The sequence below is a fragment of the Arachis hypogaea genome, chromosome 10 (genome assembly GCF_003086295.3).
Source record: "Arachis hypogaea cultivar Tifrunner chromosome 10, arahy.Tifrunner.gnm2.J5K5, whole genome shotgun sequence".
NCBI lineage: Eukaryota > Viridiplantae > Streptophyta > Magnoliopsida > Fabales > Fabaceae > Arachis > Arachis hypogaea.
In genome coordinates this window covers 108,437,833-108,509,921 of record NC_092045.1, presented here as the reverse complement: position 1 = coordinate 108,509,921, position 72,089 = coordinate 108,437,833, and the positions used below count along the sequence as shown (strand labels likewise).

The 72,089-nt window shown below is 32.2% G+C and overlaps 2 protein-coding genes and 1 long non-coding RNA gene across 3 annotated transcripts; all 3 read right to left on the bottom strand.

The window, feature by feature from the left end:
- Nucleotides 1-13,304: 13,304 nt before the first annotated feature.
- On the bottom strand, nucleotides 13,305-22,972 carry LOC112716394 (structural maintenance of chromosomes protein 4). The gene is made up of 27 exons (XM_025768302.3): nucleotides 22,760-22,972; nucleotides 22,563-22,652; nucleotides 22,335-22,436; nucleotides 21,499-21,675; nucleotides 21,278-21,408; nucleotides 20,924-21,002; nucleotides 20,678-20,835; nucleotides 20,514-20,589; nucleotides 20,268-20,396; nucleotides 20,029-20,173; nucleotides 19,760-19,890; nucleotides 19,246-19,398; nucleotides 18,969-19,158; nucleotides 17,860-17,993; nucleotides 17,042-17,200; nucleotides 16,569-16,877; nucleotides 16,299-16,475; nucleotides 16,119-16,202; nucleotides 15,838-16,047; nucleotides 15,599-15,688; nucleotides 15,409-15,530; nucleotides 15,181-15,336; nucleotides 14,995-15,102; nucleotides 14,648-14,843; nucleotides 14,217-14,304; nucleotides 14,046-14,118; nucleotides 13,305-13,943 (listed from the first exon to the last, which is right to left on the bottom strand). The coding sequence occupies exons 1-27, from the start codon at nucleotides 22,883-22,885 to the stop codon at nucleotides 13,823-13,825; spliced, it is 3,714 nt and encodes a 1,237-aa protein (XP_025624087.1). The 5' UTR covers nucleotides 22,886-22,972; the 3' UTR covers nucleotides 13,305-13,822.
- A 1,550-nt stretch (nucleotides 22,973-24,522) lies between these two features.
- On the bottom strand, nucleotides 24,523-27,564 carry LOC112716395 (gibberellin-regulated protein 4). The gene is made up of 4 exons (XM_025768303.3): nucleotides 27,362-27,564; nucleotides 27,226-27,270; nucleotides 26,088-26,121; nucleotides 24,523-24,985 (listed from the first exon to the last, which is right to left on the bottom strand). Exons 1-4 carry the CDS (start codon nucleotides 27,428-27,430, stop codon nucleotides 24,804-24,806), a joined length of 330 nt encoding a protein of 109 aa, XP_025624088.1. The 5' UTR covers nucleotides 27,431-27,564; the 3' UTR covers nucleotides 24,523-24,803.
- A 9,374-nt stretch (nucleotides 27,565-36,938) lies between these two features.
- LOC140175526 (uncharacterized) lies at nucleotides 36,939-51,595 on the bottom strand. Its single transcript, XR_011866355.1, has 3 exons — nucleotides 51,463-51,595; nucleotides 51,314-51,351; nucleotides 36,939-37,680 (listed from the first exon to the last, which is right to left on the bottom strand). It is a non-coding gene; the product is annotated as an uncharacterized lncRNA (long non-coding RNA).
- Nucleotides 51,596-72,089: the final 20,494 nt, after the last annotated feature.

The following is a 72,089-nucleotide window of genomic DNA, read 5'->3' as shown; positions in this document are numbered from 1 at the left end:
AAAGAGTTTCCAAATTATGTTTTTAAACTAACTAAGGCTCTTTATGGCCTTAGACAAGCTCCAAGAGCTTGGTATGAAAGGCTTAGTGCCTTCTTGTTGGAAAATAAATTTCAAAGGGGTACCACCGACACTACTTTATTTATTAAAGCATCTAATGATGATATGCTCCTTGTTCAAGTTTATGTTGATGACATTGTATTTGGATCGGCCAACATTTCCTTGTGTGAAGAGTTTGGAAAACTCATGACTAGTGAGTTTGAAATGAGTTTAATGGGAGAGCTTACTTTCTTTCTTGGCCTCCAAATTAAACAAACTCCTAGTGGCACTTTTATTTACCAAGGAAAATATGCCAAAGAACTTATCAAAAAGTTTGGCCTAGAAAACTCCAAATCAATGGACACTCCTATGCATCCCAATACTAAACTTGAAAAGGATGATGATGGCCAAGATGTGGATGAAACAAGGTATAGAGGAATGATAGGTTCACTTATGTACCTTACCTCCTCTAGACCGGATATAGTCCAAAGTGTGGGTGTATGTTCAAGGTTTCAATCACATCCAAAAGAATCCCACCTTACGGCTGTTAAACGCATCATTAGATACATTAAGGGAACTTGTAATTATGGATTATGGTATCCTAAATCTGATGACTTTTGTGCAATAGGTTTTTGTGATGCAGATTATGCGGGAGATCGAGTGGATAGGAGGAGCACCTCAAGCATGTGTTGCTTCCTTGGAAGCTCACTCGACATGTGGTCAAGCAAGAAACAAGCCACAGTGGCTTTATCCACTGCTGAAGCCGAATATGTTTCCGCATCTGCATGTTGCTCACAATTAATTTGGTTAAAAACACAATTGGAAGATTACAAATTAAAAATCAATAGTATACCCTTATTTTGTGATAATATGAGTGCTATAAACATTTCAAAAAATCCTGTTCTGCACTCAAGAACTAAGCACATTGAGATAAAATATCATTTTATTAGGGAACATGTGCAAAAGGGTACTATTGATATTCAATTTGTAAAATCTGAAGACCAAATTGCTGATATTTTTACAAAACCCCTCTGCGAAGACAGATTCTGTACCTTGAGAAAAAGTTTGGGAATGTTTGATTTAAGTTTCATTGAAAATTTGTGAATGTGTGACTCTGTTCTGTTTTGCTCGCAGGTTTGGACGAGATGGAAATAATGGCATAATGAAAGAGCTATGATTAAGGGGGAGGCAACGCAGAATTCAAATTTTTATGGGCCCCACCAAAATTCTATGACCCCACCATAACAGTTTTGTTAGTTATCTCTCATAAGAATCTTCTTCCTTGTGTCATCATATCTTCTTGGAAGTGGTTATTGTCAAATCAAATCCCTCTCTCCATCAAATCCCTTGATTTAAGGCAACAACTTTTCAGTTTTAGATTTCAAAAGTTAAAAGGGAAATCATTTTTTTGGGTAATAACCACCCTATAATGGTCATTACTTCCACCATTCTCTCTCTCTAAGCCTCATTTAATGCGTCACCCACCTTGCCTCTCTCCCACTCAATTTGGTTATCACCCCCAACCTTTCATATTTCATTCCTCCATTACCATGAAAAAGAAAACCGCGCCAAGAAAGAGTGAAAGAATTCTTCTTTCTCAAAAACCATCAACACCTCAAACCCACACTCATATCCACATTCATTCAACCTCATCATCTTCTCTTTCACCACCGTCCAAACAAACAACCACCATGAGAAAGAAGGTGATTGCCCACAAAAGTTCAGGCCGAGGCAAGAACAAGAAACCTGTAGTTGAAGAAGAAGAGCAAGAATCTCATACTTCTCCCACTCCTTCACCTCCACCCTCATCACTGAAGAAGACTACCCCCGGAAAAAGCTCACAGAAGAATCAGGGGTTTGCACTCAATGACACGACTGAACCTCCAAACTTGGAATCCATGGAATTCAGAGACAAGTATGGCAAGACTCACTCTCACTTTGATCCAAGCAGATTTAACTCTTGCACCTCTTTTGAGTTCCACAAAGAGGTTATGGAGAAGCGTCATTTGTGCACAACCTATCTTGAAAATCTCAACAGCAAGGGCATCAACATCTCCTCTCTGTTTGAACTCCTCAACTGGAAGCCTTTGCTCCTCATCAAGAAACCAATCTACCCAGGTCTTGTTCGAGAGTTTTATGCTAACATGCGACTTATTGACGGCACCCTTCATTCCTATGTCAAAAGGGTTCAAATAGCCCTTGATGCTGAGACAATTGGAGCGGCCTTGGGCTTCAAGGATGAAGGACCGCGAGCATATATGGTGGAGAAATGGGACACACAAGTTGGCGTTTCACACAAAACTGTTCTCCAGCACATTTGCAAGAACCTTTCTGGATTGTATGGCACCATCCCAACCCACAAAGCTCTTGGACCAGTCAATTTTCTGCTTCACCGAATCATCACTCATATTCTGACTCCCCAAAGCGGCTCACACAACCGAGTAACATTTTCTGACTGTCTCATATTATTTGCTTTGGTTACCTCTACCCCCATCTCCTTTGGTTATATTATGATTAGGCACATGTGGGATTCTGTTAGAAGCACCAGAAAGGCTAACCTGCCTTATGGTATATTTTTAACTAGAATTTTTGAGTACTTTAAAGTTGATTTGTTAAATGAGACTGTAGAAAACAAGGTGTCTTCAATCAGAGGAGGAGGAGCGACTAAGGAAACCAAAGGGCGAAAATCTGCTGCATCGGATAGTGACTCTGAAGGCAGGCTAGAATCTTCCAAAACAATCAAGTCCATCAAACAGATTTTGGGAGAATTTTCGAACATGGCAGACATGATGTTTCGATCCCCACAAAGAGGTCCGCAAGCAAGCTTATGAGAGCGAGAAAGCTTGGAAAAATTGCAAAGAAAGGGTCAATCTGATGATGGAACATTTTAAAGAAGACTTGGGAGATGATAGTGAAGGAGAAGCTGAGGAAGAAGATATTAATTTCTCTGATGATTAGTGACTATTTTTTTTCTGTTTGATATTGGCTCTATTAGGCTCAATCTATTTTTTGTATGAGCATGACTTGATACTCACTGCTCTGGGATAATCTCTAGGATACTTTGATATAATTTTGCTACTTTATCTTGAATATTTTGCTATGTTAATCATGTTTTGTGCAGGTGCCCCCATGATGATAAAAGGGGGAGGAAATTTAGGTTCCAAAATTGAAATTGGAATGAAATAGGGGCTGAAAAACATGAGAACAGGGGATGAAATTTTCAAATTGAAAATTCATGATCACCCTTGTTCAAAGAATGCATGTTGTTATTGCATCTGTTTTACTATGGTCACTGCAGTTTAAACTGCATTTGGCATTTGGTTTATAATAATGATTGATTTATTTTGATGTCTGGCTGTTGATTCATCATTGATAAACTTGTTGGATTGAAAATTTATTTTTGGCAGTTCCTTTAAATTGTGTAAAATATAAAAACTGCCTTGTTTTGTTCTTCAAATATTTTTCATCATGTTGTTTTGCTCTGATATCCTAAACAGGAAAATGTTTGAAAAATATTTGGATACTTTTTGTTGTATGAAAATGGTTGAGCAGTAAATCAGTTTATGATATCAAATGAGTTTTGATTATCAAATTAAAACTGCTCATAAATTAAGCATTTAGCATCATGTATAAATATGCTAAATAACATTGTTACTTTAAGCTTGATTCAAATGTTACAGGTTAGTGCTTCCCTTGGTAAAATAGCATACATTAAGGGGGAGCCATGTGACATTTAGAAAGGGGAGAAATTCAAATTCAAAGGGAGTATTCCTTACTCAATCTTTAAATTTCTTTCTATTTCAATTTTAATAATGTTTGTCATCAAGGGCGAGATTGATGAGTTTGGAAAACTCTTATTTAATTTTGATGATGAACAAACATTATTAAAATATTTAATTACAAAATTATTAATTTGATCTTAATTCATACTTGCTTAATAAATAATTTTGTGTGTGCAGATTTGTTATTGGGCCAAAATGAAAAGAAATATCCCAAGCCCAATTAATTAACATTTCAGCCCCATATAATTCTTGTTATGTGATTTTTGGCTGAAACGGTTTTATTAGTTGGGCCAGAAAATTTTGTTTCTATAAAGCCCAAAGAAAGCCTTCCTATGTGTTCATTGCTTGATTCCAATTTCATCAGGAAAGCAAATGTTAACTAAATGGGCCAGTTTTAATCTCAATGTTACAAGCCCAAAATATTATTAGTGATAAATGGTTCCAAGCTTGGTCTGAAACCAAAGAAAAAATGAAAGCAAAGTGCTTCCAACGGAACCAAGTTTTTAACCATGTGATGGATTTCAAAATCTATTACATTGTTAATTAATGCATGGGGAATATGAGAGAGAAATACAGCTGAATTGATTGATGGCTATTATGACAAACACGCCACTCTAAGCTAGGGAAGTAAAAGCAAGCTATTCTCAATTAATTGGTTCAACCACTTTGTATTGCTTCTCTTCAGATTCTTTTCATTCTCTCTCATCTCTTTCTTCTTCTTTCTTCGGTCCTTGTCCAGGAAGCTATGGACGCTATGCTCACCAACAAAGAAAAAGAAGAAGTTGCATGCATCAAGACCATCAAGTTAATGATGGCAGGAAAAAGTAAAGTATGTAGTGGCTGAGATTTTCACCAAATGTGGTTAGATTTGGTGAGGTAATCTCGAGCTCTTCATGCTCAGAAAAGGAAGATGAAGATTCGGCCAGCAAGGGAGATTCTTGAAGCATGGCTTGTCTTTGATTCTGCTCAACCACCACAGGGAGTAGCTAGAGTGGCGAAGTGATGGTTGAAGGCAGAGATTGAAGCAGATGAAGTCATCATCATCATGAAGCATCAAGGGCCAGAAATCCATCTTGGAGAGGAAGCCAAGGATGGAGAGCTCGGATTGATGAAGGGTGATGATCAAGAAAGGACTAGAGGTAATCGCATGTTGGGTTTTACATGATTATCTCTTCTCTCTCTAAGTGGCCGAACCGGTTCTGTGTTGTTGAAGGAGGAAGAAGTTGGTTCGGTTTTGGCTTCAAGTGTGGAGGCTTTCCTCTTCTTTAAAAAGGGAGAACAACCACTGTTTGAAGCAAGGAGAAAATTTGAGAGTGCAAGGCACATAGTTCTCAGAGCTACCTGAGCTAACAGATTTCTCTTCTCCTTCAATGTATTCCATTTTGTAATTTTTCTGTTTAATTTTGTCATGTCTTGAGTCTCATGGAAAAAGGCAAACAAGTGAGGTTTGTATGAAAAAGCCATAGAGCGGAAAAAGGCAGAGAGTGCAAAATTAAAAGAAAAAGCCATAGATGTCTTAGAGTTCCTTTGTTCATCTATGTTGTGTTTCATGATTCTGTGGGAATCCCCTTGTAAGTTGGGTTAGCACTTTACAAGTTGTAATCAGATTGATTATAGTGAAATTCCATCATGTTTGTGATGGAGACTGGATGTAGGCTGCACTGCACTTAGCAGCCAAACCAGGATATATCTAGGTGCAATCTTCTTCTTCTTTCTACTCCATTTCTGTTTTCTACTACACAGGAGAAAAAATTGATATTATCTCGTGCCAAGTGACGAGACAAAAAGAAAAGTCTCGTGGCAAGGGACGAGACAAAACAAAGTTGCTCGTGTCCAGTGACGAGCAAAAATAGAAAAGTCTTCTCTGAAGGTCAGCAAGTGTTAGCATCAAAAAAAGGGGGCTAAGATTCAACCCCCCTTCTCTTAGCCACTGAAACCATCAAAAGTGTCTCTCAACTCGACACGAGACAAAAGCAAAAATATCTCCAAAGTTTTCTTGAGAATGCTAAAAGCAATATTCAGCGGAAAAAGAGGCTAAGATTCAACCCCCTTCTCTTAGCCACTGATAACCATCAAATTAAATGAGAATAAAACCAAAAATACTATTTTATTTGGGTTTTAGGGTTTAATGGGTGTCACACTCAAATATAAATAGTGACTTCAGTGTTTTGGTCCCTAACAGATCAAAGCCGCCTCCGTACTTCTTTTTCCATCAAAAAAGTTGTGATTCATCCCTATTGGAGATGCAGAAGGTTTTGGTTGAGGAAGATCATAAAACATGGCCTAAGGAACAAATAAGCAAGCCCATACATTTTAATCCATCATAACTAAGCCAAGTCCAATCACAAGCCCATGAACCAAATAGGAGGAAATAAAGGAATGAGCCCAAAATCTTTTAAGCCTCATACAGTTAGTTATTTCCACTTTCAGATACTTGAACCCCAAATTTATTCCAATTAATTTCTTTGAAGCTTCCACCGAAAGCCAAAATCTTTTCTTCTCTCTCCTCTCTCTCTCTCTTTTCAATTTGGTCACATCACTTAGTAAGGAAGAAAGAAAGAAAAGAAAAGTGCAGAAGGTATGGAGTGTTAAAAAACAAAAAGTTGTTGCCAAAACTAAGTAAGAAGAAAGGGCTACAACCAAGTAGCAAGTTGCATTTGGTCAGAGCTCATTAAAAAGAAAATTTCCTCATTTGTGCCACACAGAGGAACTAAGAAGAAATCAACAAAGTCTCAAACACTAATCAAGCAACCATGGAGAAATCAAAGTCAAAACTAGATAGCAGAAGATCCACGGTCCGAATCAAAATTTGGAGCCAAAGCAAAGCTCAACGGTCTAGATTGAAGAAGTTTGAAGAAAAAGGATGAGAGTATGGGTGAGTTGCATGCAACAGATTCAAATTTCTCTCTCCTTGCTGATGAAGCCGCTACAAGCTCTGTGAAGATGAAGAAGACACTATGAACCTTGAACTAACTTCAACCTTGGAAGCTTCACTCTTCTACAATAAAGGTGAACAGCCAAGGTTGAAGGCCAAAGAGTATAACAGAGCACATGGTTTGGTTTTCATAGCTTCCTAAGCTCTTGAATTCTTCTCCTTCAGTATTTTCTCTTTCTCAGTTTAATCTGTTTGAATCTTATTGAAAAAGGCAAATATGGTGAGTTTTGTAAGAAAAAGCCATGAGAGGTAAAAGGTAGTGAGTTAAACTAGGAAAAAAAGTCATTAGATGTCTCTGGTTTTCTTTGTACATCTTTCTGTTTTGTTCATGATCTTGTGGAGATTTTCTTGCAAGTTGGGTTAGCACTTTGCTAGTGAAAGCTAGATTGAGGTCTAGTCAAATTCAGATTGGGTTAGAATATGGATTTATCCCATATTGGATTGGGTAGATCCTAGGAAAATATTGGTGTATGTAATGTGTTTAAAAAAAACTTGTGAAATTCCATCTTAATTGTGATGGAGACTGAATGTACGTTACATTGCACTAGGTAGCTGAACCAAGATATATCAGTGTGTCACTTCTTCTTCTCTACTTTACTTCTGGTTCTGTTATTCAGGAGACAAAAATAAAGTGTCTCTCAACTCGACACGAGACAAAAGCAAAAATATCTTCAAAGTTTTTTTGAGAAAGCTAAAAGCAATATTCAGCAGAAAAGGAGGCTAAGATTCAACCCCGTTTTTCTTAGCCACTGATAACCATCAAATTAAATGAGAATAAAACCAAAAATACTATTTTATTTGGGTTTTAGGGTTTAATGGGTGTCACACTCAAATATAAATAGTGACTTCAGTGTTTTGGTCCCTAGCAGATCAAAGCTGCCTCTGTACTTCTTTTTCTATCAAAAAAGTTGTGATTCATTCCTATTTGGGATGCAGAAGGTTTTGGTTGAGAAAGATCATAAAACAAAACTCTTTCAATCATGCTCACGAATTAAAATACGCTTCCGTATTCAAGTATTTCTTAGAATAAACTACCATTTGTACCCATGAATTTTGCGAACGCTGACAAAAGTACCCATCAAATAAGAAAACTAACGTTGTACCCATAAAATTATCCCTTTTAATAAAATTTTTTGTTGACTTTTTAATAAAATTCCCAAATTATTCCTTTTATCTTCTTCCCCAAATTTCAAACATTCACCACTCTCATCTTCGTCTTCCTCTGCTGCTGCCAGCCACCAAAAAATTAAAAAGATTAAAAACTATTGATTATTAATTATCTGAGGTTATTGTTCAAATATTATGAATTTGTAGATATGGTACAAAAAAGAAAAAAGAAGTTTGAAATTAACAAAAAAATATACATTTTAGTTTCTTGGTGTCATTGTGGGAACAAAAGGGGCAGAACCAAGAGCCTTTGGGAACGGAAGGAAAGATAGGTCGGAGACAGAAGATGTGATAGTCTCGGTCGCATTTTTTGCAGAGGAAAAGCTTCGCTGGGAACTCACCGGAGGAGCAGCACTTGCTGATGATGTCATAGTTGAAGGCGGGCTTGGGAGTGTGGGTCCTTCTTCACCCTGCATTTCCCTGGCCATGTCTTCGATCACACTCGGCTCATCCTCATCAATGTACTCTGCCACCATCATCCCTCCTTGTTCTCCAGTACTCAAAGTGAAATAAGATCCTTCAACAATAATGTTACTACCACCACAACCTTCTAGAGGGTTCTGCGGTGGCCTTGGAAGCCTAGCCTGAGCAGCGGCGGCTGCAGTGCTAATATCAGTCCACCAAATGGCACGAAGATACTCTAACAGCAGTCCCTTTTTCTACAGATCAACGGCGCTGAGCAGTGTTTGGAGTCACCGTTGGAAAGAGACCATGGCCACCGGCCTCTTGTTGGCTGTTGCTGAACTCTGCTACTTATTGCTTTGGAATAAGAAGAACAACAATATTCAGGTTGAAAAGGGTGTGCTTTCTGAGTGTTGTTGTTGCATTCGAAGAAGAAAAAAACAACAAGGGTAGTGATGTTAAAGTTTATTTGGATTTAGATTTGGAGAACAAATTAGGATTGGAATAAAGAGAGATGGAGATTGAAGATAAAGGTTGGAGGAAGACATCAGGTGCTAGGGTCTCGAGGGAATGGTAACTGGAGGCGACAAAGGAAGACGAAGGGTGAGAGTTGTGAAATTTGAAATTTGGAAAAGAAGATAGAAGGGGTAATTTGGGAATTTTATTAAAAAATCAACGAAAAATAAGGGTTTGGGTATTATTGTTGCACGGAACCCATCTTTCATGGGTACAACGTTAGTTTTCTTGTTTGATGAGTACTTTTGTCAGCGTTCGCAAAATTTATGGATACAAATAGTAGTTTTTTATTTTTAATAATTTAACATAGATGGTTTTGGGGTTTAAAAAATTTTAAAAATTTCTAACAAGTGGTATTAGAATTATTTATAATTAAATTATTAAGAAATAATTGATTTACTCTAGTTAATATTTAAATTTTGGATTAAAGTTTTTTTTTTTCGGATAGTTTAGCTTTCCCTCTTCATTGGTGATGTATTTATTTATATTCAAACTAATAAAGCTTCTTCCTCTCATATTACTTTTTGTAAAATATAATTCAGTGCAAATTCATCATTATGAACAATAAATTAGTTTTGAGTAATTAAATTTAAATCCTATGATTTTGTTATTATATGGATTTTAAACAGAAAGTGTACATCTCTCTTCTTTTGGGTATATGGATGATGATCCTGCATATAGGTGTTTTGATTCTTTATTTGTTTCATGGATTGGGTTTTACTGAAAAGAAAAATATTTGGTAATAAGTTGTATTTTGTATATTCTACGATTTAATTTGTGTGTCATTGATTTGGTATAAAAATTAATTATATTTTAGAATATAAGAGTTATTGTATGTGTAATTTATGCAAATATTTATCAATTAAATAATAAAAAAAGAAGGTTTACATTGGACTAAATTATATACATACATTAACAATATTATATATTTTGGATACGCATAATGATATGAATATTAATTCATAATCAAGTTTGTGTTATATATGTTTTTTTTTTTTTTTTGAAATTTGATTCCTGTTATAGTATACTATAAATTTATTTTTTGTTAAAACGAAATTAGCAATTTTCATATATGAAACTATGTGTATTATTAATAAAGATTGACAATATTATATGGTAGTTATATATTGTGTCTTATTATTTTGTTTATTATTTTTATGTTAAATAAGTATTTGGTTTTGTTACATAAAGAAATTAGTAACAATGTAGATTATATTATATTCATGTATTTTATAAATTTAATTTTAAAATAAATTGATTGAACGTAATACTGGTAAAGTAATTTTTTTTTGTGAAAATTAATTCATTTTGAAACACTAAGAATATAATGATGATATGTAAATTTATGTGAATATTGGTCGAACAAAAAAAAAGTTTATATTTGATAGAGTTATATTTGCAAATAATTGATATTTATATATTTGGATAGCTAGTTAAGAATAAATCAATGCTTATTATTTATGTGAACAATAATTGGCCCAAAAAAAATTATTATTTGTCCAAATAATAAACATTGAACCTTATATTTATTTTCTATTTAATTATGCAACCACTAATTAGTCCAAATAAAAGTTGGTATTCGGGCAATTAATAAAAAATATATGCAGTAATAAATAGGTATAATTCTCAAGTTTTCATGTGAACAATGAATCGATCCAAAGATAGGCTTATTGTTTGACAGAATTTTAGTGAGAATATTTGGCAAGCTGCACTAAATGAATTTATGTTTACGTAGTTTATGCCAGTACGAATCGGTTCAAAGCAAGTTCTGTACTTGGCCAAAATATATGTGCATTTGTGGTAATAAATATGTGATACTTATTTAATTTCATATGAACAATAAATTTATCCAAAGATAGATTTATTGTTTAATATAATTTATTATCAATGTTTAATTACTGTATTAAAACACTTACAAATTAATATTTCTGTTCAAATACTAAATATTAATATTGTACTAAGTATTTTTGTTGAGTCCATCATTATATAAATTTTATTCATATGATATGTAACTTGTGTTAATATATTATTTTTTTTAAGTTATATCTGCTGGGTATTTGTTAGTCTATCTTTTAAATAGAAATTTTTTTAGAAATTAAAAGAAAAGAGAGACTTTTTTCATTAATAACTTATATTTCATCAAATTATTATCTCACATGACTTTTTGAGATAATTGTGGTTAATGACTTATATCAGTTCAGTGGGCCAGGCGTAATTATATTTTTACTATTCTTATATATCAGCATGCAGAATTATAAATAACGTTATATACTCAACTCTAAGGGAGACGAGTATAGTCTCATTGCGTACCTCAAAAGTTATAAAGCTCAAAAGTTATAAGGTTTATTATGTTTCAGCAGTAGTCTGATAGATAATAAATGTATACATTTATAATTATTGTGTACTTTATTAGTATCTTTAGCAGATATTTAAATTGGTTAATAATGGACCACTAAATAGTAGACAAATAATTTTTGTTATATCCAAAAAGTACATATTCACACATATGAAGTCAGAAATTAAAGTTAAAGATAATTTGGTATTCAGATTCTCACTTTGTTGGATGTCAAAGCAATTATAATTCACTATAGGTATATTCATATATGGTGGATACTATTACGAAGATTTTATAATTGTCTTCATGTAAAGATGCATCTTTTTTACTATCAGATGATGATTTGTAGGGTTTGATTTGATTTGCTATAAAAACGTTATCTTTTTTTAAAATATGGCCAAACAAACAAAATACACTTTTAACACAAGACTCTTCATTAAAAAAAAAAATTTAACATCTTCATTTGAGTAGGTGCCTTCATATATTCATTATAAGAGTTTTTTGAAAAAAATTTGTGAAGATAATTATTACTCTTTTTACTAGAATACTTGAATATAAACTACTTTTTGAATACATCTATTTTGGTGATTACAAATACCTGTCACAAATTATGAAAATAAATTTAAAAGATTACTTGAGTTTTTTTGTGACAATGTGTTAATGGTCTAATATTTTAAACTTTTTGTTAAATAAGAGAGTTCAAAGTGTTTAAGTGTCTTATGAGCAACTTAGCACAAATTCCACAAATGCATGCATATTTGATTAGTAAGAAGCAAATATGCAAAGTCTTTTTTGTGGATACTATTCATATGGATGTCATATCATTTTATGATATATTGTTTCCGTGGAAGTGTACATTTGGATGCTCATATAATTTAGACAAATTTATGATATAGATGTTTTTTCAGAAATAATATATTCATTTTCGATTTCATTCTGACTCGTGATCTCATAAAGTTTATTAAAGTTAGATCAGTTAAAAATAGGCATATAAGAAATCATTTTCGTATGTAATTTTTGAATTCTTTTCATCTAAATTTGATTTACGTCGTTGAGTATATTAGTATGGTAATCATAGTGGTTTTGTCACGACACTAATTTAAAAAAAGCTGCAGTAATTTCATAATTGATATATGAGACGGACCAAATTGTTAAAATAATAAAAAATAGCATTCAGATGCGCGTATAGAATTTATAAGCTGTGAATTAAATAAGTCATTATTACTTTTGATTTGGAATTAAATAAGAATAAAACTAAAAATACTATTTTATTTTTATTTTAGGATTTAATGGGTCTCACACTCAAATATAAATAATGACTTCAAAATTTTGATCCCCAACAGATTCAAGTCGTCTTTGTATTTCGTTGTCCATCGAAAGAGTTGTGATTTAGTCCTATTAGACATATAGAAGACTTTGATTAAAAAAAAAAAAACAAACTCTTTCGATCATACTCACACAAATTAAAATACACTTCAGCATTTAAATATTTATTTTTTAATAATTTAATATAAATGATATTAAAGTTTGAAGAATTCTAAGACTTTCCAGCCGTCGACGCCACATAATGGAGCATTCTTATGAAACATTATGGTTTACATCATATACCAAAGTGGTACCAGAAATAATAAAAAAATGAAAACAAAAATAAAAAAACAAATAAAAATAAATAAATAATTAATAAAAATTACTAAAATTTAAAAAAGATAAAAACTATTAATATAAAATTATAAAAAATAAATAAAAAATAATTAAAAATATTTTTTTTATAAAAATATTTGGTTATTTTTTTAAAATATTATAAATATTATAAAAAATTTATTCTTTTTAATAATTATAATATTAAATATCCTTCTTAATAATTAAATTTTTTTAAAAGCCCTTTAGATGACAATTATAAATCTAAATCGAGAATCTTCCGGATACTATTTTTTAAAGTTAAATCAACTAGAGAGATTTTATCTGTTCTTGATATTATCATAAAAATAAATAGAATGTCATTTATTAAAGTTCTAATCACGTTTTTCATGATGAATTATTAGAAATATTGATGTAACAGAAAATAATATTAAATTTATATGTTTCATACGTGTACAAATAAATAAGGTACAAAGTGCTCAAATAACAATCCTCAATAAAAATATATTGACGTACTTATCATTACTAATCAATATTGCTTTGTCAAGATTCAAGTAGTGCATATTATACATCCCAATCATTGAAAGTAGACAAAATTTTCTAATCAATGATCTTAGCTCTGTTTAAGAGTAGCAATATCACCAGATTGAGAAGAGGAGTTTGTGGGTCAAATTTTGTCACAACTACACAGGGAAGGCAACAAGTTTGCAGAAAGGATAGCAAAGGAGAGTGCCAAAGCATTTCCTAGATTTCACTCTTGATTTTCTGCCATTAATACTGCACTGAAGCTGAGAGTCTAACTTTAAACTAAAACCAATTTGGGTGACAGATATTATATACATGTCATATTTGGATTCAAGCCTTCCATATAAATCAATAAGAACATTAATTTAGGGGAAGACAAGCTGATACAACAAACAAAACTACATACAAATATTTTTCATGTCCTATGCATCCGTTCAAACTATAAACAAATAGTTAATTTTAACAGCAGCAGCAACCTCAAACCTTTTAAGCAGCCTTTTGGCATACAACAAAACTCGCTGGATCAATCGTAATGCTCTTCGTGCAATTATCAGTCTTATAAATCCCAACTAGTCTATCGGCCAATTCAAACATATTATTCCTGAGGCTGCAGGAAGAAAACACAATGTTTGGATTAGTCAAATGCATATCTGAGAATGATACTAGCACAGGTATGAACATATTCTAGAACTATCACTGCCAAACGTACCTAATGATCACGAACTGAGCATCCTTGGTCCTATCCTTTACATAATGCCCAACAATAGATACATTCTTGAAGTCTGCGAAATCATATAACAATACGGGATTCAGTACACCGCAAAACGACATAGGACTTGGAATCAAAAGAGATTTTGCTTTTATAAAAATTAGCATTTACCCAGGGCAGCATCAATTTCATCCATTACATAGAGGGGGGTGGGCTTGTAATGATGAAGGGCAAATACAAGTGCCAATGAGCTAAGAGTCTGCAAAATGGCGATAAAAAAATCTAGATCAACTTTAACAGGAAAAAGATTCGTATCCATGAACAATATTATGACAACTAACATGGAAATTAAACAAGTTATTATAATTTAATAAGAAAATTTTTTAATTGAAAATATTAATTACAGCTCACAAGCGAACGGTTCAAGTTCAACTGATTAGTTTGGCTTTTAGAACATTGTAATGAAGGTACTTTTGTTAATGATTACTAGGATTAAACCAATAGTCACCGAGAACATAGAATACTTGCTTAAACAAAATGATTTTTCTTTACATAAATTGAGGCCAAATAGAAAAGGAAAAGACAGCAAAAAGAGAGAGAACCTTTTCTCCACCCGATAGATTAGCAATATTTTTCCAGCTTTTCTTTGGCGGTCTAACACTGAACACAACACCTTCAGAAAAAGGATCCAAAGAATCCACCAGCTCAAGTTCTGCATCACCTCCTAGTGTAATCATCTGGTACATTTCCTTTAACTTTAAAGATATGGCATTAAATCCTTCCATAAACTCATCTAATCTGAAAGAACACATTCAGGTAATATTTTTGTCAAAGCAACACTCATCAATTAAATTAAACCAACCACCAAGTCCAATTAAGTCAGGTACCTAATCTACTTGGGCCATATTATATATAAATTAGATCATGGTAACAAAAAAAATATGCACACCTCTTCTTTCTCCACTCATCATATTGCTTCTTTATATCATCCCGCTCCTGGGTGACTGCATTAAGTTCTTCAACTCGCTCATTGTACAGTTGTACCTTCTTCCGGTACCTTACAGTCAAAAAGAAAATTCATTAGGAAACATCAAAATGAAAGATAACTAGGATAACAAATTTTAAAAACTTATACTCTGCAATTGAATCAAGATTTGGATTCATCTCCTTCAACTGTGCTTCAAGCAATCCAACCATTTCAAGGGCCTTTTTAAGGTCACAAGCCGCATTAAGATTATCATCAGCCAATGTAGCCTGTAGCTTTTCGGGATCTACTAAATCAACTTGGATTCTGCAACAATTGTACAATCTTATAAGAATGTCAAGATGAAAGATACCCAAATTCGAATAGCTAATGACTTACTGCTCAAGATGCTTGCTAATAGTAGTTTGCAACTCATCAAGTCTTTTCTTGTAACCCTTCCCCCTCATTTCCAATTCTTTGCATGCTTTCTTCATATCTTTTAGTTTGAAATCAGCATCAACCTAAAAATTATTTACTGCCATGAGAAAACTTCGAATATTAAGTAACCTTGAAAAGATACTAGAGGTACCTCAGATGCCCGCAATACATCCACCGCTTTTTTCATCTTTTCGTACTCTGCCTTTGCTTCATCCAAGACAACCTTATGTTTGTACATCAGCTGCATAGGGGAAAAAATCAAATACAACACAATAACAACCAAAACTTATATACATTTAGAAAAACATATATAAAAAGCACTACGATTTAATGGATATCACTGTCCACGCACAAGTTTTACATAATATAGTGCAAGACAAGAAAACAAACCTCTTCTATTTTCTTATAACTTTCTTGAGCACCAAATGCTTTCTGTTCAATTTCTTTAAACTTGGACTTCAACTTTTCTTTTTCTCCAGTAAGGCGTTCTACCTCCTTCTTTGACTCCTCAATTCCCTTAATCAACTTTTTCATCATCTTTTGTCCCGTCTCTATTTGTACCTTGTGGCGGTTAATCTCTGATTGGTTCTTATCGATATCCTGCCAATAGGAACCATTAGTAGACACAAAATCAAATCAACTGAACAGTTCTGGGTATACAAGTTGCTTACAGACTGAATTTTCTGGACCTTTGACTTCTGAGATTTTAGTTTCTCCCCACCAGCATTTTCTATATTTTTCTGTAGCTCTGCAGCCTGAAGAGAAAATTGAGCCAACCATGTTAAGTTAATTAAAGGCATAAGGTTTATTCAACATCCTAGGTAACCCTCACTTATAACGAAATCACCAACCTTTCTCTTTAGTTGTTTAGACCCATCAATAAGTCTGTTAACCTCCCTTTCTTCTGCAGAAATAATCTTCTTCAACTCTTCCAGTCTATCAAGCTCATCTTGCTGCGGATTTGATGCAGCCTCAAGGGAATCAAGTTGCTTTTCAATGTATTTATGTTGTGATGTCAAACTATCAACCTGCAGAATGATGGTAGAAAAGCATAAAACCTCAAGGCCCTACACCAACAACTCCAAGAAAAGTATCTTTTCAGATTCAGAACTATGGATTACCTCCTTCTGGCTTTTAGCCAACTCCATTTCCAAAGAACCAATAGCTTTTTCAGAGGCTTGATATCGTCTCACAGCATCTGCTATTCTTTCGCGAATGTCATTCAATTTATTAGCTAATCCAGATAACTCCTTTTCAGCATTTGCAACCGCTTCTGTAGACACACTGGTAGCTCGAATAGATGTCCCCATCTTCCCCCCACGGGGTTTACTTCCCCCACCACTCATTGTTCCTGATTTTTCAAAAAGTGCACCATCAAGAGTAACGACTCGTCGAAACTCATGGTTGCCACCGTATGCTATACGTGTTGCCTAAAATTTTCAAGAGGGAAAATACTTAAATGCTACCTTCACTGATATGAAAAAATGTTGATTATATTGTCCAAAGTTTCTATATTTTATTCGGCAAATTTGTATTACAGTAAGCCCTTATTAACATAAAAAGCCAAGTTTTCTGCTAGAGAAGTGTAATTGACCTGGTCTAGATCCTTAGCAACAACCGTATTTCTCAGGGCAGCAAAGAAAGCAAGCTTCATTCTTTCATCATGTACTTTTACTAAATCAAAAAGGCGCGGGACCCCCTCTGGGGTGCTAACTTTCTTTTTTAACATTGGAAGAAGGTCAACTTGCTTCTCCTGATTACATAAAGAAAAAAATTGTCAGTCATAATTATCAAATTAACTTCACTTCCATGTGCTATCAATATACCAAAATAATACACACATCATTCATAACAGTGTGTATACAGAACTCAACGTTAAGAAGCTGTCATGCTTTCAATCCCTTACGTGGTGTAAGCGCATGGCCATTAGATTCTTCAAAACACATAAAAGGCTTTCAACTACATTAAAACCTCCAAAGATGAAGTTGGACTACACAAAAATCACACGCTATCTAATTGAAGTACATAAATGGCTATAGTACAATGGCTTTTGCCAAAAACAGGAATGGTTTAATAATAAGTTCCAGTTGAACCAGTTCAGAATCCAAAGAACAAGATGACTGAATACGTCAATCAAATGTCTCCTTCAACAACGGAATCTTCACACTTAAAACAAAGTACTTGAAATATTAATTTTAGTATTTAATGGAGATGCTAATATATAATCAGCAGAAACTCTTAAAGGAACTAGAAGCTGAGACTGGAAATGTACAAACCTAAAACCAGCATCTAGGCAATGAGTCCACTCAAGTTTATACAAATCCAAGGGAGGCTATGGTAAAACAAATCTATTCATGCTATCCTAAACATTAAGAATGATCATTCAAAGACGTAATGATAGTTAAAAATTACCAATATCATGAACGTAGCAACACCAAGATTCTCTCGACGAAGCAGCTCAACACATGCTTGAGCTGCATTTGTTGTTTCCACTACAATATAATCAAGACCAGCACACGCTGTTGATACTGCAATATCATACTTTGCTGCAATCATGGAAGACAAAGAAGTAAAAATATTGGCATACTGGGCATACAAACAAAACATAGAGTGGTATCGAAATCACCATTCACCAGATTGCAGGGTAGAAAAAAGAAAATAAAATTTCATGATCAAGTATCATTCTAATAATAAACCACAGTATCAACATATAGAAAAATGGAACAATGTAAACTAACAAAAATAAACTTAGAATAGGGTAACTATGCTATTAACTTTCTTGCCAACTCCTTGGCCATGGATCAAGGCTTACGCCGAAGGCCATCTAACAATAGGATATAATGCTGAAAATAGTGCTTCTGTGAATTGATGTCATACTGGGAGAAATCATGAGATGGATTTTAGGTCTGATGTTGATTCTTTTTCTGCTCTATACCTTAAGGTCAAATATTGAATACAGCAAATACATAGATGCAGTAAGGAGAGGATTAACTGGATAAAATGGTTTTATATAGGCATTAGAGGAGCAAGTTTGGCCCCTGTTGAATCTTACACTAACAGTCAATATCAGAACATAAAGCTACATCACTTTTTAAAGTGATCATATAACTTTTAAACACTTAACAGTTTATAATCCTGACTATCCATGTATGGTTATGCAGTCCAGATTATGATTAATTATGTATGGATGAGTTTAGGAGAACAGAATTCACCTCTTCCATGAGTGACACTATCAAGTAAGAACCAAATGATCAGTTGGATGAAGATAAAGTCTAGTTTCTAACCAGTGGTTTAGCATTTCCACAATACTAATGCCTCAAACAAGAAGCATAATCATTGAGTTTTGATTACATAAAAAGATATATCTTTTCTTGAAAAACTCATAAAATAACTACAAAATTTAAAACATGAAATTAAATACAAGCAGTATCATCCAAAACAGGTTTCCAACAGTTAAACATAAAAAAAATGCATATTTGGAAAACTCATGAAGCTTAAAAACAGCTTTATAAAAACCTCACCATCAATAGCCCCTAAATCACCCATGCGTCCATATATTCCCTCTATTTTCTTGGTTTCCTTAGCTTTCAAGATTTCCTTTAGAACTGATCCCTGACTTTTCTCAGAATCCATTACAGACTTCAGCTCTGCAACCTTTTGTCTGGCAGCTTGCTCTAGAGGTATCAACGCATCTTGTTCTTTAATACATTCCTGGGAGAAGACCACTCCGATAAATGCATGCTTAGGGGTAACATTTTCAAAGAGCAAGAATAATAAATAAAGATAAAAGATCCTCACTTCTTCCACTTGGTGTGCTTCCACTGCGTCACGCTTTCTCTTTTCTATATCACCCATAATTTGAGAAATGCTGGCAGTTTTTGATTCAATTGTTTCTGATATGATTTTCATCTGACTTTGAGCTTCCTTAAAAGCTTTATGAGAAGCTTCATGCTGAAAAAATATTCAAAATAACTTTCATCCTAAATTCTATTAGAGGAAGATTTGAACAGTTCTAGTTTTGCCAACATGAGTATGGCAGCAGGTAACAAAGCACAAAAAAAAAAAAAAACATAACTGCCTCCTATTATGAAAAAATATACTGATATGATTATATTGTTGTGTCACAAGAGACACGACATTAATCCTATTTATAAAAAAAGAGAAATCCTAACCAAATAAAGAAATAATATTAGAATAATAGTATATATAAAAAACTAACCCTAGTAGATATCCATTGATATTCTAAGACATAATGGAGATAAACTAAAGTATTTTCTTCATTTCTGTGAACAATGAAATATGTCATTCTTACCTTTTCATTTAGAAGCTTAGTCTCAGTAGATGCAACATCAAGTTTCCCCTTGTGCTCGATCAAATCTTTTTCCCATGGTTCAAGCTCGGCACGAATTTTAGCAAGCTCAGAGCGGAACTTCTCAGTTTCAACTGTTTATCAATAAGAAACAATCAATTTAAAAGTCGAACCAAAGGGAAAATAGATGCTAGTATTCTAGTAACTAGGTCAAGGCCCACAAATATGCACATAGAATATCAGCTCCTTTGAAGAAGCAAACAAGGTTACACCTTTGGAGCAATCAATTATCTCTTCTAAGATCTTCTCCTCATCAAGCAACAATTGTTGCAGTTTTGGGATATTGTCCTCAAGTTTTGGTATCAGATCCATTGAGTTCTCACCCTCCTTTACAAGGGAGTCATGTTTTGAAGAATCCTGAAATAAGAATGAATGGATGAGGTGTATTATTTAGGAATACTTTCAGCTAACATATAGTTATAAAGTACAAACTATGGCGAATTCCCCTCACTTTTTCAACTTTATCCTCCAGCTTCTTTATTTTCTGGCTCACATGCTTGAAATCTTCCTGAAACTTGACATCTTGTCTCTCAAATTCTTTGAACTCCTCCTTGCACTTCCTCATATCACTATCTAGCTCCTGCACAATGGAAATCAAGAAACATTTTACTAGGTTACTGCATGATGAGCTATACATTGAGCATAAAATGCCCTTAAAGCAAACAGATATCAACTCCTAGACCCATGTCCTGCAAACCTCTTGTCTTTTTAAATGCTTGTTGTGCTTGGCTTCTATCTCCTCCAAAGTTTGTTTGCTCTCTTGGATTTTATCCCTAGAGTAAGATATCACCAAGTTCTTCATGAGACAGGCATAACAATGCATTGGCTGTGACAAAATTACCAATTTAGATCAAAATTTACCTTTCTGCCTTGAGACTTTCTTCTAGGCTAGAAATTATCTCATGTTTCTCATCCATTTTTGCACCAGTATCATCAAGGGCCAACTTTGTAGCTTTCTCTTGCCATTTCAGCAAAGATAACTCCTTCAGCATGTATGCTTCAGCTTCATTTTTCACATCCTGTTACAAAGGAACTCTTAGGTGTCTGTCAAATGTAAAATGTTGCCCCAAAAAGATTAAATTAAAAAAAAACCACAAATATACATGCCTCCAAGCCATCTCTTTCTTTCTCAGAAAGCTTAACCATTTGAACCACTCCAGATCGTTTCTCGTTCAGAGTTTCTAATCTTTATCAACAACCAAAGATTGCAGAAATTAGGAATTCCATGTTAAACTTGAAACTTAATTAGTTTTCAAAATCACCAAAAAAATATGAAGTTATCCTACAGACAGAAGTAGTACACAGAAAGAACTGTTACTTGTTACAATAAATGAACCATTATGTTTAATTATAGCTAATCAAAGGAAATTCAATCAGGCAAAAAGAACAACAAATATAGATATTTAAAAAGAAAAATGCGTTCTTAATCTTTTTGTATTGAAATGGATAAAAGGTGCTCACTGTTTATACGACTCATCAATCTTTTCAACATATTTGTTTGTTCCAATGATGTCTTCCAGATATTCTAAAAAACCTTCATCGTGAGGTCCTTGAGCTTTTGGTTTCATAAGTGATATCTGCTCAACTTCACCCTAAAAGAAACAGATCAAATATGAAGACGTATAAGACCTCATAAAAAAAAAACATAAAATCATAAAAAACATCATGCAACAGATGCAAACCTGAAGGATTAGAAATCTATTATTGTCAAGGTCAACACCTTTTCCTTTAAGCTTCTTGGTAACTTCAGTGAAGTTACTGGTCCTGTCATTAATATAATACTTCGAGGAGTTATCACGGAAAGCAACCCTGGTAATCACAAAATCACTTCCAGGAACAGCCTCATACGTTCCATCATCCTGCAAGTTGCAACAAGTGATAACTAGTTCTATTTTAAGCAAAGACAGGATGGATGTGATGAAAAAGAGACGAAAAAAAGGGGAAAAAAAAAAGAAAACACGCACACACAGAGCACTCTGAAAAGTAGCCAGTCAGTGTATCATGATGGTAAACTGAAAATTAGCTCTAGAGCATACCGCAAGGAACCATTCAAAAATAAGAAATATGAGAACCAAATTAAGCAAGAAAAAGTACAGGACTATTGTGTATCAGTTAGTATCTCAGCCTTTGGAAACAGAACCAGCACCAGAATTCAATTGGCAATTTTTTCCAACTTCTGCACAAATCACTATTTGAGACTAAAAATTATATTGAAAAATAACTCAAAAGGATTTTACTAAGCGTATTAAAATGAATTGAAATTCAATTTCCATTCTACTATCCATGCCAACATGATATGGTGTGCATATTGAAATCCAAACACACTAATCTTCTGAGTGAGAGGGCTTACTTTAGCTTAAATTGTAGTGGGGAAAAAATCCCCTCAAAAACTCCAGCAATAATATATTTTTTTATCATTCATTGTTTTAAACACAAGATAAACTAATCCAATGACTAACTTAGCATATTAAATATAATAAATATGAATATAAATATATCTAGCATAAGAGAATTTTACCAAATCAACAATCTCCTGGAAATGAACAGAAACCCCTGCACTGTCCAAATTCTGGTGATTGGTTGAATTATGAATAAGCTCAGATACTTTGTTCAAACGCATCTGCAAGCACAACGACCAAGACAAAATAATAATAAAATTTAAAAAAAAAAAACAAAGGACAAAAGAAGGAAATTGAGTTAATCAGCACAAACAAAAACACTCGGGAAAACAATCCAGAAATATCACCTGCTTCGCTCGCTTCCCAAAGACGAACAGCATTGCGTCAATGACGTTGCTCTTCCCGCTCCCGTTGGGTCCAACCACCGCCGTGAAGCTCTTAGCTCCAAAACAAACCGTTTAGCAGAGTAGCACACTCAATTTTCAGAGCAACCGAAGTAACTAAAATCAAAAGCAAGGGGAAAAAGAAAAGGAAAAACCCTAACCTTGTGGAAAGGACCAACGCGTTGTTCTCCAGCGTAGGACTTGAAGTTCCGCATCACCATTTCCTTGATGAAGAGCCTCGGCCGAATCGACCCTCCCGCCGCCGGTGACTCGTCGTGCTGCTCCATTATGCTCAGTCCGAGTCAACTCGGAAGCGCTTTCCGAGTTCTTGATCTCCGAAATTGTCTGAAAATGAAAAAGATTTTGGAGCCTCTGGCTATTTGGGATTTTCAAAATTTGTTGGCAGAATTGGCGCGGAAATGAATGTTGTTGGGCTATTCAAATTTTTAATGGGCCTTATTGATGGGCCTTTTGATGATTAGCCTTGTCCACCATCCCAAAGAAAAAGTTAAAACGCATTGTAAGTAACCAACTTGGTTGGTCAAGTGGTTAGCTCACTCGTTTGTTTAAGTAAGTGTTGGGATTCGAATCCCGCCTTCTGACCACAACCAACTTTTGGTTTAGACGTATCCTTAGACAAATAGTTGATTTGACATCTAAATTTTAATATTTATAATATTTTTGTAGGTGAAAACTAAAGTATAGTTAATTTCACGTAAAGTTAATAATCGAGAGCAGTTAAATTTAAAAATTTTATATTTTTTATTTTAAATTAAAAAAATTAAAATACAAATATTAAATTTTAGATATTTTTCATTATATAAACTTTGACATTATGTCCAAACTTCTAAAGTGTACTTCAAACTTCAAAGTTTCAACCCTTGATTACATTAGAAATAAGTTCGAATTATTCAACAATATTTCATAGATTGAATAATTATAACTAATATTATTATTTATTAATAATTGATTAATTTTACTATTTTTATATACAAATTTATTTGAAGAATAACTAAAAAGTCTAAAAATATTCCGATTAAAAGCTATAACTCAGGACATAGGGTTGTAATTTGTCAAAAAAATGAATTAACTTGTTTGGCTAACAATTTCCAACAAGAAAAAAAAAATACAAAGCACTAGAGAAGTTCCGTAAACAACCTACATCAACATTCAACACCATATTAACCTCTCTTTGAAAAGCAGAAAAAAGTGATAGTATATTTGGATGGAGTATTTAACAAAGAAACTGTATTTTTTTTTTAGACTCTCTTAAATTTTTAAGGACAACATATTGTGTTTGGATATTAATTTAAAGCATCTTAAATTTCAATAATTTGTTTAAAAAAAAATAATTACTGAAAATAGAATATTTCAAATTTCACCTATAAATAATAAAAATTTTCAATATTTTCCTCAATCTATCAGTCTTCAAAATATGTTCATATATATTAGAAAGTAAATGATAAATAGGTTTCTAACTTCTTATCTCGAAGATAAATAAATCATCTATTAATAAAAAATACAAAAATATCAATCACTTTTTAAAATATGAGATATCTAAATTTTTTAAAGAGATCGATTTGTTTTTATATATTTTAAGCAGAAGGACTTAAATATCTCATATTTTAAAAAGTCATTGATCTTTTTTATAATTTTAATTAGTCAGAGAACTATGTATTTTCGAATTAAAATATTAGAAATTGATTTATTTTTAATTAATATTTAAAATTAATAAACAAAATATTTTTTAAAAAATAATTATAACATTCAATTTTTTAATTTATTAAAATTTTCTAAAACTTAACAACAATGAGTAGCATGCAAATAAAGGAGCCCACAGATAAAGGCACATCCTCAATTAATACACCGACCCTAATACACCAACACATTATATAAAATAATACATGAGAGCCATAGAAGTATAGAACCAAGAAAAGCAAATGGCATCATCTATTTAGTTAGACCATAAAGAAGGAAACAGAAGTAAATAAATTAAAATTATTGCATCATATTTTTTAAAAATAAAAACTAATAAAAAAATCTGACGATCTAATTATCTTGGAATCAAGATAATTAAACACATACACATAAAATTACAAATCCAATATTAAATATTCATTTCTTATTTTTAACGATTTTTTTTTCAGAATTATTGTTTACAAGGTTTTCAATTTTTAATTTCTCTCTGTTTAATTAACTAATTAATCAAGGGCATTTTGGTCCTCCTTCCTTGGTCTTCCAGTTGTTGTAGCAGGGGCAGACAGCTTTGTTCCCATAATACCCCGGGGGAACACAGAGGCACTTGTTACAGCACTTCTGACAAAAAAACATGCACGGCTTGTGGTATTGGGTCCTACTGCACCTTGTTGAACATTTTGATGGGCATTCTGGTCATATCACATATTTCAACACAGGTTAACTAAATGCTTCTTGCCAACAAGTATTCTTAGTAACTCTTATTAAGGTCATTCGATATATAAAAAAAATTAAAGATTTTATAATAATAGTTGTATTAAAAATTTGAATCAACTTTAAATTTGTTAATATTGCAATAAGATTTTTTATGTTAATAAATTTAAGAATCGTTTTTCATGTAATTATTGGCTGAATTTGTTAAGGTAATTGTTAAGGTGTTTAAAATAAAAATATCTCTTTTAAAAATTCAAAATTTTAAAAGATTAATAATATATAAACGTCTTTTAAGCTAGTATTCGTTGTGAGACATTGAGACAGAGATTGAGAGACTGGATTTTAGTATTATATTTGTTGGTTTAGAAACTGTTATTAAAGTTTTTGTCTCTGTTCCTAAAATTTTAGTATTTTAGTAGGCTAAAATTTTTAGAGATAGAAACTAAAACTTTAATAACATTTTATACCTAAAATACCTTCATTTTAATTAATTAATTTCAATTTTACCTTTTGTACAGATTAAATTAGAATTTTTTTTTATTCTTATTTCAATCTTTGTCTCTATCTCTCAATCTCAATCTTTTCGTCAATACCTCTCCACCAAACACTACCATTCATAAACTCAAAAGATGCAACTTTAACGGCAAACTAGACGGTAATCAGTCCAATAATATTTTTATAAAAGAGATAATGTAAACAAATTTTTTTTTGTTGGCTATGATATTTCATAATCTGATAGATTAAAAATTAATTATTATAAATTAAAATTTTATTTAAGAATTTGTTGTTGACTAATAAATTATTGTAAGCACAAATAAAATTCGAACTTTAAATATATGTTTAAGTGGATAAATGAATTGACTACTTAACCAACTCAAATTAATTATGTAAATAAATTATTTAAAAATATTTTTGAATAAATTTTGATTCTTTTTTTTACAAAAAATAACATTTCATTAAAAAAACGGTCATAAGTTATAGATAACAAAAAGAAATGGATCTCAATCAAAAAACAAATAGATATTCTATGCGTTAAGCATTAATGATGTAATTAATAAAACAAAGAAAAACATTACTTACGGTAGCTCTTGAGACTGCCAGGTCCATATTTCCTCTGAGAAAAACCACATTTGAGAAGCAGATCGAAGTCAGAAATCATTTGGCATTATTAATTATTAATTATATTCAAAATAGTTGAAAGGGAGAAAAAGAAAAAAAAAATATTGGGTACATGTTATTTGCTCTGTTTATTTATTTATTTTGATATATTTTTCTCGACATACATTATGATGTGTTGAGACATTTTTCTTAAAAGAAAAAAAATGCATCTCATTTGGTTGCGTAAAAAATACACACTGTTTATTGATTATCTATTAGGAGTAAAAATAAGTCTATAATCCAATTAAAAAATACTCATTAAAAAGTAGAATTTACTATAAATAAGATAATAATAATAGAGTCAGGAGGCATTCAATTAGTAATGAATATATTCCTTTTTAAAAAGATTTTAATGAAATTATCTATCTTTCTTGATTTTTCCTAATTTTTTTCTAGTTAATTAACTTTCTTCTATTATACTTTTTTTCTCCTTACACTCTCGTCTATAATTTTCAATTCCAAACAAGAGAAAAGGAACCATTTTTGTGTTTCTATTCCTCAAAACACAAACATTGCCTTAGGTAGATATAAAAAGAATAAAAATAAAATTAAAATTAAATTAAAATGTATGTATCATGACAAACTAGTTACTCTTTTTTTATTTTTTCGGTTTGCACCAAAATACCTGTCATGTGAAATAACTAGTTACTCTTTTTTTTCTAGTTCCTCAAAGTCTAATAACTAATTCTTTAAGTAGTATTGTTGAGATATAGAGTGAACGGTGAAACTCAAGTGTAGTTAACTTCATGTGAAATTGATAGTTTTGAGTCGTTAATAATTTGATAGATTTGACTAAATTATCATCTAACGACTTTAAACTATCAACTTCACATTAATTTAACTGCATCTGAATTTTTACCTAAATAAACAACATCTTCATATAAATAAGTTTCATTCTCATCTTCCAAAAAATAAACACAGACTCTCATTCTTCTGTACCAACTTGTATTAGTAGCTACCCCTGTCTTAATTCTTGGGTTTTTGACCACCCCACCAAGAGAGATAGAAACAATGCATGTGTGGAAGAGAGAGAAGAGACATTTGGTTATACATTACATACCTGGTCATTGTAATGGTGTCCTCCATGCCCATGAGATGCCATAACCTTAAAAATCAAACAAGAACATGTTAGAGAGAATCCATTGTGTTTTCTACTTTCAATCAAAAGACTACCATAATAATTCACAACTAGTTACCACAGTTTGAAGCATGGAAATGGCAATGAGGGCCAAGATCAAAACAGCAAGGAACTTAGACTTGGCCATTGTTACCCCCTCTCTTAGATCTCCCCTACACTTAGCCAAATTTTGCTTATATTATAAATGAAAGAACCAAAAGGCACTATAAAGAGATAGAGAGAGAGGGGGCAGTGATGAGTTATTATGATGGTGGTATATATGACATAAAGAGAGTGTGGGGGCTTTTATAGAACTTTAGGTGGGGGTATCATTCCATATTATTAGGTGCCAGATTTATTTCTGGCTCATCCAAACATTAAAAAAAAAAAATACAACTCATCCATCACACTTTTTATGCAAAATCACACTAAGTTCGTGTGACAAATTTGTTAATTTGAGTTATAGGAATATTTACTGAATTGATTCAATTTTTTATGCCCAATTGGAAAAGGAAAAAAATCATACCAAATGTAGTTTGTTGTACAAATACACAAACTGTGTGTCTAGTAACCATTCTCTTTACTTGGTGATCAGAAGTCAAAGTTCAAGTTGTGTTCACATTCTCTTTTTGAATTGGGTCATAAAGCATATCAGATCATCAGCAATTTCAATTTATTTTGATTGAGTGTGAATATTGTAGAATATGTCAATGATACCAAGAATTGAACATACGAGACATGTGCATGCATTAATGCTTCACAAGACGGTGACGCAAAGCATATTTAAAAGATGCCATCGCACGGTCCGTAATACGGATTATTATCCAAACCTATTCTTCAATATATTAATAATAAGCGACTAACAAATTAAATATGGCCAAAATGGCTAATTAGTAACTAATTATGAGTATGCTAGTGAATTGATTCTTTTATTCAATATTAACTAAGATAAATATTAAATAGTCATCAGAATTTATTATTTTTAGTTATCAGTTAATGATCAATAATATTTAAAATTATAAGATAAAATATGTTGTTGAATTACTAGACTAAAAAAAATAAACTAAAAATATTTAATTTAATTGATGGCTAAATGCTAATTAAAAATAATAAATTCTGATAGCTTTCTAATATTTTTCATTAACCAATTTTGTTAAAAATATTTTATTTATCGTAAATTTTATATTCTAAATAAAAAATGTTAAATTTTAAATTATAAATTTTAAAATAAAAATAACTAATATCAAATTATTGACTAATTAAAAATCGGTTTCTTATATTTTTTATTAATTATATTGCTGTTATTGAGAATTACCTAGTTACTGGATGCGTTTTGGATTATATATAATATTATAATATGTAATATATAATATATTCATGTAATGAAACTACAACAAAAATGCTATTTAGCGGCGGTTCCTGGAGCCGTTTGCGACAGTTTTGAATCGCCGTAAAATATTTCGCGGCAGTTTCGTGAAACGCCGGAAGATAGGGCGCGGTAAAACGGATAGCGACGGTTTTAGTCCACCGCTGGAGTAACCGCCGCAAAATGCAATTTGGGTTTGGCGGCGGTTATTAACAAAATTGCAATTGTCCAATTTGCAGCGGTTACAAACCGCCGCTAAATGTCGAACAGGAAAAAAACATATTATAGTTTTGCGGCGGTTTCAAAACCGTAACCAAATTCAAATTTTCCATTAAAATTTTAGATTTTCTATTATTTTGTCTATTTGACAAATAATATTTTTTAAACTTTAATTTTTTTTACGTTTTAACTAATTAAAACAAATTGCAACCAAGTAAAACAGCTCAATTAACATAACAAACCAAATTAAACGAATGCAAACATAACATATATAACAAAATTATCGTAACATCATCCAAAATAAATTAAGAATGCTCAAGTCGAATAAAATAAGCATAACGTACTAAACCTACTTAAACGTAAAAGTATCCAAGACCATTAATTGAAATTCAAATTTTTGTTGCGGATCGTGATTGCTAGATGAAGATGGCCATGCGCATGACGAGTCCGGTGTACCGCCCACAAAAGCCAGCTCTTCAGCAATCTCAACTGGCAAATTGCCTCCTAACTGTTGGACTACATATCCCAAGACCTTATGTATTGACTGTCTCTTTGCCCGCTCTTCTTCTAGCTTAGCCGTCAATTCTGCAATTATCCTCTTATCCTCTGTATTGGACTCTGCATTGGACTCGTTTTCCACAACACTTATATGGATTAGGATAATTATTTATTGATTACTATATTAAAAAAAGGAAAATTAGAATTAAAATTAACAAAAAGGGGGCTAATAATAATAAAAGCCGAACCTACGAGTTATAGAAAGGTAGCTTTGTTGAAATGAAGAAGCAGCAGAAAGAAAGTACTCATGACTCACTCATAACCAAAGGTAGCTTTGTTGAAATTAAGAAGTGTCAAGTATGATCAGTCTGCACGGTGAGGTCCTCCACACTCAGATCATGGTATAGACCATACACAAATTCACAAACATTGAATAAATTGATGCAGTTAATTTCTGTTTTGCATCACTGGATTCTATACAAGCACAGTGATATTTTACTATATATATAACTATATACAAAAATAGGTGAAATCATATGATCAATCCACTTTATAGGATCAGTTTTATTGTTCAAAGAAATAGGAACTAGAATTAGATATGTTGTCCCGTTAGGGTATTTCATGAACAAGATGAACAATGATGGTATCACAATCTCGCCATACCATATGCAACCACACATAATCGCCCTACAAAGCATGGCAGTCAATAATACAAAGGGTCCCAATAATTAAAGATTTTGCAAAGAAATAGACAACCTGACATGGAATATCAATAAAAATTGCTAACTAACAATATTAAAAAAAAGTCCACAAACTGTGTGTAAATTCTGGTGCAAAAAAATTACTAACTGAATATGGACCGGCATCTACTTCAAATTTTGACTTTTTGCTTAATTTTTTTTCATTATATTTAATATCCATTTTAAAATAGTTCATAACAGTTTAAATGAAAAGCACAACAAATCACCATTTTTAAAATATATATATATATATATATATACTAATAAAAAAATAGAGGAAACTTTCTCACACAAAGGAGCCAACTTTCACAATTTGGGTTTCGGAAAGACCTTTGTTAAAAAAGTTAGACCCTTTTGTTTTCCTTCAGAAAGCTAAAACCCTTTTCTCATGAATATAGAGTGAAGAAGAAGATGAAAATGACGAAGAAGAAGCTTACCTAATAAACGAGCTCCAACCACGCAAACAACGAAACAAGGTTTCTCATTAATCTTCTTTCATAATAATGCAGACATCTAGCTGGAAGAATGAAAAAAAAAGGGAAAAATAATTTTAAAAAGGAACAAAAAATGAACCACCAGTATTTATTATATCAAAAACAAAAGAATTAATTATATGAAGATGTGTTGAACATCCCACTCATTTGAGTGTTAGTATTTAATAAGCACGAAAGTGTTGGCTCACTTGTGGAAAGACAATCTTATGTTTAACCAGCAACGAAAAAAAGTCTCGAAGAGAAAGGGAACTGAACTCACGTAACTGGTTTGAAATGGAGAAGTCTCTCACCTGCTGAGAATGACGTGCAACTGATGGGAGAGTTTCAGATATATAGAAATTTTGGGGTGTATGGATAAAACAGAAAACGAGGAGAAATAGGATGAGATCACAACAACATTTGACAATCAAATTTAACGTTAATCAATTCAAATAGTTTGTTAGAATATTTTCAAATCATTTTTAAATTTCTGTTATGCAATGTACCTGTTCCTTTATTGTTGCACCAAATCTGTTATTAAGTTACCATATTAACTTAAACAAGTTAACTATTGTATCTTTAAAAAAGTAAAATGAACCACCTGCATAATTTAAATAGATTTAAACGGTTAGGATAATATAAAAATAGAGAATATTGGTTTAATTTCAAAAGTTTGTTGAAATAATCAGTTATAAAAATATGTGATTCTCAAATGTTATAAACATGCTTATTCAATTAAATAAATTTCACTGATGAGTAATACAATCAATTTACACAAGTTCAGCACAAATTATTTCTGAAGCCAAATTCACCTATCTGGTTCTCCTCTATTTGGGTTTCTCTGTAAATATTTTTATATATGCTACTTTGAACTGTTTCACATTAAATTGTTTTCATTTCTCACGATGAACCTCGGTTTCTATTTTTCAGTTTGTTGAAGTCCTTAATTTTCACACTAAAAGCCAATTATATGGACCTTCAACTAGGTAAGTAACATTATTTTTCTGTGTCTCATGTATGTTCTATTTGAAACCTTTTTTTATACTTTTCCTAAACTCAGTCTAAATCAAAACAAACGCCCCTTCAAAAAATAGATCTTTAACCGAAAAAAGTATATCAATAACAAAACCTGTTCACAATAGCATATAAAAATTAACAAAATTCACAAAGTCTAATACAATTCATGATCAGTACCTTAACCCAGCAGCTCATATAATATTATCAACAATAAATTAAGAGAACAAATCAAGCAAAACGTCAATATAAAAAAGGCAATATCAGTAGAATTAATTCAATATGAACAGACTGAATTGAAATAAAAATTCAAAACATTAATATCTCAAAATTCAACAGAATCATCAATAATACATCATATGCATGTTCATAATAAATTTGAAATTTCAGAGGGATAGAGTCAGAAAAATAGAATCAGGGAGTGTTAGAGACTGATATTTGAGACCTGAGAGGGTTGAAGGCTTGAAGCAGAGAAGAAGAGACTTGAAACTTGAGATCTGAGACCTGCGATGGTTGAAGCAGAGACTAGAGACTTGAGACGCGACAAAAGGTAGCCGCTTCGACTACGAGACTCCACGCGAAAAAGAGAAGCCACGACAGAGAAGCAATGACGGTGGGACACGGTGCAGAGCAAAGAAGCAGAAACGACGCCAGCGAGGAGGGGAGAAGGAGAAACGACGAGGAGGAGAGAAGCGACGAGGACCCACAACAAGGATCCGAGAAGCGGCGACGACCCACAGCAAGGAGCAGCGAAGCGGCAATGACCCACGATGAGGAGTAGCGAAGCGTCGCGACCCACGACGACAAAGCGAGCTCGGGAGTGTGGGAGCTGCAGAGCAGTGGGGGCTGCAGTGGTTGCGCGGGGCGATGGCTGCAGAAGGGGTTAAGAGAGGGCGGTGGCTACTAGGTTTTGTTTCTTTGTCATTTCAATTTTCAGAATATAGGGGACATGAGTTGGGGCTTGGGAGGAGTGTGGGGCTTGCGGGTAGTCCATTAGGTTTATTGTTTTTTTTTCCTTAATAAAAATTAAAACATTACCGTGTTGGAGGATTATTCAAACCGAACAAACCAAAATTAATGATAGAAATTAATTTTAAAATTTTATATAATTAATAAAATATCGGTGTAAGTAATGTACATAATTAGCAATCGTTATTATGTTATGCCCTTAAATAAGTAATAATTATAAATTACTGATATTTATTATACTATAAATCGCTATTATTATACTTATAATACCTATACATATATTAAAATCATAATTGCGTATAATAGCCATAATTTATAATAGCTATAGATATTTATATATTAATATCCGTATAAATATTTATAAATAATATCTTTATTACTGAACATAACATTATTCTTATCATAATTTATTATATAATGTTTATTATAAATATTATAACTATTAGTATCCTTATTAATATAATTATAAATATTATATTAATTATAATTTATTACAATAATTACTTATAATTTATAACTACTAAAATATCCGTATATTAATTTACAACCTATAACATTATTATATTATAAGGATATTTTAATATTAATAGTATTATTTGTTATAAAATTATGTTATTAATTATTATATGGTATAATAATTTTTGCAAGTTATAAAAATCTAGTAAATATTGTCTTTGGTCAATTTTTTTGTTGCTGAAATCAATTCTATCACAATATATAAAAGAATTTAGTGTGTGTTTGGATTTCAATTTGCAAACGTGAGTTTGTATAAAATTGATTTTGATAAAGAGTAAGTTTGGGTTAACATGATTCATGTTTGGCAATATTTGGGATCAAAATTGATTATAGTAAAATAATTGTTGTTTGGATTATACTAATCAAAATTACTTTTAGATGAAAAATTACTAAAAGAAACATCAATTTAAATTATTTTTTTATATACATGCAAAAATAGAACCTCACAAAAATAATATAAAAAATATTTATTATATAAATAAATAAATACATTAAAAAAATATGAAAGAGTGTACTATACATTTTATAATGTTAAACAAAAAAATATTTTAAAATTTTTCTAGTATTACCGGTACTCTTTAATTTAGAATTATTTTAAACTATAAATTTTCGTTATTTATGCCTCTATTGTTACTTATAATTAATTTTTTTATTTATTTTGTCCTTTTTTATAGGATCATAGTATATATTAGGGCAAAACACCAAAATAAACCAATGGGAGAATTTTATTACCCAAATCAGCCAAAACCAAAATTTTTTCAGCAATCCACCAACGAGCAAATACATATAATTCGAATCAACTCGATTCGAATTGCAAATGCAAGTAATTCAAAACAACTTGTTTCGATTTAGCCACCATTAATTCGAATCTACTTGATTCGAATTACATGCTTTTTATTTCAATGGTAATTCGAAACAAGTTGTTTCGAATTACTTGCATTTGCAATTCGAATCGAGTTGATTCGAATTATATATATTTGCTCGTTGGTGGATTGCTGGAAAAATTTTGGTTTTGACTGATTTGGGTAATAAAATTCTCCCATTGATTTATTTTAGTGTTTTGCCCTATATATTATACAAATTTTTTTATAATAAACCTAGTAGATAATAATTACAATTACAAATTTTACAAAGTCAAAATAACAAATAAAAAATTAAAATAAAACAAAGATAGAGTACATCAAAGAATAGAAAAAAATCATACAAATATAAAATAATAAAAATTTTATAAACCAACAACATATATCATATAAACAAAAAATACAACAAAAAACTACATGAAATTCATATGAATAAAATAAATAAAAAAACGAATGTAGAAAAAGTGTTACGAGTAACTTGTAGAAAAAGTGTTACGAGTAACTTGTAAAAAAAGTGTTACGAGTTTAAGTAACAATGATTTAAACATATGTAGTTTCAGATAGTGGTCGTTACTTAACTAGATTATACGCATTTTGCGGCGATTTAAACGAAACTGCCGTAAAATCCCTAACAAGAAGTCACCGGCGGATATATCGCGGTGGCTTTCGAAAAGACGCCACGAAATACAAACCTGACGGCAATATAGCGGCGGTTTGCAAAAAACCGCCGCTAAATGTCGGCCTGTTAGCAACCCTAACACCTAACCGCCGCTATATGCGCCGCAGTTTGTCTTTTTACAGCAGTTTAACAAAACTGCCGCAAAATTTCCGCCACTATCTACCGAATTTATTGTAGTTAGTGCTATAATCTTGTCTTGAAATATAATTAATATTACAACTGCTAAGTAATAAAATATGATTATGTTACCAAAAATACTATGTATATATTTTATAATATTAAAAACCAATCACTAAATTATTTAATGTATTTGTGGATATATATATATATATATATATATATATACACACGAAATTATTATTACATGCTTATAAAATATTTAGGTGAGACATAGTGCATGAAATAAAGACATTTTAAGATATCAAAATGTTCGAACTAAAAGTAAAATTCACTCTTAAATAGCGGATAACAATGATCACACAGTATTCTTAAAATTTTACAATATAACATTCTAATAAAAATTATGATTAAAATTATATTACTCCTATATCGATCCATTAAATCCAAACTAACACTTAAATTAAAGTTGTTATTAGAAGATTTATCTAATAATCTAGCATAATAAAGAGATATACTCATTTGTCATTTCATCCTTAATTAAAATTTATTATTATCCACTACTAAAAATAAGTATTTTTCGAACAAACTTTAAGATAAAATTGAGATAAATTTTGAATAATATTAGAAACAACATTTTTATTTTGGACAAAATTCGAACAAATTTTTTTCGTCCTAAAAATTCTTGTTGTTAAATTATATTTTCTCTGTAATTTCATTCAAACTTTTTTTCAAATAATTTTGTGACAGCAGATTTTAAATAAATATTTATCTACCAGATTTTTATTTATTATAATATATTTTAGATAAATTTCAGACAGATTAATTAATATATAAATAAGAATTTTCAGATAAATTTTAAACAAAAAATAATATTTTAGTTCAGACAAATTTCAAATAGATTTAATCGAATATAATTTATTTTTTTCAAAAAATTAGTTCGACTAAAAAAACACTTCATGCTTTATATAAACAATTGAATCTCTTGTTACTTTTAACTTTACCTACTTTTATGAAAGATAAATTTAAAATAGACTTTAGTGATGATGATGATAATATTAGTGATTGATGTCTAAAATATATATTTTTTATTGTTTAAATTAAAGAATCTTTAGGTGAACTAGTTAATAAATTTAGTTTATATATTCATAATTAGTGATTTTTTTAAAGATTTTTTTATTTTAGATTAATAATTTTTCATTGTTTTAGTATGATTAAATTTATGAAAATGAGTATTTTGTTTATTAGTCTTTTACTACTTAGAATTTGATTCAAATTTAAATAACTTTTTATGGTTTTATTATATATTTATATATATTACTTTAATAATGTGGATGAAGAATTTCTTTATTATAATTGCTTTTAACACCATCTAACTTAATTTTTTGTTTTTTATTAATATTTTTTTGTTTCTTTATATTTTTTCCACATGTGAAGTTTTTTCTAATATTTAGATCATCTTTAAAAATTCCTAATCAAATCTTGAAATCCAACTTTAAAAAAATATAAACTAAAAAAACTTAAATCAAAAACAGCTTTTTTTTTTTCTATACAATTTCGTTTCAAATAGTATATTCACTTGACATCTCTAGGATAGTAGGATATCCGCCCATATTAAAAATGGAATAAACAGCTTCTTTTGTGGTCTTGTGGATGTTAAAAGGGAGAGAAAAGTTTGTGCTAAAAATTAAAGTGAAAATAGGTAGACCCCAATATATACTTCATTTATTGTAGATCTAACCTCGCCTTCAACTTGACTTCCACACCTAAAATTATTAATGAGAGAGAATGCGTATGATCCGAAACATAACAGGCCCACTTCAATCTAATCTTTTGTGATTTTTGAGAAAGTTGTAGTTAAATCTGTTTACCTTTTTCATTGATACTAATTACCAATATGCTTTAATCTTAGTTTGATAAAAACTTTTAATTTTTTTAAAAAATTTATAAGTATATAATTTTTAGTAAGAGAAATGAAATTAGATGATGGCATATTTTTTTTGAAATTGTATTAGAAAGTATAGTTATAAAGAGAGTTTTTTCTGCTATATATAGCAGTAGGGGTCACGCCACTTGTTACAACAAGTGAAGCTAATAGCTACCCTTTCTCAGTAACAGCACTAATATCCTCTCCCCTCCCTCAAACTTTGGGGGAGTGAATTACTAACTCTAAGTTTACCTTTAAAAAATTCAAACAACCTAAAAGATAATAGTTTTGTTAACACATCTGCAATTTGGTCAAGTGCAGGAATGTTAACTACGTACAGTTCCTTCTTATTAACCATTTATCTCAATGAATGCAAATCTAATTCCAGATGCTTGCGACGACTATGGAAAACTGGATTGGCTGCAAGCATACATGCACTTTGGTTGTCACAATAAATTGTTGGAGCAATGTTTTAAGACACACCAAGTTCACTAAGATGTTGTAGTGATACAAGCTCAGACTGCGCAGAAGCCAACACATGATACTCAGCCTCTGTGCTGCTATGGTTGACTTTAGATTGTTTATGGCACTTCCAGAAAATTAGATTTGTCCCTAGATATACATAGTTGCCAATGACAGACTGTCGGTCATCGAGATCACTTGCCCAATCTGCATCAGCAAAACCTAGGAGTCTAAAATAAGAACACTTTGAAAAGATAATCCCATCACTTATCATTCCTCTCAAATAACGCAAGATTTCCAGTGATTAAGAATGGGGCTGTGCATAAACTGTGAAACTCTATTCACAGAAAACACAAGATCAGGTCGTGTCATAGTCAAATATTGGAGAGCCCCTACTATAGAACGATAAAGCTTTGGATCAGAGCAAGGTTCAGAATCATTTGTATAGAGTTTCAAATTCCTAATCATAGGAGTAGGCAAGGCATTTGTCGTTTCCATGTTGGCCTTTCGCAAAATTTTCATTGCATATTTCTTTTGAGATAGGTGTACATGTCCTACCTGCAAATAAGAGAATTCTATGTCAAGAAAAAAATTTAAATTACCAAGATCTTTAAGAGGAAAAATTGTATTAAGTTACTTAATTAATAGATCAATTTCATTAGCATCATTGCTAGTGACAACAATGTCATCGACATATACTAATATGTATATGATTGATTTTGTACCTTTCCTTACAAACAAGGAAATATCGGATCGAGTACCCTCAAACCCAAAATTTGTCAATGTTTCTTTCAAAGTCAAGTACCATACCCGTGGTGCCTGTTTCAGGCCATACAGGGCCCTATTCAGCTTGCATACTAGGTTAGTATTGCTGTCCTCATAACTTTGTGGTTGAGTCATAAAAACATGTTCCATCAAAATTCCATTCAAGAAAGCATTATTAAAATTGAACTGACGTAGAACCCATCCTTGTGTGATGGCTAGAGTAAGCACAACACGAACAGAAGAAGGTCTTATCATAGGACTATATATCTGCTTATAGTCTATATCTTCGGTTTGATGAAAACCTTTGGCAACAAGACGAGATTTATAATGAACAACCTCACCACTAGTGTTTCGTTTAATGACAAAAACCCACTTGCTCCCTACTATAGTTGCATTCGGTGGGGGAGTCACAAGACACCAAGTATTGTATTGTCTCAATGATTTAAGCTCAGCATCCTTCCTCCTTCCAATGAGGGATTCGGATAGCTTGAGCAGCAGTTTTAAGTACTTATTGCTTAAGATCAATATCAATATGGGAAATATAGGCCTTTGGCTTGTGTATACCCGCCTTTGATCTTGTTACCATTTTGTGTGTATTGGTGGTTGAATGAGGAACTTAACTTAGAGGGGGATCAAGTCCCTGACCAGAGGCCTCATTATGCATAGAGGCATTAGTCTCTAAAACTGCATTATGGGAAATACTAGTGTCTTAGTGATGAGCGGATAATTTATACGCTTTTTGGCATTGTTTTTAGGTAGTTTTTATTAGGTTCTAACTACTTTTTAGTATATTTTTATTAGTTTTTAGGCAAAATTCATATTTCTAGACTTTACTATGAGTTTGTGTATTTTTTGGTGATTTCAGGTATTTTCTGGCTGAAATTGAGGGAGCTGAGCAAAAATTTGATTCAGGCTGAAAAATGACTGCAAATGCTGTTGGATTCTGACCTTCCTGCACTCGGAATGGATTTTTTGGAGATAGAGGAGTCTAATTGGCGCGCTCTCAATTGGTTTGGAAAGTAGACATCCAGGGTTTTCCAACAATATATAATAGTTCATACTTTGCGCAAAGATAGATGACATAAACTGGCGTTCAACGCCAGTTCCATGTTGCAGTCTGGCGTTCAGCGCCAGAAACAGGTTGCAAGTTGGAGTTCAACGCCAGAAACAGGTTACAACTTGGCGTTCAACTCCAGAAACAGCTCAGGCACGTGAGAAGCTTAAGTCTCAGCCCCAGCACACACCAAGTGGGCTCCAGAAGTGGATTTCTGCACTATCCATCTTAGTTTACTCATTTTCTGTAAACCTAGGGTACTAGTTTACTATTTAAACAACTTTTAGAGACTTATTTTACATCTCATGACATTTTTAGATCTAAATTTTGTACCTTTTGATGGCATGAGTCTCTAAACCCCATTGTTGGGGGTGAGGAGCTCTACAGCGTCTCGATGAATTAATGCAATTATTTCTGTTTTCCATTCAAACACGCTTGTTCCTATCTAAGATGTTCATTCACGCTTCACTATGAAGAAGGTGATGATCCGTGACACTCATCACCTTCCTCAATCCATGAACGTGTGCCTGACAACCACCTCTATTCTACTTTAGATTGAATGAGTATCTCTTAGATTCCTTAATCAGAATCTTTGTGGTATAAGCTAGAATCCATTGGCAGCATCCTTGAGAATCCGGAAAGTCTAAACCTTGTCTGTGGTATTTCGAGTAGGATTCTGGGATTGGATGACTGTGACGAGCTTAAAACTCGTGAGTGTTGGGCGTAGTGACAGACGCAAAAGGATCAATGGATCTTATTCCGACATGATCGAGAACCGACAGATGATTAGCCGTGCTGTGACAGAGCATTTGGACCATTTTCACTAAGAGGATGGAAAGTGGCCATTGACAACGGTGATGCCCTACATACAGCTTGCCATGGAAGGAACCTTGCATTTATGAAAGTGAGAAAGCATTATGTTGCAGGAATTCAGAAGACAAAGCATCTCCAAAACTCCAACATATTCTCCATTACTGCGTAACAATTACTCCTTTTACACCCTTTTATTTATCTTTTACAATCGAGGCTAAAGAATCCTATTGGTATCCTGACTAAGATTAATAAGATAACCATAGCTTGCTTCAAGCCAACAATCTCCGTGGGATTCGACCCTTACTCACGTAAGGTATTACTTGGACGACCCAGTGCACTTGTTGGTTAGTTGTGCGAAGCTGTGAGAAATAGTCCATTAATATTGGCATACACAATTTCGTGCACCACTTACAAATTAGTAGGTGAAGGTGATTGCAAGTTTGTATTTGTTCCAATAGTTTGAGTTTGATTTAAGAATGAGTTACTTGTCATGGTAGTATTTGGTGACTTTGATGTGGACGGTAAGCTGTAATAAGCATCAGTAATATAGCTAGGAACAGATTCAGTGTTAGTCATGTGAGCAGACGAATTTTGAAACAAATCATGATAAGGAAAACTCAATTAAAAAAGATCACATGGCGAGGCATATAAGCTTTTCTAGACTTACTCATACATTTATATCCATGAAATTTAGTGCCATAGAAAACTTGTGTGAAGTTTGCCACGAAAATTGATGAGGATGGAGTCTTGAATCTATCAAGCATATCATCATATGCTTGAAGAAAGGATTCTGCCTCACTAACAGAAAAAGTGTCCAATCTTGACATGATAGAAGTTATGTAACCACTATAATCCTCAGACAGTCCATCAGTAATAGCTTGGATATGATCATCATCATCCATTTGATATCCAATAGTAGAAAGAGAGTCAACTAGCTTTTGAATTTTGGAGAGATAGTCATGAACTGTACCTGTTTTCTTGACACATTTTAATTAGGATTTCAAGCTTTGAATTCTTGTCTTGGATGTTGAGGAGAAGTAGGTGATGATGGTAGTCCACACATCACAGAAGCAGGCACAATGAACGATCTTATTCTTGTATGATGTAGTCATTGAAGCCATGAGCCATGTGGTAAGGGAGAGATCATCTTGCTTCCAGAACTTGAATGCTTTAGTTTCTTAAAGCAAATATGTTGAAGTATCTTTTGCAAAATCGAATTTGGTGGTTGCACCAACTTTGGATGCTACTTCAGGCAGAGACTTCTTCACAGGTTCAAATCTGTTAGGAGCATTAGCCCAATTAAGATGAGTCTCCATTGAAAGACTCTGAATTGCAAGCCATGCTTGATGGCACCATGTTTTGAAATTAGTGTCATCAAGCTTTTCAGCTATGGGAATAAAAGGTTATTTTGTTGAGGATGAAGTAAAAATGAGGAAGGCCATGATCAAGAACTTAATCTTGAGACTCTTGATACTAGGGGTGTTCAAAACCGATCTGGACCGACCTAAACCGACCAATTGAACCGAATAAACCAAAAATTAGAAACCGAAAAAAGTTTTGATGTTTTTATTGCGGTTCAGTTTGGTTTTCGGTTCTGACAATGAAAACCCCAACTGAACTGAACCAAACCGAACTGGCATATGAAAAAACCCTAAAAAAACCAAACCCCCCAGTCCTAACTCGCGACCCAAGTCACCTATCCCCCCCCAAACGTAAACCTAACTTCTCTCACTTTCTTCTCTCAGTCTCGCACATGCAGTCTCGCTCTCTGTTGCTCTCAGGCTCTTCTCGAAGCCTTTTATTCTTCATTGCTGATTGTTGTTCATTATTTTGTTGTTGATTTTTTGAAATTGCTAGTAATTACTATTGTTGTTCATTGTTCATGGTTGATTGTTATTCATAGTTCATTGTTATTGATTGTTATTATTTTTTGAAATTGTTAGTAATTAGGTTGATGAAGGTAGCTATTTTGTAAAATAGGTCAATGTTGTTCTTTTTCCCCTTATAATATTTGAAAGAAAACTACTTTCTGTTTCAGGTCAGGGAGATTATTAGCAGATTTGAGAAGGGATTTTACTTGAAAGGTAACTTCTTTTGTTTTTGTTACTACTTAACATACGTGCTAACAGTTTAGCTTAGAAACTCCACAAATTTTTAGCCTTATGCCGAGAGGCACTATGCTAACTTATCTACAAAGCCTTTCTTTAATGGATTGGTCTAATACATTATCATTGGTTCTATTGTTGCCATGGTTTGGGAGGGTAAAGGTGTTGTTGCAACTGGCCAAAAGTTGATTAGAGCAACAAACCCCTTGGCATCTGAGCCTGGAACTATCCATGGTGACTTTGCCATTGCATCGGAAGGTAACTATAAAGTCATCTCTATCTAACAACATGGTTTCATATGTGCTTTCCATAGATCTTGATCGTAGGTCTGTTAAGTAAATTTTAGGTTGACAAGTAAAATGGTTAATGGTATAATCTTGTTTTTGAAATAATTGTTCAAATTAATCATAAAATCAAGTGCACTTTAAATAAAGGTTGTAGTGGTCTATGTGTGTGGATCCTTTCTGATTGGAGTATCGGACATGTCAGTTGGAGAATTTTAACATTGTTTGATAAGGTAGTCCCTAGAATGGGTCCTAAGAGACGATGGTGAAGATTCACTTGTGACATGATCAAGTGCTTTTTTCAATTATTATTGTTTTTATTATGTAACTGCCTTCTGATTTCAGGTTGGTTAGTTTAAAGAAGTTTCATTGTTTTGTTGGAGAAGACACCAAAACGTGGCTATTTGTTGCTGGAAATTTGTTTTTATTTTTTGTTGTGTTGACTATTGAACCTTTAAATTCTTTAATTGTCATATTTTAATTTCTTTTATCGTTGAATTTCATTGGATCAAAACTTTTGTTAGTTATGGTGTACTTGTATTCTATAATTTTAATGTTATCACTCTGTGAAATAGTATGAGGTTTTTGTTTGAATTGATTGAAAAACCGAACAAAACGAACCAAACTAAACCAATTTCAATTGATTTGGTTTAGTTCGGATGGTTTCGATAAAAAAATCAAACCAAACCGAACCGATCAGATGACTTTTCTCTAAAAAACGAATCAAACCACACCGCAAACGCCCCTACTTGATACCATATGAGATTTTCAGTAAGAGAAATGAAATTAGAAGATAAAATACCTTTTTGGAATTGTATTTGAAAGTGTAGCTACAAGGAGAATTTTCTCTGCTATATATAGCAGCAGGGGTCACGCCACTTGTTACAACAAGTGAAGCTAATAGCTACCTTTTCTCAGTTACAAACTTACAACACTAACAATAAGTAATATCTATATTTAATAAATTAAATTAAAAATAGTTTTTAATAAGAATAAGTAACAATAAATGTATTTAATAAAATAATTTTTAAAATTTAAAAATATTATAATAGACATTAATAAAAGAATTAAATTTGAATATTAATTAATGTCCGAGGTTATATTAGAATTTTTAATTTTGATAAGTACAAGTCAACTTTAAAAAATTCTCCTATAGATGCTTTTAAAAGCATCTTTTAAAAACTGCAAATATAAGCAAATGAACTTTTTATTTACCAAATGCATAACGAAGTGCTTATGTTTTTAAAAGACACAAACATCTTTTCAAAAAATTTTATCAAACTAAACCTTAATATGAAAGGAAAAACAAAATCCAAAATAATATGTCAATGAAGTGAACTCTTGTAACAACCAACCCATTTGCCATGAATATTACCAGTTTTGGCATTTCGAGGAATTTGTTTCTTATGATAGTGATTATTATAAAATTCTTACACTCATCTTTATTAGGTTTATTTCATTTTTTTTCTCCAACCGAAATGAGACTTCACATTCTACTCATAGATAGAGTCTAACGTCTTCGTTGACATATTTATTTTCATCTACAATAGATGTGAGACTGCATATTGTAACTCTTAATAGTATCTACGTCTTTGTTGACATATTGATCCGACACTTGTTCTGATATAATTTGCAATCATTGAATCCATCGGGTTATGAATATTGTTCGTTTTGTCACTTTAGACCTTATAGTTTTGTTTTAATTATAGGGATGATTCAAAGACTTCTCCCTCACTCATCAAAATCCGCTTTGTTGGTGGACATTAGTTAGTTAGTGAATTAGCTACAATGATAAAATTTATTAGGAGATTGCCACCTTGGTATAATTGGTTACAATTTTTCTATTTATCCTTTGCTCTTTAGTTAGTTAGCATTTTTATTATTTATCCTCTGTTTTTTTAGTGTTAATTAGTTAGCATTCCTATATTACTTAAATATATATAGCCATAACATGTATAATTTTAGGGTGATTCATCATTATTAATAATAAGAAGTTCATTTTATCTTCTCAAACCTTTTTTCCTTCTCTGTCTCATCAAGAGCATCTCTGCTTCATCATATCTATGAAAACTTGATTGAACCACTCCTGAACTCGCCTTTTAACATAGTGCGGTGAGCGTGGAAGGAGTTGGATATTCAGATTTTGATCAAAAACAGAGAAAGTTATGTGATGAATCCAAGATTTTATCCATTGCTTTGTCTACTTGTTTTTTCTCATTTCTAACCCTAATTTCTATCACATTCTTTGATTCTATCTTTCATCCTTCGATTCTATTTTCTTTTCTTCTTCACATGTAAACTCACACAACAGAGTTGATGAAAGCTGCCTCAATTCACGTTTGATACATCAAAAAAAGCATAGATTTGAGGGCTTTGATCACGAGATTACGTATGAAAGGTCTTCGATCTGTTATCTAAAAGGTCAAAATTAGTGAAATTTCAACCATGACAGATCCGAATCAAGCAAGTCCTACGGAGAATGAAAGCTGCTCAACAACATATTTGCAGACTTTTGCACGAATCACGAGTCAAATAGCCACAATACAGAGTCAGATTACTCAATTAGGTAGAACAAGTTTTCATATGCTTCAAGATCCCTCAAGCCTGTTCTATCTCCACCCTAGATAGAGTCCAGGTACTCCTCTCACAATAAATTCTCTCACAATTCAAAATTATCACTCGTGATCCCGTTCAGTATGGCTAGCAATGAAGTCTAAAAACAAGTTGCAATTTATAGATGGTTCCCTTCCTAAACCTGAAAGATCAAATAGTTCATTTGAGGCTTGGGATATGGGTAACACAATGGTATTATCTTGGTTGCATGCCTCGATAAGGAAAGAAATTTTACACATTATCTTATGGTGTAAGGTATCTCATGAACCGTGGAAGGCTTTAAAGCACAAGTTTGATCAGGATGACATGTTTCGTATTGCTGAATTAGAAGAAGAGATTTTTTCAACTAAGCAAGATGATGGCTCAATCACCTCATATTTCACAAAATTGAAAGGCATATAGGAATAATTAGATGAATTCCAACTACTAACGACGTGCGATTGCAATGACACGTGCACATGTAGTTTGGGAATTGCAAGAACATATACGCAACAAGGCCACATAGTACGATTGTTAAGAGGACTAAATGATGAATACACAACTATTAGGTCTCAAATTATGCTGATGAAGCCTTTTCCAGATTTGAACACAACCTATTCACTACTGTAGTACTGTTACAATAAGAGAGACAATTAAACCACTCCAATTCGAGTGAAGGCAAGTTACTAGTGAATGCTATCACCAATACTGCTATAAATAGTAGAAATAGCTACGGAAGACAAGATGAAATGAGACGACAAGGATGAAGGAGAGGAACAAGAGGTAGAGAGCAAGTGAGAAAGTGTTCCCACTGTGGCCGAACGGGACATCTAGTTGATACATGCTATTACAAACATGGATTCCCTCCCCACTTCAAGAAAAATTCTAACACAGGAAGACTCAATAGTGTGCTAACTGATGATGCATTGAAGAACATAAGTGAACCTCAATTGGAAGATAGTGCTAATCTAGATAACTTGTTTTCCAAAGAATAGAAACAAACCTTACTTCAACTATTTCAGCATCACAATGAAAGACAAGTTCAAAATGAGAATGTGGCTAATGTAATACATGCACCCTCATAAGGTATCTATCAAATTTTATCACTATCAACCCATGCGTTAAAGTATACGGACTAGATTTTAGATACTGGTGCAAGTGCTCATGTTTCTTGTTCTTTAAAATTATTTAACAGTTTTCAAAGAATAAATCCAGTAATACTTCAACTACCAGATGGTTCAAGAGTTGTTACCACCATTAGTGGAATAATTTCATTCTCAAAAGATTTCTGTCTGACAAATGTTCTTTTCGTACCATCGTTTTCTTTCAATCTTATCTCAGTATATAAAGCCACTAACACTCTTTCCTATTAGTTTTTGTTGAATGAAATTCATTATGAGATCTAGGGACGCAGAAACTTGAGGATGCTTGGCACTGCTAAACTTCAAATAGAGCTATATATACTAAAAATTGGCAGCATCACCCCACATACAACACACAAACAAATAATTGCTGAAGATTATCCTTTGGCGAGTGCATTAACTAGTGAGACAAATTTAGGTGCACTATATTGTATAGTAGATTAGGTCATATTTCTCGACTTTCTTTTTCCACAAATTGAAACGTGTCCCTTGTGAATAGGGGTGAAAATGTATCGAGTCGAGTCGAGCTTTGTCTTTGATGAGCTTGACCCATGTTGTAAATAGATGGCCCAAGCCTAGGCCTGTTACCTCTTATAAGCTTTTTTTCCAGGCTCAAGCTCGGCCTATTTAAAGTCCGACAAGCCCACGAGCCTATTTAAAAAGCATGTTTCGTGAATTAGAACTCAAAAAATAATAAACTTAAAAAATCTAAATTGACATTAAATGGATTCTAAAATTTATAATTCATAATTTGTAAAAAAATTCATTTATATAATAATCCTTAGTCACATATCGTAATCATACTTACAATCTATACATTTTTTCTTTGAACAAGCAAACTCCGATCTTAATTAGTACTGACTATTGATTCTTTTTAGTTTTATTTTATGTTTAATATAAGTGAGTAGTTAAAGTCTAAACTAAGAATTACTTATTTTACAAAAAAAAAAATGACGAGCCGACCCAATGAGCTTTGTAGGCTTTTTTTAAAGCCTATGGCCTGAGCTTTTTAACTAGTAGGCTTTGCAGAAAGTCCAAACCTAGCTTGTTTAATAAAACGGGTCGAGTTGAATCGAGTTTAAAATGAGCCGAGCCACAAGCCCCCATCGAGTAGCCCGGCCCATCTCCACCCCTACCTGTGAGCCATGCCATTTTGGCAAACAAAAGAGACACTTTTTCCCTTACAGCATCACAAAATATATTCTTTATTTTGACATCATCCACATGGATATTTAGAGACCATTGGCAATTCAATCTATTGGTGGCCACAAATACTTTCTCCCCATCGTGGATGATAAAAATAAATTCACATGGACATATTTCATAAAAATTAAAGTTGAAGTAGCTACTTTGATTCCACATTTTGTAAAATTTATTAAAACTCAATTTTATACAAAAATAAAATGTATAAGAACTGATAATGGCAATGAATTCATTATGCAGTCCTTTATGATTCTCAAGGAATAATCTATCAACATTTTTAGTGAAAACTCTACAACAAAATGGCATTGTAGAGTGCAAACACCAAGATATTCTTAACACGGCTAGAATTTTGATTTTTAAAATCAATTTACTATTAAAGTTTTAGAACTATATTGTTGCTCAAGCCATTTATGGTTTAAATAGATTTTCTTCTAGCCCTCTACATGCCAAGAGCCCTTATCATATTTTGTTTGATAAATTGTCAACTATACGACATTTTAAAATTTTTGGTTGTTTGGCATTTGTTTCAACCTTGAGTAATCATAGAACAAAACTACAAAAGAGAATTCGAAAAGCCGTATTCTTGGACTTCAAAATAGGAACCAAAGGTTTCATTCTACTAGATATAACTATAAAAGAAATTTTCATTTTAAGAAATATTATTTTTTATGAGTATATTTTTTCATTTCAGCAACATAAAACTATCTCAGATTCTCACTTTTCATCTCATAATCCTTATGCCACTATACACACCATACCTATCATTTTTATTTCTACACCTACATCATTTCATCTATTACCTCTTTCATTTCATACTCCATCTCATGCACCACACTTAGATGCATAATCACACTTAGATAATTCACTCCCCTACCATGACAATCACACCCCTAATTCCATTCAAAGAGATCCCACTCATCCCAATTTTACTTGTACAAAAGAAAGTGTACACATCCCTAAAAGCACCTCACAACCTTATAACCCCAAGCACAACTTAAAAAATCCAATAGAATCTGTAAACCTCCTAAGCACCTTGCTGATTTTCATTGTATGCATGTCACTACTATGCCAAATACTTCTAGGAGTGTTCCTCCATCATGTCTCAAGTATCCTCTCTCACAAGTTCTTTCATTTGACAATCTCTCTCACACATAAAAAGAATTTTCTCTTTCCATTGATACCATCATTGAACCAACTAGTTTTGAACAAGCCATTAAATATAATTGTCAAAAGAATGCAATTAAGGATGAACTTGAAGCTGTGGAGAACAACAAGACTTGGATTATCATTACACTTTCTAAAGGAAATAGGGCTGTTGGTTGCAATTGGGTCTTCAAGACCAAGATGAAGCCTGACGGGTCTATTGAACACCACAAGGCCGACTGGTCACTGAAGGGGATACCCGAATCGCTCGTTTTGATCACTTTAACACCTTTATCCCGGTAGTCAAAATATCAACATTCTATGTTCTCTTAGCTCTTGCTGCTCACAAAGGCTAGTTTCTCCACCAATTAGATGTTAATACAACCTTTTTTCATGGTGACCTTTCGAAAATTGTTTACATGAAAGTCTCCCCATGTCTCTCAGCTCCTCCCAACAGTGTATGCAAACTTGAATGATTCCTCTATGGGCTCAAGAAGCCAGTCACTAATGGAATCACATGCTATGCTCAATTTTGAAGTCCTTTGCTCCCTCTTGGTCTATGTTAATGACCTTGTTCTTGCCGGCAATGATTTGAGAGAAATCACCCAGGTCAAAGCTTTACTGGATGTCAAATTCAAAATCAAAGATCTCAGTCATCTTAAATATTTTCTTGGCTTTGAAATTGTAGGAGCAAGGAAGGCATCATGTTATACCAACGAAAGTATGCAACTGATCTCTTAGAGGAATTTGGCTTGACAAATTTGAAATATGCCACAACTTCTATGTGCTACACTTTTCATCTTTCAAAGTCATATAGTTCTCCTTTTCATGATTTGACTCCCTATCATAGACTTATAGGGAGGCTATTGTATTTGACCAACACTCGTCCAGATATTAGTTTTACTGTCAACAAACTCAGCCAATACTTAGATTGTGTGACCATCGAACACTTCAAGGCTGGTTTGCACATTTTGAGGTACATGAAGCTAAGCTCCAGCCAACGGAATCCTCTTCTCTTCCAAGTCAAACCTTCACCTCACTAGCTATTCTAATTTTGATTGGGGAATATGCCCAGATACACGCAGGTCGGTGTCTGGGTTTTGCTTCTTCTTAGGATCCTTAATCGTTTCTTATAAGAGTGGAAAACAAATTATAGTGGCACGCTCTTCAACTGAGGTAGAGTATAAAGCTTTGGCTCTAGGTACTTGCAAAGGACGTTGGCTGGCCTATATCTTTTGTGACTTTCAAGTACAATTGGAAAAACCTATCACTCTCTTCTGAGACAACAAGTCAGCGATCCACATTGCGTCAAATTTCGTCTTCTATGAACGTACCAAATACATCGAGTTCGATTATCATATGGTTTGTGATCGTGTCCAAGATAGTTCCTTAAAATTGCTACCCATCCCTACCTCTGACCAAATTGCTGACATACTTACAAAGAGCTTAGCTCCAAGTCCAATCACAAAGTTTCAATGCAAGCTTGGCATGCTTAATATTCACTCCAAAGCTTGATGGAGGCTATTGGTGGACATTAGTTATTTGGTGAAGTAATCGCAATGATAAAATCTATTAGGAGATTGTCATTCAAGTATAATTAGTGTGTGTTTGGATTAACGTTTACAAATAGATGTTGATACAAATGTGCTTTTACTAAATTAATTTTAATCAAAATTGGATTTGTGTCAATGTAATTTTGTTTGAATATTTTTTTTTCAAATGTGCTTTCGAGAAAATGAATTATGTTGACTACATTAGATTATAAAATTACTAAAGAGGACATAATTTGTATTATTCTTTATATTACTTATGCAAAAGATAAAGAATATTAAATATAATTTTAAAAAAGATAAATATTATTATAATTTATATAAATATAATATGTTAACCAAAATGTATTTAAATAATAATTATTAATATATAATTGTTGTTGTTGAATGAACCAGTCTTTTAATTTCAAATTCAATCTTTTTTGTATTTGAGATTTTATAGAAAGACTCTTTTTTAAAGGGAAAAAAAGGTATAAAAAGGTATGGTTGGTTGAAAATAAATTAATTTATTATAAATTTTCAACGGCATTTTTAATTAGATGTTGAAGCAAGCCGAATGTTATATTTGGAAAATGTACTTTGAAGAATGCTGAACGTTGATAAAAAAAACAAACAAACAAAAATGCCGTTCAACAAAATAAAACATATATTTATTGGATGAAATATTAAATCAAACACACTCTTAGTTACAATTTTTTTTATGGAAAAATATGAGTAGCCAATGGAATATTTGTACAATGTGTACAATGAAGATTTAGCGAGTTAGAGATATAATTATTAGTGTTATATTTTTTCATCAGTTGAAGCTTTTCGGATGAATGATATCATAACTTGATATTAGAGTTCTAGATCCGAAAGGTCAAGAGTTTGATTTATGGTGAACCTAAAAATTAGTTTAAACTTTTAAGAAGATGTTTATTATCCCTAATATTCGAATGATTCTTTTAGATAATATGTCTCTCTTTTTCTATTTATCCTCTGTTTTTTAGTCACTTAGCTATAATATATACAACCGTAACATGTATAGTTTTAGGGTGATTTGTCATTATTAATAATAAGACGTTCATCTTATCTTTTTAACCTTTTTTTCTTTTTCTCTCTTGCCGAACGCATCTCTGCTTCATCATCATCTATAAAAATTTGATTGAAACACTCCTGAACTCATGTAACACGAAAAAATCGTTTTCACATTTTTATAAGACTTGCTTCGTCCTCTTTTTCGACCAATGTCAAATGTCACATTTACTGTTCAAGTTATCCTTACTTTTTTATTAAAATTATCTTAATTACTAATTTTAATATATTATTTTAAGTTAAAATTAAATTGAGTCAGCAAATGTTTAACTCTTTTGTAAACTTATGGAAATGAACGACTGAAACTCCAACATTAAAATCAGGTGACTTATGATAATAATGGAGAAAAAAATTCTAAAGAAGTAAGTATTATAGTAAAGATAAGCTCCCATAATTTTCTGAAATAGAACACTACATCAGTACATGGATTCGAGATAAGACGAAAAAGAGTGAGAACATGACAAACCTGTGAACACCGAGATCTGAAGAAGATTGGTGGTATATCTGCAAAAATTATATTCTCATGTTCAAGACAACAGGAAAAAAATATCAAAAAGATTAAAAAAAAAATTAATAGATGAATCCGAACTTCTAATTGTTTTTCACTAGACATACTTTAGTTTAGTGATGAGTACTTATTGCATATCTTTTGTTCCCTTCAGCCATCAATGACTAATTATTAGTCATTCAGGCATTGACCATCCCTCTTCGTTTATATGCATTTCCAACTTAACAATCTCATAATAAAATTAGAATGAAAGTGATATCAAATGCAAAGCTTAGAGTTACTTAAGAGGCGTTTCTACAAAATATTTTTAAAACATATATTAAAATATAAAATATATAAATATATAATTATTGATTTTAAAATTAATTTTTAATATATAAAAAATATTTTTAAAAATTAATTATTAAAGAAAAATTTAGAGATAAATTAATATTTATAATAATAATAATAATAATAATAATAATTAAATATTGAGTTTATGCTAGTATTAAGGAGGAGTTACACAAAAAGGACGTAGTATTATAGGTATCATTTGATTTATATATGTTTTGAGTTAGAGATACAAAAATATAGACATAAAAAATATATACAAATTATTAGTATGAAAAAAGTTTAAGAGATAAAAAAAATTTAAATTTATTTTATTTAATATTTATAATAATTTTTTTAAAAAACAAAATAAATCATTCAACATTGTACTTCAACAAGAATTTCACAAAAATTAACAAAAATATTTATTTTTTTAAAAAAGAAAAAAACAAAAAGAAAAGAGAAGGCGACAGAGAAAAAGATTTGTGAAAGGAGAAAAAGAAAATGACGAAAGAGGAAAGCGACTAAGACGGAAGGCGACGAAGATGAAAGAAGAGCCAAAATCGAGGTAGAAGCGAAACAAGCCAGAAAGAAATGCAACAATGACAAACTCGAAGAAGAAGAGAAAAAGGGGGCCGTGGGCGCTGCAAAGAGGAGGAGAAGTGTTACGTAAAGGAGAAAGAGAAAAAGTCAGTAGATTTGGACAAAAGAGGAGGAGACACGACAATGGCAGTTCTAGGAGGAGGAGGAAGAGACGTAGCGGTAGTAATAGTGGCAGAAAAAACAGTAATTAAGGGAGACATTATTGGCAAATAAAAAATGGAGGGAGGAAGAAGGATAATGAGCATAACAGAAAATAGAGAAAAAAAAAGAGAAAAATAATTAGGGTTAAAGATAAACTTGTTATTTTAAAAATTAATAAGAGATAAAATCGTAAAAAATTATGTCTAATTAATTATGTTTTTATGTCTTAATATTTAAAAAAAATATTGAATTTATGTATTTTGTGTACATTTATATACTAACGTGTCCATAAAAAATTTGTACTCAATAAATAAATAATGAACATATACTAGTGTGTCATATCTTTGTGTCTATATTTCTGTAATCAAATTATAACAAATTAAATAAATTTAGATTGATTGAGTTATCAAATTTACTTGTCCTTTTAAATAAATAAAAATATTTAAATCTCATCTTATGCATATAATAATTTATTAACCAATAACAAACTCTTTTTAACAGAATTCAGAGGCGCCACTATTTAATCATTGAGATATTGAATCCGCCAATATCATGGGCAACCCAAATAATGCACACTTGGGGCGGTGATCTGTTTCCGGCGACATGTGGGCTTCCCCAATTCCCACGCACATGGGGGGACCAGATTTATTTAGAAAAGCAATATATTGTGATTAACTACTGATTATTCAGAGAATTTCATATATACATTTTCTTAAGACTAAACAATGTATTTACTACTTAGTGTCTTCAATATACATGACATAAATCGATTTTGTTTACGAAACATTGTTGCTTTGTGTTGTTTCGTTTTTTTTACAATACTTCAATTTCTAAAACAAAATATAATATCAGTTTAATTATTATTATTAAAAGATTTACGCATGACGTCAATTTAATTAGTGCTTTAGTCAAGGTTCCGAAAATCGAATCGGTCAATGAATCGGTAAAGTGATTGGTTTAACGGTTCAACGGTTCAACCGAAATTCAATTGGGTTTAATCGGTTTAATTAAATATAAAATATTTTTATAATCAGCAACCATCACAATCACAAACACAAACTTGCACAAATTAAATACAATCAACAACTAAATATGAATTATTAACAAAAACTTATACAATTTTTAATCACATCAACAAACCAACATACATGCAATTTCAGAACACATTAATATTTAACAATTACATCCAGAAATTCAGAAGCAAATTCAGAAGTTAAAACTTAAAAGTTACATGCAATTTCAGAACACAATCAACATTTAATAATTACATCCAGAAATTCAAAAGACAAACTCAGAAATTAAAAGATACATGCAATTTCAGAACACAATCAACATTTAACAATTACATCCAGAAATTCAGAAGACAAATTCAGAAGTTAAAATCCATTACAATTGGACAATAAAATCAGAAATCAACAAAAAAATTAACAAAAAACCATCAACAATCAACAAAATTATTTCAGAAAAATTAACTCAAAGCTAGAAAAATTAACTCAGTTAGAAGGACAGTGGACTTCAACAACTGTCGGAGGATGAAGGTGAAAGCAAGGGTTGCTACTGTGAGTAAGCAACCATGGGAGAGATACAGAGAGCTTGAAGAGAGAGATGCGACGGTGAGAAGAGCTCCGAGCACGGCGACGGCGAGAAGAGGGCCGATCTGAAGAGTGGATGGTGGCTGGGTGTTGCTGTAGAAAAAGGATTAGGGTTGGGTTCAAGATCTTGGAGTGGAATGCATTCTCTGGAGACTCGTGTGCAAGGCCTTGAGTTTGCGTTGGATGGGATCTCTTATGATTTGGCCGTATCAAGTGGAAGAATGTCTAAACCTGGTGCTCCTAGGTATGCATGTTGCTTGCTACCAGGTTCTGAAATTTTAAGCGCTAAGTTCTGGAAGAGAACACAAAATCGGTATTCATCCTCCCAATTATCTAGATCTGACGGCATCCAATTGCTTGCCGCAGTTCTCCACCAAGATGACATGAATGCTGAAACTGAGTTGAGAAGCCATAGACTCAGGCTTCATAGCGATGGAGGAAGCTTCATAACCAATCTTCTAGCAGAGATTAATACTAATTCCAAGAAGATATCTGATTTTGCAAGAGTAGAGCCAAATTAACAAAACAGAGGAAGGATGGTGGCTGTGGCTTCCAAGGGAGTTTGGGGCTGGATTCTTCTCCAGATATCAAATTTCAGAGAGGAAGAGAGGGGTGTGATGAGGGTAAGAGATAGCAGCTAGGGTTTCGATCTTCAGGGTGTTTTTTGTTATATATATGACACTAGAAACGACGCCGTTTTGAGTGTAGCCATGAACCGAAAATCTCTTAAAAAATCCGGCCGGTTCTGGCGGTTTACTGGTTAACCGCCGGTTCAGCTAGTTTTCTGACTGATTTTTTACTAGCCAGTTTTTAGAGTCAACCAAATTGACTATATGACCGATTTTCGGTTAACTCGGTTGAACCGACCGGTCCGGTTCGATTTTTAGAACCATAACTTTAGTATATAATTTATTGAGGATGTAATTTTCATCTGAAGTTTTTTTGGTATAGAGAAATTTTTTGTCGCTCGAAATCTCTGATGAGGGTTTTTTTCAGAAGTTGATGAAGAAGGTAAAAAATGTGGAGAGAATTGAAAATAAAGGAACAGGATTAGAAAGTAACGGATTGAGGTTGGTTGGGGGATGGGTGTTATGGTGGTGGTGAAAGGGAAAAAAAAAAGATAGTGAAATTGGAGGAGGGTGATGGTAAAATATTAAAAAGGGTAATTTAAGAATTTTGAATAGTTATAGATTTTGATGAATTTTGTCAATTGAAATTTATCTTTTATAAGTATAATGTTAGTTTTATTTTTATGGATAAATTTGTGTGCTTGAATCTTTTAGAGTTAAAAATGATTTATTTTATCAAAGTCAAACTAAAAATAAATTAAGAATAAAGATTCAATCCGATCCTTGTGCATTTATTTTTACGAAAGACAATATGTTTTTTGTCCAAAAAATAGATACTTTAGCCTTCAATTTTTTTTTTTAATTTTAGGACAATATAAATTCTATTAAAAAATCGTTTAATAGTAACGAAAATTAATTTTGTAGTGAGTTTTATTCGTAATTTGTGGGGTTTTTAAACTCTCATAAACTATTAATAAGATTATTTTTGAAAAATTCTTTCACTGATGGTGGTTAAGTGGAGAAAGACCATTGCTAAAAATGATATCGCAAGAAAAAAATAATTGCAGTACGAAAATTTTTTAAAGGAAAAAATAGTATCAAATATGAAATGAAATAAGATAACATTAATGTCGATAATATTTGTATTGATGATAATGATAGTAAAAGAGATGACGATGGTGATAAAATATGGTTACAATTACACAATAAAAATAGTAAAGGTAGAAGTGATAATGATGAGGACGAAGAAGGTGGTGGTAGTAGTGATCATAGTTAGTTATATTGTTAAAAAAAATTTTCATGGAAATAAAACTGTTACAAAACTAATTTTTATTACTATTTAACGTTTTTTTAACAGAAGAATCGTATGTCCTAAAATAAAAAAATTTAGGATCGAAGTGTCCCTTTTTTAAGATAAGAGATGCATTATCCTTTGTGAAAATGAACAAAGATCGAGTTGAATCTTTACTTAATAAATAAGAGTATACTTTGTGAAAGTAAGAGGAAAGAAAAAGAGAGATACAAGCCAATAGATGCTAAAATTAGGGATAAATAAGAATATAATAATTGAAATTAAATAAAAAAATAAATTTAAATAAAAAAATAAAAAATAAGAAGAATGTTAAGGTATTTTTATAATTTTTTATTTTTGGCCATCAGTTAATCATCAATGTTTAAAAGTATGAGATAAAATATATTGTTGGAATATTAGACTAAAGGAACTAGAGTAGTAAAGAAATTAAGTTGATGGCTAAGTGATAACAAAAAATAATAAATTCTGATAGTTCCTAGCATTTTTCAAAAATAAAAGGGATAGATTTAAATTGAATACAAAGAGAATCACTCTACTTTTTTATTTAATTTCTTAAAAGATATTCGCTCAACTTAACTTATCCACACCATATAATTTGAGAATTAAATAAAAAGAAATTACTTAATTTTTTATCCAATTTCTCAATGCAACAAAACAATACTCGCCCAACTTTTTTTGTCTAGCCATGATTTCATTACAAAGCCAAAAGTGAATTTTCACCCATTAATTTGTGCTTCAATTCACAACTATAGTTTAGGAGGTTATAATCTCTTATATATTAAGTTAAAATTATAAAAACTATAAATTCAATAATATAAAATTCAATCTATTAATTAAATAAATAAAATTAAATATATAAAATTAAATATTCGAATACTTAAAATTATAAATTAATAATTTTAAATAATATTTAAATTTTTTATATCACAAATATTTAAAACACGTATCAATAACAAAAAAGATGAAAACAAAATTATGAATTGCAACTAATGAATTGTATTATCTGACATGTGTTTACAATATAGATGATAGGTATTTATAAAATCAAGATTGCATTCAAGATTATAAATTAGTTTTCTTGCTCACTAAGGAATGCAATGTTTTCCAATGCTTCTCTCTACATTCTCTCAAGCTTATTAAGGACTTATAAGTAAAGATTTTGAGTTTGGAACGAAAATGAAAAAACAGAAAGAGCTTTTTATTATTAGTATGTAAGCAAGTTGAGAACTGGATAGTATATGCTCCACAAATAATTGATGAACTGCCACTTCTTTTTGTTGCACAAAATGAAAATTAATTCTAAAATGTTTACAAGTGTATAATATAAATATATCATATAAGATAGAACTTGATTCATTTCATAGAAGTCTCTTTGTTGATAACTTGAGATGTAAATTCTTTTTTTACGTAATTTATTTGTTCTTAAAAATAATACATGAAAGATAATAATCTATTTTAATTTATTCCTCAGAAATATATGTTATATAAAATAAATTAGCAAACTTATGGAAACTGAATAATCAAATACATGCATGCATATTATTTTAAAGAAAAAGCAGACATTATATAATAGAAATTAAACCGTTTTCTTCCAAGACTAAATCGATAAAGATCAAACTGATATAATGTTTTTCTCCTGAGGTTGCCAAATAATTAAATTAGTTTTGTTTATTTTAGTAATTCAGTGACTAATTTAACTCATTGACTATGTCCTCAACATGTGAAGACAACTTAGCAATCACATTGTCCATTTTAAAACTCAATAAACAATTAGCTATATATCATCGTGATCTATCGTACCTTAGATGTTCTAAATAGCTTTTATTAGGAATTAAAAAATTTTAAATTAGGGTTCTTATTTTTATTTTTTTTATATTTTCTTAAGTTAAAGATTGGTTAAGGATATTATTTTATATTTAAAATAATCATTTAGTCCTTCTCTTTAAATTTATTTAAATTGGTCTTTTAAAATAATTTTAATGTAATTAGTCCTGTTTAATAATTATCTCTTGTTAGTGGTCCTTTGAATTAATTTTCCCTACTTTACTTTAAATAGAAAAAAAATTAATAATAAAAAATAAATATGTTTACTAAATTTGTAAAGAACGTATATGCTGTATATGATTTTTTTTGTTAGGATGATATGTTTTGTTTTATTTTATTATAAAAAGAACAACCTTTATTCTTCATTAAAAAGCGTAATACACCATTACATTATCAGAAGATCCTAAGACAAAAATTAGTCTTTGTATAATTTTACATCAAACACAATATTAAATTAGATTTTTGTCTCTGTCTTTTAGTCTCTATTTTTATTTTTGTCTCACAACCAAACGCAACCTAAATGTTAATAGATAGATGCCTTACATTTTTGTTTTTTGTTTTTTTGGTCATAAGATGCCTTACACTTTTAATGTAAATTATGCAATTTTTTTTCGGATTGCTGTAGAAGGGAGTCACTGAGGCCCTTTTTCTTTTTTTTTTTTGTTTTCTTCTTAGAAATCATATCCATTTACAATGTTTTTTAGGTCCAAGTTGAAGTTCATATAGCATCTAAACATATAAAATTTTGCCCCGTTATTAGCCGTTATCCATTTGCCAAATAATTTACCAAGACAAAATTTTATTTTTTGGTCATTCCGAGATCAAAAGTTGTTAGCCAAGTTTTTCAGCTTTGCATACAATGACAAAAAAATATAGAGATGAAATTCAGCCTTTTGAAGGACATGCTAACCCATTAATTGTAATCACCAAAAATATAATCCATACAGTTTTGACCCAAAACTAAATCCTATTTGCACAGGTTGACCCCCAAAACAATAGGACATTGTAAGAGGTATATATATATATAACACTTAGTGTGGTTTCATGGATGAGAAATTGAGCTATTAGCTTGTTAATTAAGGAATAACACTAATCAATTTGAGTTGACCGAGTAATTAGCTCAGTTATCATTTAAATAAATATCAGGAGTTCAAATCTTGTCTTGTATATAAAATAATCTATAAATTAACGATAAATTTTTTAAATAGAGTTCAAATTCAATGAATTAATCATTAACCTATCAAACTGAGAAATATTGTAGACATCTAAAAAAAATACTAAAAAAAAAATTTTCTTGTTACATATGAAGGTCTGAGTTGAATAGGTTCTATAATCACTTGCTAAATGACTTTTAACTTTTTTCTGAATTGTTTTCGGTCTTTAGACTAATATTTGGACTTTATTACAAAAATTCGACTAATTCAGTTTGACAAATTACAATTATCTTTTTCATATAGATTTTTTTTCCCTTGAAACTCAAATTCAAATTATTAAAAAAAACCTACAAACATGTAAATAAATATTATTCTGGTAATTATCAAAGCATATCCACAGATGTATTTTTAAAAATAATAATAATATATAATTTGATCAATTTCTTTTTATTAGCAAGTAGTGCATCATCATCATTGTGTTAGGATTTGGTTGAATTAGTCCCACATTGCTTAGGATAGCAAATGGAGTGGGTGGCCTAGGCTATAAATATGAGGCTAAGTTCTTCATTTGTTTTTGCACCAGTCAGAAACACTTTAAGCTTGTATCTGATTTTTCTTTTCCTCTGTACTCTTTGATTAGAGAGTGTTGTGAGGTGTAGTTAGATATTTGCTTTGAAAGAGTGTGGGTGTACTGGGGTGCCGGTGAGAGAAAGAAGTCTATGTGCTGTAACAATTTTCACATAGTGATATTCTCTGGTTGTCATTTGACAACGGCCGTGGTTTTTTCTCCGGTAATTGGAGTTTCCACGTTAAATTCTTGTGTTGTGATTGTATCTATTTTATTTCTCTGTCAAAGGTGTTTTCTCAAGGGGGAATGGTGTCTTATTTCCAACAAGTGGTATCAGAGCTTCGGTTCGGTGGGATTTATTCTTAGTATGCTCTGTGGTTGCAGCCTAGCCTGACCTTCCACATCAGAAAAGAATTTTTATCCTGTGGCTTGAGGTTGATCTTTGGTTGCTGTTGTTGTTGCTGGAAGGCAGTGTGACTCTGTGAGAGTGTAGTTTGGAAAGGTTCTGGCTAAAGAAAGACCTGGTATTTAAGTGTGTCCATTGTGACCCACCTCTCTTTCCTGGGGACCCTTCCTAGTGCACGGTCTACAGTTGAGTTATACTATTCCAGTATACGGTTGCAACAATGTCAGGATATTCAAGTGCTGTGAAGCTTGAAATAGAAAAATTTGATGGAAGAATCAATTTTGGCTTGTGGCAAATACAAGTCAAGGATGTGTTGATACAATCAGGTTTGCACAAGGCGTTGAAGGAGAAGATCTCTGGTTGCTCTCTCTATGAGAGAAGATGATGTTCTCTAGAAGACAAGAAGTATCCTCATGGTATTACCGCACTGCCATGGATAAGGATGAGTTGTGGCAATCGGGTCCACAATTGCACACGGGCATTGGTTGGCGTTGAGATGCAAGGTGTGTGGCGGAGTTAGGTCGATGGCTGAAGAACTTCCAGGAAAAGCCAATTTGGAAGTTGCACCATGAATTTTCAGCAAGGTTTCGATCTGTACCAAGGCGAAATGCTTGGAGTGGTCTAATTCCAAGTGAGTATACTTTCATGGTGGAGTATGATAGTTCTCTGAACTATGATTGTCGGTATAGACAATGGCAGCAAAGAATTGTCGGTGTTGACAATGGAAGCTGAAGATGTGTGACTATTTCAATCAAGGTGGAGATTGTTAGGATTTGGTTGAATTAGTCCCACATTGCTTAGGATAGCAAATGGAGTGGGTGGCCTAGGCTATAAATATGAGGCTAAGTTCTTCATTTGTTTTTGCACCAGTTAGAAACACTTTAAGCTTGTATCTGATTTTTCTTTTCCTCTGTACTCTTTGATTAGAGAGTGTTGTGAGGTGTAGTTAGATATTTGCTTTGAAAGAGTGTGGGTGTACTGGGGTGCCGGTGAGAGAAAGAAGTCTATGTGTTGTAACAATTTTCACATAGTGATATTCTCTGGTTGTCATTTGACAACGGCCGTGGTTTTTTCTCCGGTAATTGGAGTTTCCACGTTAAATTCTTGTGTTGTGATTGTATCTATTTTATTTCTCTGTCAAAGGTGTTTTCTCAAGGGGGAATGGTGTCTTATTTCCAACACATTGTTTGTAAGCAGAGGAATTACAAAGGTGGCAGTTGTGGAAGTGACAATACACTGTGAAAGAAGAAGACATGTTACTCTTGCTGCCTTATGAATATTAATTGAGTACAATCTCACATTCACTACTTTTCTTTCATTGATTAATTCAAGTATAGAACCACGATCCTCAAAATTTTGCATCCTTGCCATTTTGTTTTCACTAACCACTGCAATATCCTAAACAGACACACATACATGGTAGGCCCAAAGGAGCACTACTACTTTTAATTTAATTTATTAAATCAAAATATTCAAATTATTATAAATTGTATAATTTGTTTAGTTGCATTATTTTAATAATGTGTTTATTGTTTGACACAATAAACACAAAAATAACTTTTGTTCGGCAATTAAGAAGTGTGAATGAGATTTATGATTTGAAAATACCATTTGATTTTATTTTTCACGTTTTTTTTTTAATTTGATAGGTTAAATGTTGATTTGAATTTTATTTAAAGATTTGTCATTGCTTAATGAATTAATATATTTAAAAAGCAGTATTAGAATTTCAATACTTATTTAAGCAGACAAATAAGCTAACTATTTGATCAACTCAAGATGGTTACATCATTATTATGAAACTATTTTTCCCAAAATTTTAATCTAATAATAAGAGAAAGTAACAAAAATAGTTATATCTCTAATACTCTTTCTTAAGCAAGATTTTTTTTTTTAGATTTGCTCCATATTTTGCATAGACATTTTATTTTATTTTATTTGTCTTATACTTTTTTTTTTGAGATTTATCAAGGATTAAACTTTAGATTTTTCGGATATATAATTCTAATAACATATCATAAAATTATTTCTCTAAAAAATTTGATAATATAAACAATTATATTTCTAACAACCATGTTTGATTATTCACATTAATCATTTAGAATTATTTCTGAAAAATTGCACTCTATTTATTCAGTATGGGCAATATATTTCTATCCATCTCTCTCATGAGTAATACATTAGCTGTGATGATTGAAGGTGAATTGTCATTTATTTTAAGAGGGTCTTAATTCCAACTTTCTCAAAATTGTAGAGTTGAAAGGGACAAGTTGGTAGATATATGTGAGACCATAATAAGGATATGTGAACTGTTACAATGTGCTGCTATATATAGACCCCCACTCTATACAAGTTTAGTGGACCTTATTCAATACACCACTTATAACCTATTCCCTTAAATTCCACTATTTCATTAAACCTCATTTTCTTTAATTTGTTTAGGGATATTATATTCTTATGTAATTTATCATTTATTAATTTAAGGAAGTTTATCATTTACATGGATATAATTTGAACATATTAATTATATTCTATTAATCATGTAATTTTTTTTATACTGTCATTAAATAATATTCTGCTTCATTAATTATTATAATCGATTCTCTTTTTTTTTTCCCACTTAAAGAGTCATTCAAATGTTTAAATTTGATTGGTTCATAATGTTAAATAGAGTTTTACAAAATCAGTGCATAATTTTTTTAATTTTCTCTTTTTACCTCAATTAAATAATTAAAAAATCACTAGTATGTGGGTCTTACTAGAAATCTAAATAATTCGACCCAACAAGAATAAAGTCTCATGAAAGTGACAGTAGTCTTATAGCAAGACTTTTTGTGTTTTCATTTATAAAATGTTCACAACAAAATTCATTGAAATTAAAGTAGATACTACTTTAATGAAATTCCGGTTGATAATAATAACAATGCATATTTATTATTTATCTTAACTAATTAGCAATTACAGGTTAGCATTTAGTCACCAAAAAAAAGGGTTAGCATTTTCATTTTTCAATAATGATAAAAAAAATAATAACCTTCTTGATATTAAATTGTGCCACGGAGACAAGATATTTATAACAAAAGTATGATGTTGGAAGAAATACGTATATATATAGAATAAAGAAAACCCATTTTTTCTTTTTTCCTTTTTTTTTTCAAAGAAAAGAAAAAATAGATACAAGTGTGTTGGTTCCCACAGAAAAGAGGACCATATATGAGAATTACATAAATCATTAAAGTAGCTAACAACAAAACGAAAAGCTTTAACTATAAAAATGCCAGACAAGCACATGAACCTATATAGAACACTTCAATATGAAGATATTGATGTATTATTATTGTTATTATATTATTATTATTATTTATTGTTTTGTCAATCTTTCAAAGGATTAATAAGGGACTACAAGCGAAAAATGATGTTGATACTGAGCATCAATTGTGAATTACATAAAATGATTGCTAATCGAGTATTCCAGATCATACACGCACGAAACTTTTTATTTATTTACTTATTTTAAAAAAATGTTTCCTATAAATTTCATTCTAAAAAAAATATTATGTTATGTTACAGTTAAAATAAAAGTCTTTGAAACCAGTACATTTTCAGCTAACAAATAAGACAATAATTAAACATTAAAAAAAAAACTCAAAACTCAAGTAAAACGAACATTTAAAAATGAAACAAAGTAAAAAACTAATTTAAGATATAGAATTTAAGATATAAAATTTAAAATTTAGAGTTTATAATTTATTATGAAGACTTAGAATTTAGAGTTTAAAATATAATATGTTAAAATTTAAAGTTTAAAATTTAGAGTTTATAATTTAGGATAATCGACGACACAGTAATCAGCACCGACCAGATGAACTTGTGGTATTAGAAAAAGAGAGAAAAGATAAGAAAGGATAAGGAGTAGCTCTTAATGTAACAGCTCAGACCATCCGCTAGCACGATATTGTCCGCTTTGGCACACAAGTCAAAACCCCCCACACTCACTCGTCAAAACACGTCATGCTAGGAAGAGGTATCCACACTCTTATAAGGCATACTTCGTTTCCCTCCCTAACCAATGTGGGCCTTACACTTAAAAAATATTTTTAATTTTATTTTTTATTTTCTGTAGCATGATTGGTTAAAATATTACCATATTCTTTGTATAATAATCAACGACTGATTTTATTTTATTTGTCTTTTGTATTTATAAGAAGATAATTAATCAGATTACGAAATTTAGCATATTAGTTACTAATTTAGGAGTATATTCGAAAAACGAAACACTGTCCTGTTACTAGAATTTTTCAAGTTTTACTAAGTTTGCAGAAAAATACTTATTTTACTAGTCAAAATCTCTAGAGTGTCAACGATAATACAATGGCAATTCCTATTGTCTCATAGGAAACAGGTAGAGGACAAACTGAATTAGAGGAGGAACAGATCATAGCTTTTATAGATGAAGACATTAAAGAAGGACTAGATTTTTGTACCAAAAGTTTGATTGGAAGATTACTGGCGGACAGATCATTCAGTGCAAGTACATTGGAGGCTACTCTAAACACAATATGGAGACAACCAGAAGACTTCCGTGTTTTAGATCACGGAAGTAATAAATTCCAATTTTTCTTCAAGGATGAAATCGAATTGTTCAAAGTAGAGAAATGAGCTCCTTGGTTGTTCAAAAATTATATTCTAAATCTGAAAAGATTAAGAAAAGATTCAATTATCAATGATGTATAATTCTCTCATGTTCCTATATGGTACAACTGTGGAGTTTATCGGAACAATGTAAAATCAAAGGATTGGAAAAAAGGGTAAAAGAGACACTGTGATGGATGTTGCTGTCTTCTCTATGAAAGGAAAGGAGGAGAGGATTTTAAAAATTCAAGTCCTCCTAGGCATCACAAAATCATTAAGGAGGAAGATGTGAATCTCGGAAAGCAACAACAAAATTATTAACCTTCAACTCAAGTACGAGAAGATTGGTAAGTTTTGTTATTGTTGTGGGTGCATCGGGCACGAGATCAGGACATGTTCAGAAAACCTATTACTACCACTGCAATGACTGCTAATCTAGAATGGGTTTCACAATTACAGCATTCAAACAGAATATGGAACTAGAATTTAATTCAGTTCAATTTCAATCCAGAAATAGCTACAGAAATAATCAACACTCTCATTCATGAGACAGAGGATAGAGTTACCTGGATGCTGGAGAAAGGGGGCAGCTTCACTGTTGCTTCAGGATTCAAAATAGCATTTAACTTCTACCACCCACCAACTGAATACCTACCAGAACAATGCAAAAGAAAGGACTTATGGAGTAGCATATGGAGAATTAATTTTCAACCAAAAATAAAAAATTTGCTCTGAAAACTAATGCATGGAGGACTCCCTGTAAAAGAAAGGTTGAATGCTCGAATACAATCCATCGAATTCTGGTGCCCAAAATGCAATTAGTCACAAAAAAGTATTTTTCATTGTTTCTGGGAGTGTCAAGATGTGACTAAAGCTTGGAAATGTTCAAATCTTCCAGGGAAGATTCAAGCTCGAGAACCATGGAAGTGGTGGATTCAGTTGGAAGAAGAACTGAGAATGGAGAAAAATCCAAACGAAAAAAGAGCAGTAGCAGCAAATTTCTTATAACAAATCTGGTTAGCAAGAAACGCTTGGGTATTTGAAGGTAGAACCACCCCTTCAACTATGGTGGAGATGGCCAGAAAAAGTGTGCGTGAGAGAAGATGAAATCCTTTAGTTTTTACTTTATCTTTTTAGTTTCCTTATGCTTTAGTCATTTTATTAAAGTTGGAACTTCCTATTCTCTCTATTATAATTTCTGTCTGTAGTCTAAATTGGACTAATTTTCAGTAATGAAATTGCATAACTTTGACAAAAAAAAATAGCATATTAGTTAGACCTCAAGATTGCTTGTTTGACTGCATTTTAAATGATAAATTCTAAATTATCCCGTAAAAAATATATACAAAAAAAACGAATCTTAATTTTTCAAAACACAAACTCAATTTAACAATTTTTATTTTGTACATGGTGACTAAAATAATGAGGTTTCATAAAATGATAGATCTCACTCGTATAACATACAGTTATACATGGATAAATTGTTGAGGATAAAAAATTAAATGTCATTTTACAGGGATCGAAAAGCTATTTCGCAAGAACAAAAAGTATTTATCCCGAGATATTTCTGTTGGTAGAGTATTTTTTTGATAGAATTTAGCTAACATAAATTTATTATTAGTAAAAAATTTTAAATATTTTTTATTTAATAAATGTAAAATAAATATATTAAAAACTTATTTATTTTATATTTTTAATAAAAAATTAATTTATTTTTAGGATACATGTTAGTGAAACCTTTTTTAATATGTTTTTGTTTTTTGTTTAAAATTTTATAACTATAGTCTTGAACACATTTTAATACTATCGTATCAGTACTCGGGACTTATTTAAACTCTTAAACTAAAATCAACTCAACTTAACCCTCAATATTTAACAAAAAAATTAAGAATACAAGAGAAAAGGAACTCCGGCAGAAAAAATACTCTATTACTCAAATATTTATTATAAATTACTCGCATAGTCACATATTTATAATTTAAACTCTCACTCTCTACTTATAGACATCCACTTCTTCACGGACAGTTATAATTAAATCTAATCAATGGTCTAAATCGAGTGTCCAGAACCTTTATTACAAATCTCTAACCTATCATATTTTTTTATTCTTTTAAATTATTTTATACTATTCTTCGTATTTCTATATATATATATATATATATATATATATATATTCTTCTAGAATGTTGTATAATCTTTTAGATTTTTCTAAAACCTTTTAAAATCTTCTAAAACTTTCTAAAACATTTAAAATATTCCAAAATTATTCAAAATATTCTCAAACATTCTAAAATATTGTATAAGTATCATTAAATATAATATCTTAAAATTTATCATGATGACAACTCGCTATAAAAAATTTCATTGGGAGCGAAATGCTAAAGTGAAAACAAACTTTTTATCCCAACAGAAAATTGATTTTGCCTCCAATAAAAAACTGTGATTCTTGATGAGCGGATAATTTATACGTTTTTTGGCACTGTTTTTAGTATGTTTTTAGTACATTTTAGTTAGTTTTTATTATATTTTTCTTAGTTTTTAATTAAAATTTACTTTTCTGGACTTTACTATGGGTTTGTGTGTTTTTCTGTGATTTCAGGTATTTTCTGGCTGAAATTGAGGGACCTGAGCAAAAATCTGAATCAGAGGCTGAAAAAGGACTGCAGATGCTGTTGGATTCTGACCTTCCTGCACTCGAAGTGGATTTTCTGGAGCTATAGAATCCCAATTGATGCGCTCTCAATTGTGTTGGAAAGTAGACATCCTAGGCTTTTCAGCAATATATAATAGTCCATACTTTGCTCAAGAATTGATGGCCCAAACCGGCGTTCCAAATCAGCTTCAGAATTCCCAGCGTTTAACACCGTAACTGGCACAAAAGTTGGAGTTAAACACCCAAACTGGTACAAAAGCTGGCGTTTAACTCCAGGAAGAGTCTCTACACATGAAAGCTTCAATGCTCAGCCCAAGCACACACCAAGTGGACCCCGAAAATGGATTTTTACGTCATTTACTCATTCTTATAAACCCTAGGTCACTAGTTTACTATAAATAGGACTTTTTGCTATTGTATCTTCATCTCATGACACATTACACATTTCATATTGTATCTTCTATGGCATGAGTCTCTAAACCCCATGGTTGGGGGTGAGGAGCTCTGCTGTGTCTTGATGGATTAATGCAATTACTACTGTTTTTCATTCAATCACGCTTGCTTCTATTCTAAGATACCACTTGTTCTTCAACCTGATGAATGTGATGATCTGTGACACTCATCACCATTCTCACCTATGAACGTGTGTCTAACAACCACCTCCGTTCTACCTTCGTTTGAGTGTGTATCTCTTGGATTCCTTAAGCAAAATCTTCGTGGTATAAGCTAGAACCCATTGGTGGCCATTCTTGAGAATCCAGAAAGTCTAAACCTTGTCTGTGGTATTCCGAGTAGGATTCGAGGATTGAATGACTGTGACAAGCTTCAAACTCGCGAGTGTTGGGTGTTAGTAACAGACGCAAAAGAATCACTAGATTCTATTCCGACATGATCGAGAACCGACAGATGATTAGCCGTGCGGTGATAGCGTGCGTTGAACATTTTCACTGAAAGGATGGGAGGTAGCCATTGACAACGGTGAAACCCAACATACAGCTTGCCATGGAAGGAGCCTTGCGTGCATGAAGAAGAAGACAGTAGGAAAGTAGAGATTCAAAAGATATAGCATCTCAAAAACCTCAACCTGTTCTCCATTACTGCAAAACAAGTATTTATTTCATGTTCTTTTACTTTTTACAATTAAATCTGAGAATTATTGATATCGTGACTAAGAGTTACAAAATAACCATAACTTGCTTCAAACCGACAATCTCCGTGGGATCGACCCTTACTCACGTAAGGTATTACTTGGACGACCCAGTGCACTTGCTGGTTAGTTGTGCGGAATTGCAAAAGTGTGATTGTGATTTCGTGCACCAAGTTTTTGGCGCTGTTACCGGGGATTGTTCGAGTTTGGACAACTGACGGTTTATTTTGTTGCTTAGATTAGGAATATTTTATTTTTGTGGTTTAGAGTCTTTTATTTGAGTTTAGTTTTATATTTTAAGTTTGGTGTCGATTGCATGCTTTTATTTTCTTTAAAATTTTCGAAATTGCATGTCCTTAGTTCTTTCTTTATTTTAAAAATTTCTAAGTTTGGTGTCTTATTTGTGTTTTCCTTTAAATTTTCGAAATTTTGTGTTTGATTTTCTAAAAATTTTAAGTTTGGTGTCTTTTGTGCTTTTGTTTACTTAAAATTTTTTAAAAAATATATATATAATAATAATAAAATAAAATAATATCCACATCATCTCCCGTTCTCCATCATGGACCTAAGTGGAATTGAGCAGTCCAGAAGGACTCTAGGGTCATATGCTAACCCCATTACAGTTGCATATGGGAGTAGCATCTGTATACCTCCCATTAAAGCAAGCAGCTTTGAGCTAAATCCTCAACTCATTATCATGGTGCAGCAAAATTGTCAGTATTCTGGTCTTCCACAGGAAGAACCTACTGAGTTTTTGGCACAGTTCTTACAAATTGCTGACACAGTACGTGATAAAGAAGTGGATCAGAATGTCTACAGATTGTTACTGTTTTCATTTGCTGTAAAAGATCAAGCTAAGAGGTGGTTGAATAACCAACCCACAGCAAGCATAAAAACATGGAGACAGTTATCAAACCAATTCCTGAATCAATTTTACCCTCCAAAAAGGATGACACAGCTAAGGCTGGACATCCAAGGCTTTAAACAAGAGGATAATGATTCCTTTTATAATGCCTGGGAGAGGTATAGAGGTATGCTAAGGAAATGCCCCTCTGAAATATTTTCAGAGTGGGTACAGTTAGACATCTTCTACTATGGGCTTACAGAAAAAGCTCAGATGTCTTTAGACCACTCAGCTGGTGGATCTATACACATGAGGAAGACGATTGAAGAGGCTCAAGAGCTCATAGATACGGTTGCTAGAAATCAACATCTATACTTAAGCAGTGAGTCCTCTATAAAAGAAGAAGCTATGGCAGTAACTACTGATCCTAATCCTCAAGAACAGATTGTTGAACTTAATCAACAATTACTCCTGATGACAAAACAATTAGCAGAGTTTAAAGAGATGCTCCAAGAAACTAAAAATGCTAACCAGAATATGGAAGCACAATTGAATTAGACAAGACAACAGCTATCTAAACAGATAACAGAAGAATGCCAAGCTGTTAAATTAAGGAGTGGGAAGACATTGAATGTATCAACTCAAAGCAGCAGAAGGCCAAGAAAGGAAAAATTGACAGAGGATAACCAAACCACTGTCCAAAATGCCTCTGAGGACAGTAAGAGCCCAGAGAGGAATACTTCTGGCGTTCAAACGCCAAAAAAGGGGGAAAAGTTGGCGTTAAACGCCCATTCCTTGCCCAGTTCTGGCGTTCAAACGCCAGAAAAGGGTGGAAAGCTGGCGTTAAATGCCCATCCTGCACCCAGTCCTGGCGTTCAAATGCAAATGAGGAATCAGACACCTGAGAGTGCTGATAGTAAACCCTCTAAGAAGGCTTCTCCAACCACCTCTGTAGGGAATAAACCTGCAGCAACTAAGGTTGAAGAATATAAAGCCAAGATGCCTTATCCTCAGAAACTCCGCCAAGCGGAACAGGATAAACAATTTGCCCGCTTTGCAGACTATCTCAGGACTCTTAAAATAAAGATTCCATTTGCAGAGGCACTTGAGCAAATACTCTCTTATGCTAAGTTCATGAAAGAGATCTTAAGTCATAAGAAGGATTGGAGAGAAACTGAAAAGGTATTTCTCACTGAAGAATGCAGTGCAGTCATTCTGAAAAGCTTACCAGAGAAGCTTCAAGATCCAGGAAGCTTTATGATACCATGCACATTAGAAGGTGCTTGTACCAAGACAGCCCTATGTGACCTTGGAGCAAGTATCAACCTGATACCTGCAACCACTATCAGAAAGCTTGGGTTGACTGAAGAAGTCAAACCAACCCGAATATGTCTCCAACTTGCTGATGGCTCCATTAAATATCCATCAGGCATAATTGAAGATATGATTGTCAAGGTTGGGCCATTTGTCTTTCCCACTAACTTTGTAGTGCTGGAAATAGAGGAACACAAGAGTGCAACTCTCATTATAGGAAGACCTTTCCTAGCAACTGGACGCACTCTTATTGATGTACAAAAAGGGAAAGTGACCCTGAGAGTCAATGAGGATTAGTTCAAGTTGAATGCTGTCAAAGCTATGCAGCATCCAGACACATCAAATGACTGCATGAGCGCTGATATTATTGACTCTTTGGTGGAAGAGATCAATATGACTGAGAGTCTCGAATCAGAGCTAGAGGACATCTTTAAAGATGTTCAGCCTGATCAGGAGGAACCAGAGGAAATAAAAGAACCTCTGAAAATTCCTCAGGAAGAGGATAAGCCTCCCAAACCTGAGCTCAAACCACTACCACCATCCTTGAAGTATGCATTTTTGGGAGAAGGTGATATTTTTTCAGTGATCATAAGCTCTGCTTTAAATTCACAGGAAGAGGAAGCACTAATTCAAGTGCTAAGGACACACAAGATAGATCTTGGATGGTCCATAAGTGATCTTAAGGGCATTAGCCCAGCAAGATGCATGCACAAGATCCTATTGGAGGATAATGCCAAGCCAGTGGTTCAACCACAAAGGTGGCTAAATCCAGCCATGAAGGAGGTAGTGCAGAAAGAGGTCACTAAGTTACTAGAGGCTGGGATTATTTATCCTATTTCTGATAGCCCCTGGGTGAGCCCTGTTCAAGTTGTCCGCAAGAAGGGAGGCATGACAGTGGTTCATAATGAAAAGAATGAACTGGTTCCTACAAGAATAGTTACAGGGTGGCGTATGTGTATTGACTACAGAAGGCTCAATACAGCCACCAGAAAGGATCATTTTCCTTTACCATTCATAGACCAGATGCTAGAAAGACTAGCGGGTCATGATTATTACTGCTTTTTGGATGGCTATTCAGGCTACAATCAAATTGCAGTGGACCCTCAAGATCAAGAGAAAACAGCATTCACCTGTCCTTCTGGCGTATTTGCTTACAGAAGAATGCCTTTTGGTCTATGCAATGCACCTGCAACTTTTCAGAGGTGCATGCTGTCCATCTTCTCTGATATGGTAGAGAAGTTCCTGGAAGTCTTTATGGATGACTTCTCAGTATTTGGAGACTCATTCAGCTCCTGTCTTGATCATCTAGCACTTGTCCTGAAAAGGTACCAAGAGACTAACCTGGTCTTAAACTGGGAGAAATGTCACTTTATGGTGACTGAAGGAATTGTCCTTGGGCACAAAATTTCAAGCAAGGGAATAGAGGTGGATCAAGCAAAGGTAGAAGTAATTGAAAAATTACCACCACCTGCCAATGTTAAGGCAATCAGAAGCTTTTTGGGGCATGCAGGATTCTACAGAAGGTTTATAAAGGATTTTTCAAAAATTGCAAAACCTCTAAGCAACCTGATAGCTGCTGACACACCATTTGTGTTTGACACAGAGTGTCTGCAGGCGTTTAAGACCCTGAAAGCCAAGCTGGTCACAGCACCAGTCATCTCTGCAC

Coding starts and splice junctions, on each gene's coding strand:
- LOC112716394 (XM_025768302.3), bottom strand. CDS start 22,885: ATGGAGCAGCACGACGAGTCACCGGCGGCGGGAGGGTCGATTCGGCCG. Junction 21,409..21,498: donor ATAGATTTCTAATCCTTCAG/GTTTGCATCTGT, acceptor TGTTTCTTTTAG/GGTGAAGTTGAGCAGATATC. Junction 16,048..16,118: donor AGGTCCAGAAAATTCAGTCT/GTAAGCAACTTG, acceptor TCCTATTGGCAG/GATATCGATAAGAACCAATC.
- LOC112716395 (XM_025768303.3), bottom strand. CDS start 27,430: ATGGCCAAGTCTAAGTTCCTTGCTGTTTTGATCTTGGCCCTCATTGCC. Junction 27,271..27,361: donor TTTCCATGCTTCAAACTGTG/GTAACTAGTTGT, acceptor TTGATTTTTAAG/GTTATGGCATCTCATGGGCA. Junction 26,122..27,225: donor GACACCATTACAATGACCAG/GTATGTAATGTA, acceptor GGTTTTTCTCAG/AGGAAATATGGACCTGGCAG.